The sequence below is a fragment of the Capsicum annuum genome, chromosome 12, assembly GCF_002878395.1.
Source record: "Capsicum annuum cultivar UCD-10X-F1 chromosome 12, UCD10Xv1.1, whole genome shotgun sequence".
NCBI classification, from domain to species: Eukaryota; Viridiplantae; Streptophyta; class Magnoliopsida; order Solanales; family Solanaceae; genus Capsicum; species Capsicum annuum.
In genome coordinates, this window is record NC_061122.1 from 634,136 (window position 1) to 696,376 (window position 62,241).

The window sequence follows — 62,241 nt, forward strand, 5'->3', positions numbered from 1 at the left end:
ATCTGTTCATGGGCGTCTTATTAAGGAATTTAAAGACTTGAATTTGATTATTAGTACGACTTTAATCCATATGTATAGTAGATGCGGCAGAGCAGAAATTGCTCGTTTAATTTTTGATCGGATATCGATCAAGAACATAGTCTGCTGGAATGCAATGATTTTGGGGTATTGCATTCATGGAAACCCAAAAGATGGGCTTAATTTGTATTCAAACTTTCTGAGTAGTAGATTAGTAAGTACAGGAAAAAATCATGTTGATAGCCTTGTGCTTCCAGATGAAATCACATTTGTCGGTGTCTTATGCGCGTGTGCCCGTGAAGGACTGTTAACAGAAGGAAGAAAACACTTTGGCAACATGAGTGATGCGTTTGGTATAAAGCCCAGCTTTGCACATTATTGGTGCATGGCTAATCTTTTGGCAAATGTTGGCCTAATGCAAGAAGCTACAGAAATACTGAAGAACATACCAGTAGATAGCAATTTGCCACTGGAATCTTCGTTGTGGTCTGAATTGCTTGGCTCAGCCCGCTTTGGACGGGATGTAAGTTTAGGAGAACAAATTGCAAATAAGTTGATTGATCAAGACCCCGAGAATTTTTGGCATTATTTATTGCTGGTGAACATCTATGCTGCAGCTGGTCGTTGGGATGATGTTACTCAGACAAAGGAGAGGATGAGGAAGAGAGGAATAGAAAGAACACCAGGTTGCAGTTTAAAAGACTTGAAGGAAATTGTTCACGACATGTCAGCGACATAAATTGCAGGTATCTTTCTGTTATTTGGTATCTTCTATTTACCTGTGGAATAGCCTTTGGTTTTAAGGAAAGTCATAATTAGATGCATGGCCCTATATATTCTCATATGATAAATGTGCGAATATATCGGCTGGGAACCTGAAAGTGATACTGAAGAAATGATATCATTAACAAATCATATTCCTTTCAATGTTAAACTTACTTGATTGGGTTACTTTTTTGGTTTTTTTGGCAAATGAATTTTTGTCTTCGTTTAAGAGATCATTGTTTATTCAGGTGGCACAAGTATCCACAACTTTTTCTTTGTTTTACATGTATCCAAAGTCGCCAGTGTTTCTATGTTCTATTTCTATCCCTGCTTCGTGTTGCTGTTGTCTTTTTCATCTGTTTTGTGCCGAGGATCTATTGGGAATAGTCTCTCTACCATTACAAGGTAGGGCTGTAGGGGTAAGGTCTGCGTACACACTACCCTCCCCAGACCCACTCGTGGGATTACAATGGGTATGGTGTTGTTGCCAGTGTTTCTATGAACAGGGCTTCATATATGTTGTGAAATTGCCATGCAAGTTGTTATAGCTTTGAGTGGTAAAAGATTGAATTGAAATATTTTTACTTAAGTGACTAGAGAAATATTCTTTTCATGCTCGATAAAAAAGAAGAAATTGGTCGAAGGACAAGCAAGTGATTGCTTGTAAGAGCAACTTAATTGCAGTTTGAGTTGCTGTACTCAAATAAGAGTAAATATACTTTGTTTTGTTGTTAATTTAACTAGTAACACCTACTCTTTGTCAATTTTTAGTTTGAGCGGGCATGGGACAAGGACTTCCATATTAGTCTGATATCCTCAAAGTTACCTTTAGTTCTTTTATTAAAGTCATCTTTTAAACTGGACGTAGTTGAACAGAGCTACTAGGTATAAGCAGGCTTAAGCATTTTAGCTTCAGGAATTTGACAGGCTAGCTAATGTTGTGTTGAATGGAACATCGAAGAACAGGTTATATAGTCACTCTTTTAGTCTTGCCTCCTTCTTAGTCACACCAATCCTGTAAAAGAATAATGCTCGACTATTTCTAAGTTAATTCACCAAAACATAATACTGGAAATTCTGTGCCAACCCCTAAATGGTATTCCCTATCTTAGAATTCAAATTTCAAATTCTATGAGCATAACTACATATCTTACTGCTATCTTCTTTGTCTGTGCTTCTTTGATACTTTGGGCAGCGCTAAGAATGAAGAACTTTAAAATGCATGAGATGCGGCAGTTTCAATGAAGCTTATAATGGATATATGGCTTACTGTCATTGTATCAGGAGGAGCTTCGGATAAGCTAAACATCATGGTGAAGACTTAACAGGTTAGTGGATAAGTATATTCGTGCAAATGTGTCATAGTATTTGTACTTATTTGCGATGTAATAAACTCTATACCTTTGAATCGATCAAAAATAAATTGTTGTGTACCTTTGAGATCTCAGGATCCTGCTTATTGTTATTTTCTCTCAGGGAGGCTTTACCGATTGACTATCTTAGACACTTCCGAGAATGACTCAAAGTACAGATTTGCGAGGCTCATGGTATGCTTTACTAGTAAACTCCAAATCCCGTTTTTTTAAGATGTTGATGGTGTTTTGCTGTTACAAATAAGTTAAAACTGCGTCGAGAGATGTTAGCACATTCAAAAAAAATATGCATGTTCAAAAACTGCACCAGACATGTGTACTTCGCTGAAAAACCCCAACTCCCTATTTCATCCGTTGATAATGTTTTCCTGTTAAAACAAACAATATTCAACTACAAAATGCTTATAAAAAATAACACGAATCTACAAAATGCTTATAATAACAATATTCGCCTAAAAATTGTGACTTTTTTTTTGGACTGTTAGTGGTTGTGCAATTCCTAGTTTTTTCTTGAGATGAGGTTAACTTTATATTCACATAAAATTCATCATCCAAGAGATAGTGAAGTTGGAAACTTACATCCCACAAGTGGTGGGAACACCTCCTCAAGGGACAAACAAATTTACAAGTTTCGTATAAAATCAACTAGATCTACTCTCTCGGCATGACCCAGCTTACCCACAGTATACATAAGAACATGTTCCACAGATTTGCAGCTGTTCTGCAATGTAGGAGTAGGTGGCTATTGACCTGTGCGTACTGACTACGCATAAAACATCTTGAGAAAATCCTGATTTGTAACACCTCATGAGTTAGACAGGCTCTCCTGATCACCAGTCAAGCAAAACAAGAGACCTAAGTTGCACAGACTCTTCACTTTTGATGCTGCACCCATGCCGGATTCTTCAAAAATACAATACTTTTGGTGAATCCTACTCGCACCCATTGACATTTTTAACGAGTCCGAGCAAATAGCAAGAGACTTTTAAGGGACTGCTGACCTTCCAAATTAACTTCCAAGACCAGATAACTGTCATTGATGGATTGTAATTCATCTTCTAAGAGCAGTTTTTCTGCAATATCCGTTGATCCTGAGTTAAGTTTCAGTTCTGGGATAATTAGAACCGATCTTCTTCTACCTCTCACATTAATCAGGCTAATGTATCAGACTATCATCTAGAATTATTGAAGTTATGAACTCAAAAGATCTCAGAGAGCATCTCTGTGTTCTTCCATCGTCTTACAAAATTCCCTTTCGTCTTGGACATCTCGCACAAGGTCTGTACTATCCATTCTATCGACTACTTGTTGAACGAAGTCCTTGTGATAGCATTCCTACTTCTTTCAGTCCATTCGTACGAATTGTCCACTGTGCCCTGTATTAATATGCATTCCTTATCTTGAATTTCCTTGTTACTGTATTTTACGTGAATTAAACGAAAAAATTTATTGATTTTTGATTGACAAATAGTGCAGGTGTGTTTTATTGTGAATGCACTTTTGTTTGGACGGTTCACATGACAACAACTTTACCGGTTACTCCTCGGCTCTCCTTCTTGTTTGAGCTACATCATGCAAGAGATTTTGTCATGGTAGCATTGCCAATAGCAGGAATTGGAAAAACATTTGTTCATCGACTGTTAATGCCACGAGGATGTTTATCAATTCTTCTCCAGGAGCCACCTTTCAACGCGAGAATTTCATCAGGTAATTTGCAATCGCCTAAGTCCTCGTGGATATGAAGGATCTTATAGTCACCGCTGGTTGAGTCATAACCCAATCCAATACGAGATTCTGCATCAACTGGCAATTCTACAGCGGGAAGCACTATCGATTCTCTAATGGAGGGGTTCGATAACAACCAAGCCATCGTAACAACAACGGATTGTGCATCGCAACTTTTTTGTACATCCTCGGCCAATTGAACAGACGACAGAGGACAACAATACAGGGAAAATACACAATCCTTACGGCACCTTTGGCTGATAAGAAGTTTTCGGGAATCTTGGTCATTCTTGGCACGATTCAGATGCTTCATCTTAAAGCAAGGCTCGGAGCTCAATGTTTTCCAAATATTTGAAACACATTTGAATCGAAGAAGAGACCGCACCGGTAACCTGCTGAGGATGTCCACAAGTATTTTCTCTTGGAAATGATAACGGATACATTGAATTGGCGCTGTTAGCTAGACATAAAAGTGCCCTTTAACTTGACCTCAACTTTGGATGTGCACAAGTAGGCACTTAAACTTGTATAAAGTCGAACAAACAGACGCATGTGTCTGTTTGGAAGGTAAGTTTTAGGAGCTATATTTGCACGTCGTCTAGAAATAACACCATGAAGTCACATGATCAATTATTGCAATGATTATTTTTATTTAATTACGGTGTCTGGGCCAACTTGACCGCACCTCTGCATAATTCCATCAGATACGTGCTGCAATAGGTATTAGGTAACTCTAGCTGCAACACACGAGAAGAAAGATCAAAATAGTATGGTTCTAGTGAGTCCTGATTTAAAGCTTATGGATTTTAATATTTTTTTTATTGATATAAATGATTTAAAGCTTATGGATTTTAATTTTTTTTTTATATATAAATGATACTTAATTTCTTATTTCTCCTTTTACAATGGTAATTTCTTTTTCGAATTATAACTGCGCATCGACTTATTTATTAGTGCAAACAACATAAATTTTGATAGTTTGGAGTTTAATTACAGAAAATTTCGTTGTTTTGCATAATTACTAAAAACTTGATTTTGGGTCTGTTAAGACTTAAGATACATAACTAGCTTTCAATACATCCAATGAAGATACATTTTTCTTTAATTTTGGGTCTGTCAAGATATATAATACATCCGACGAAGATATATTTTTTCCTTTGTAAATATATATAATTAGCTTTCGATACATTCTTTTCGATTTTGGGTCTGTCGAGATACATAATTAGCTCCCGATGCATCAAATGAAGATATATAATTAGTTGAATTTTTTGTAATTACTTTATAAGAATAGAGATTTGTGTAAATATGATAAGTTAAAGGTGTATAATAAATTGTGGCAATCAAGGATTAAATTTAAAATTCAAATCAGGGGAAGGAGACTACACATTTTTCCAACAATAATGGAAAGACAATTTGCTAGCAATAATATATGACAAGTAAAATTAAGATGCTTTCTAATGTAAAAAGGGCAAATTAAACATTCTTCCCACATTAAATATTATCTTCCCATCAAGGAATTTAAAAAAAAAAACTTTTTTTTTGGGCAATTTGGGCGTTTTTTTTTTTGTATATAAAAGCTTGTGAAATTTGTAAAAAAATATAATAGTATATTTATTTTCAATTTAAAAGGATATTTGAAAATTAAAATTGTGTTTGGACATGAATACTAATTGAGTCAGGAGGGCGTAGAGTATACTCAACCCGTACCACTACCTGAGAGATGAGTAGTAAGGCTGTTTACGATATATCTCGATTCAAAATAAAAACAGTCTATAAAAAAACGTAATATAAGAGCAAGAATTAATAAATAGTAACAAAACAACAAATAATAATATAGACAAAACTATCACAAAATAATATTACAATCAATCTAACATCAAATATCACCAAAACCTCCTTCGACCGAAAATTATACTATTTATACATGATTAAAATTATTTTTTATATATATAGTTAATGTTAAACCCCCTTCGACTAGTTCGTAGATTTACTTTTGAACTCCCTTAGTAAAAATTCTGGCTCCGTCACTCAACACATAATATAAATTATAAACTTTATTGGTGACAAACCCCCCATATATTGCGCTTCCTAATTTCTTCCCAAATGGAAAAAATCATGCGTATGTTTTTTTGTACATACAAATGGGGAAAAGAAAAGGAGAAAAAGACATTAGATAATGTCTATCTCATCAATATACTTTTTAAAAACTCTTTCTTCAAGGCCAAAAGGCTCCAAGAAAATAGTGTTAATAATAATGGAGTCATTTCAAACATGATAATTGAACAAGAAAATAAGGACTTTTTTCAAATATATCTTCAAGAATGGGATCCTCGGAGAAATCGGTAAAGTTGTTGTCATGTGACCTGAAGCTTATGAGTTCAAGTCGTGAAAATAACGTAAAAATACGTATAATATTAAGCCGTTGTGGTTCGACCCTTCCGCGAACCTGCACTTAACCAAAACTTTAGTTCACTGTGGTGTTTTTTTTTTTTTTTTTTAAAATTCTATCTTCAACATGAATAGCATTTGCAGCTTTCATCTAAGCATGCCACTCTAATCCAATGACTTGAAGACAAATTAATTAACATTCAAAAGAATGTTTGTTTGGTTTTGTATTTTTTCAATAGGAGAATGTTGGGGGTTAGATATTTTTTTTTATTTTGAAAAAAATTGTATCATAGTTCAATCAAAGAATCATGTCCCTTTAAGATTATTCCCACTTCTATATGATTGTCCTCTTTTGGTTTCTTTCCCTCTCTCTCCAATCCAAACACTACCTTCCAACTAAACAACAACTAAAAAAAAAAAATCATAATGAGAAAAAAAATAATACTTCTACATTTTTTTTTATATGAAGCTAGTTGTTTGACTAGACACAAAATTAAAAAAAGAAATTATTTTGTTTATAACTTGTGAAGGATCGAAAGTCTTGAAATAACTGTAAAATCATCTCCATGTGACTTATATATCATAGGTTCTAGCTATTATGAAATCAACTATTGATATTCATCAAATCTCTCGAGGTGTGGCTTTTACTCGTATATACACCCTATATGTATGAATGCATGATGTTTCGTATATCGATCTCGGGTAGGGTGGGGTGGGTTGGGGTGGTATATACGTTGCTTACATCAAGTCTCTCGAGGTGCGACTCTTACTCGTATATATATCCTATATGTATGAATGCATGATGTTTCATATACCGACCTGGGTTGGGCTGGGGTGGTATACTGCTTACATCAAATCTCTTGAGGTGTGGCTTTTGCTCGTGTATATACCCTATATGTATGAATGCATGATGTTTCGTATACCGACTTGGGGTGGGTTGGGGTGGTACACTGCTTACATCAAATCTCTCGAGGTGCAGCTCTTGCTCGTATATATAACCTATATGTATGAATGCATGATATTTCGTATACCAGCTTGGGTGTGATGGGGTGGTACACTGCTTACATCAAATCTCTCAAGCTGCGGCTCTTGCTGATATATATATACCCTATATGTCTGAATGCATGATATTTCTTATACCAGCCTGAGGTGAGATGGGGTGGTACACTGCTTACATCAAATATCTCGAGGTGCGGCTCTTGCTCGTATATATACAATACAGGATGCTTCGTACACCAGCCTTGGTAGGGTAGAGTAGGGTAGGGTGGGGTGGGGGTGGGGATAAAGGTTTGATCATGAGCACCCAAATTAAAGGCCACTAAAAGAGGGCACCATTTTCTCCTAAAGCTCAAAGAGGGGCCTTTTAAGGGGACAATATAGACAGAACATCAACACAACCTATTAATATTCCTCCAAACACACAATTCCATGTACTACTTTCTATCTCTTTTTTGGACTTTTCTTTTTTTGGCCTCTCATTAAAAAAGAAAATATATATATATATATATATATAATTAACTATTACTCCTTAGATTGAATTCACATCTTTTTCCTTTTGGACTTTGTGCTTTCTTTGATGATTCTTCTTTTTAATTTCTTCATTTAAATCATATGCTAGGCTCTAAAACAACTAGTAAATGACCAAAGTACCCCTACCCACTTTCCAAATAAATACCCCATGCATTGCTTAAAATGTAACTCATCCAATGTACAAAATATATCCCATCTTTCCTTATTAGTTTCTATAAACACAAAAATATTTCTTATAAAAAATGGCCATTTGTTCTTCCTCTATTGCTTTGTTGCAAGAAAGGTTTAAACAATTGGAAAGAGTGAAAGAAATGAGGCAAGAGAAAGAGCTTTTAAAAATGATGCTATTACATAGTTATGATCCTTCTATTACTATGCAAATGCATGATAATAATATCGATCACGATCATCATCACTATCATCATCAACCACTCTATAATAACAAGCTATTTTCCCCACAAAATCGCGAATCGTCTTCCCAACTTTCTCTCTCCCTCTGGCCGGAAGTTCATTCGCGAACTTTGGACAAGTCGCGAGTTAGTAACACTACTAACTTGACGAAGGTCAAATTTGATGGTTCGCATTCAGATGTTGATACTTCTCTTCATCTTTGAATCAAAAAAAAAAAAAAAAAAAAAGAGGGGGGGCTTTTATTGATTTTCTAATATTTATATCTTCAACACGCTCATCTAGCATCCCTGCGAGTCCTTCAAATTTAAAGAGAAAGGGAAATTATTGTATGTTTTTATTATATATTGGAAAAGTTGTCTAGTGTTATTTTCTCTTAGGTAGGAGTATATATATGTGTAATATCTGAATGGATTTTTAAATCATGCATACTTATATGGGATCAAGATATTTTATCATAACAAATTAACCTAATAATGAGTTTAGTTAATTAAGAGTGATTGATTATCATCAAATGCTTGACTATTTTTGTCTCTTTCTTTGTGGGTTGCCAATAATTACAACAATAACATATATACACTCATGTGATCCCATAAGTGAAGTTTGGGAGGTGCATGATGCGTATGCGGATCTTACTCCAACCTAATCGATGGGATAGAAATCGAGATTGTTTCTGATAGACCATCAGTTCAAGAAAAGTGTCCTTCAAAAATATATTTGGAAAAAGAACAAGAGAAACTCTATGCAAGTTGTAATTGAAATTAAAATATAATCAACCAGAATAATGTTTTTTAACATTTTTTTTTTCTAACCAACCATAAGATCCTTGTTTGGCCAGGCCCAAAATGGCTTAGCCCAAGATTTTTATACTTGTTTGGCCCATCAAACTTTGAAGGTTTTACCAAAGAAAATTTTTGTATTCTCTTTCTTTGAATATGAATATAATAAATTAAAAAAAGATTTCATCATATCACATTTTATTTCAAATGAAGAGAATTAATTTGAATTATGTTTCCTAATTCAATTTAAGTAATATTATTTGATAAATTCTTAGATGTTAAAAAGTAGACATATCACATCAAGTTGTGCTTTATTTTTTTTCAATATATTCATTATTCTTGTAGGGTCTTGAAAAGTAGAAATAAAAAAGAAAGACTTATAATTACAAAAGCAAAAAAAAGGATTGTCCCTCACGTCCACAAAAGAAAGGAAAAAAAATAAAGGTGAAAGAGATAGAACTTAAGAAGATAAAAAAAAAATTCTTTTGTTAAAACTTAAAATAGCGTACCAAACGAGCAGGTCAAATCGAATATAAACTAATTAAAAATGAGTTAACAAAATGAATAAAATATTTGACTCGACTCATATTTACCTTCCATTTTTTTTTCATTATATAATAATCTTGTCGGTGAAGATCCAATTTCCCATTATATAATTACCTTCTGTTTTTCCTTCTCCGAGGGTCAGTGACGTGGCGCAAATCATTAATGAAATTTTTTTGGGGATTTAATATGAGGGTCGTTAAAATAAAGAAATATAATTGAAAAGATGAATGTAGTAGTAATTTTATATCATTTTCAACAGATAAGGCATATTTAGGCCCTTTTTCCCTTTTTTTTTCTTTAAAAAAAAGTAACCGTCCACTAATTAATCTTGATAACTACAGCCTAAGCCTTATTATCTCTACTTAAAATACATGAAACCATATTAATTAAATAGGATGATTTGCCAGAAAATTAAATTAAATGTATATTGTTATATGAAAATCAATTATTTGATAATTATGTCCAGTTTACTCCTGACTTTTCGTTTTAGGTTAATGTGTTAGAGATTTTAATTTGCACTAATTGACCTTTAAATAAAAATATATAAATAAAAAGAGTACAATTTTGTTTAATATTGTAGGATTAATTAATTAAAACTTAAAAAGCATATGGGAAATATGTTGTGGTGTATAAGACACCTTCGTGGAACAAACAAGTGTCAAACCAAACGCGGTCTTGTGGACCCACAATAATTTACCCTTTATTACACCTCTTATTTACTCAATTTGCCATTACCACACCTTCGTAAGGGATCGTTTGGTGTGAGGAATAAGTTATGACAGTTTCAAGATAAAATGCAGGATTATTTCATTTTATATTTAGTTGAAGGTATTAGTTAGTCAAGAAATTATTTATTCCACTATTTATGTCTTACTGATGGGATAAGTTATCACATATATATGGTGAATAGTTAATCCCGAGATTAATTATCTCGAGATAACTTGTTCCCAACCAAATGATCCCTAAGTTGTTAATGCACACCTATGCTTTACGAGAGTTATTACCCTCTAAACTCATTTTTTTTAAAATTGTTTTGTGCTTCTTTTTACTGACGTGGTTGACAAATAGCAGAATATATTGTGCTCCTTTTGTGCTGGCTTGACATCCAGGTCAGCACAAAGGAGCACAAAAATACATAAAAGATGAGTTTAGGAGTAATGCCCATAAAGTAAAGATATGTAATATCGACTTCGGGTATAATTTAAGGATTACTTGACTCGTTCTAAAATGATAGAAAATTACTCGTTATATATATATATATATATAATCTCAGTTGAATTATCCAATCTAGTACTTGAGAAAATGTTTGATCCATCTTGAGTATAAAATTGAAAGTTAACATATTTTCTTATTTATCATACAGTTCAAGAAATTCAAAAATCACTAAGAGTAGTTTCATAATAATAGTTTGTGGAAGTAATGTGAAAATAGCATCTCAATGTCAAAATTGTGACGAAAAAATCTAATTTAAGTTGGAAAAAATTAAAATAATAATTTGATCTTTAACAATTCCTAATTTGAACCATTTGACTTTAAATCAATTAATATATAACGTGATTTACGACATAATCCTTTGTTTTGTTTTGTTTTGTTTTGTTTTGTTTTGTCACAAAGAAATTAAACGATTCATTGAGACGTTCTTAATTTTTCAATTCATTTCATGTCTCGAAATTCATTATTAGCAAAAATAATTATTTAGTTATCATATAATGGAGAGAAATACTTATTTAAACTTGATATTTATATTACATCAAACAATTTAGCATTCACAATTAAAATTAGCATAAAAACATAATTCACCTAATTAATTATGGTTAAGTAACGAGTATATTTATGAAAGACACGTTTCGTACATTAATTAGTTTTAATATAAGTAATATATATCAAATGAAGCATATAATAAATGGATGTATCTTCAACGTCGTGAAATTAAATTTAATCCGATAATTTTTCCATGGTGACATAGGCATGATTCAATGAATGTGTCATCAATAAACATATTTAAAAACCACCTTTTTATTCTTCGTGTGTTCATAAAGACTAAAATTTAACACCTTTTTATTACCGCTGTGAAATATAATTGAGCGTTGGCCGTTGGCCATTAGGTCTTATCACTTTTAAATTCAAATATTATCTCCTTCGATCCATTTTAGTCATCATATTTATTAAAAATAACCGATTCAAAACAATTGCCATCTTAAAAAATTAGGATATAATCAATCACTTATTTATTTTCATCTTTATCCTCATTTCAATAAATGGGAGAAAGTTTAATGTGATGAAAAAAAAGAGTATTACCCTTTTACTATATGTTTTATTAAATATATATCGTACAAAAAAATATAACATGACAAGTAAAAAAAACATAGCGTTGGACGTTAGGCGTTGGGTCTTATCGCTTTTAATTAAAAGTTTCGATTTAAGCATAATTTCAACTTCAAATATTATCTCTTTCGATCCAGTTTAGTTATCATATTTACTAATATAACCAATCCAAAACAGTCGTCATCTTAAAAAAATAAGATATAATTAATCACTTATTTATTTTCATCTTTAACCTCATTTCAATAAATGGTAGAAAGTTTAATGTGATGAAGAAAAAAAGTATTATCTTTTTACTATACATTTTATTAAATATCGTATAAAAAATATAACCTGACAAGTAAAATGAATCGGGGAACTTTCTATAGAAAAATGTTAAGTCAATTTCAATTAATAATCACTTATTATAGTTCGCGTAATTCGCCGCGGAGAGAATATTCTTCTAATAAAAGCAAAAAAAAAAAATTGTAATTAAAGTACATAAAACACATGCACGTGGACCCAATAAAGTATAGTTTTTTTGGTCTTATATTATATATTTATTGTATGTAAGTGGCATTTGAGGTAGTTATTTCTAAGAATAATGGCATTTTATTTGTCTAATTTTCAAATATTTTGACTATATAAAGGTATTAATATGGAGTAACCAAACACTCCATTCATTGTTTTCAACATTCAACAAAATACATAGCAAAAAATCTGAATTCATTACAATTTTCAAGGTTTGTTCTTCTTGTTCCTTTTCTTGTTTTTGTTTATATGGTACACAAGATTGTTGTTTGTTATTCTTTGGTAATTAGTACTAATACAGGTTCATTAATTTATGTAAAGTGTTGAATTTGTTAGTTTATAGTTTGAGGTTTTGAGTTGATCTTGTTTAGTTTATAGGTTCATAAGTAAAGTTTTTTTTTTTTTTTATGTATTTTGCTTATACTTGGTGATCTTTTTGTATGTTTTGTATGAAGTTTTGATATTTATGTTGTTGGGGGAGCATAATTAGTGATATTTTTGTGTGTTTTTTGTATTAAGTTTTGATCTTTATGTATTTGGGAGTATAAGTAGTGATTTTTTTTGTATGGTATGTATAAAGTTTTGGAACTGGTAAAGTTGGTGCCATGTGACCAGGAGGCACGGGTTCAAGTCTTGGAAATACTTTGGCTGCAAGGTAAGGCTGCATACAATATACTCTTGTGGTGGGCCCTTCCTTGAACGGCTAAAAATGTAGGGTAAGACTGCGTACAATATATCCTTGTGGTGGCCTTACCCAGACGGCCGGACACCACGCACAGCGGTTTAGTGCACCGGGCAACCCTTATTTATGTATAAAGTTTGAGTTTTATGTTGTTGTTTTTTTTTTTTTTGGGGGGGGGGGGGGGGGGGGGGGGGGGTTATAAGTAGTGTTTGTTCTACGTGTTTTAGTATTGAAGTTCATTTTTTTTCTTGTTGGGCAATTCTTAATCTTTTTTTTGGTGGGGTGGTGGGAGATTTGTTTTGTATAAAGTTATGATTTCTATGTTGTTGAGTAAGAGGATTTGTCTTTTGATTGTAATTTTGGACTTTCCTTTGTGTTCAATTTATTCATGGTGTGAAGAAAAGTCTAGTCTTTGAAATCTTTTAGGTCTATTCTTTGGTTTGTTTTTTTCTTGGAATTCTTTAGTTTTCTGGGGAGCCTTGGAGTAACTGGTAAAGTTGTTGTTATGTGACCAGGAGGTCACGGGTTCAAGCCTTAGAAACAATCTCTGACAGAAATGCAAGGTAAGACTGCGTACGATACACCTTGTGGTGGGGCCCTTCCCCAGACACCGTGCATAGCGGTGGCTTTAGTGCACCGGGCTGCCCTTTTCTTTTGTTTTCTAGCTTATCAGAGTTTTGGTTGTTTTAGGTTTCTATGCTTATTCATTTTCTTAGTTTCTTTAAGTTATCATAAGATTGATGCATATGCTAAGTTATAACTTTGGTGAATCAATTCTTTAGTAACTATTGATCTGAGTTCCTTTCGGTTGTCTTTAACTTTTCTAGATGTATGGATTGTTGAAACTCTTGGATTAAGTATAGGAACGTTTGGATGTTATTATCCGAAGAATGGTTTCCTCAATGAATGATAATAGTTTTGTATCTTATCCATTTTTCTTGAGCATGTTCGTATTTAGCTTTTGCTCTTTTCGTATCTGATTCTTTGTTCTTTTGTAACAATCTCTTGTGATTATGATTATCAGTTTGCCAAATTCTTATTCCTCCGATCCAGCATACTGATTGTGATTTTCATTCTTGGCAGATTCTGTTAGTTATCATCGGAGTAGCAAATCCTTCTCTAGTTCATCGGAGTTGACATTGTCACATGATGTTGCAGCTCCTTGAGATGTTGTGATCACTTTAGTCGAGAGAGACTTGTTGATCTCATTGTGCTTCCATCACTGAGTGTGTGGTTTATAGCTTTTGTCTGAAACGTTGTTTGAAATCACTCTACCTCTTCTTAGTCGTTCCAGATGCAAGCATCCGAGAGACCCCATATGTGTGGCAGCGTCCACGCATTGTACAATCAGCCAATGCAGCAATGCGCCCCTTACCGTGTTTTTAAGAACAACTGCAAAGATAGTCACGGCTCACGGACGCAGCTTTCTTTTCAGGCGCAGAACGAACAATTCTTCACTCTGGATTCGTCACCGGCTACTGACTATATCGTCTATGATTCACCTCCTGCCTTGAGCATCTCATCCAATAGGAGTCCCTTCTCTCCGCAATGTTCGCAGTCATACATGTCTGATAACGCCTGCGGTTCACCTTTGAGTCGGTATTCAGGAGTTGATGATGGTGACCTGAGACACGTGCTGCGGGAGCTTGAGAATAAGTTACTGGGGCCTGAATCCGATACTGACAACAGCAGCAGTTGGTCTTTCAATGATGTGGTTATAAAACCGTCTTCCTTGACAAGGTGGAACCGAGTGTTGGACTTGGCCCCGAGCTTGAACTTGAAAGAGTTGCTCGATGCTTGTTCTGAAGCAGTGTCAGATGCTGATATATCAACTGCTGAAGTTCTTATGGACGTTTTAGAGCAACGGGTGTCTGTCTCCGGGGAACCTATGGAACGGTTGGGTGCATACGTGTTGGAAGGGCTTAGAGCACGACTACTATCGACAGGAAGCATCATATACAAAAAATTGAAGTGCGAAGAACCAACTGGCTCGGAATTATTGTCTTACATGCAAGTCATCTATAACATGTGCCCGTACTATAAATTCGCTTATATGTCTGCCAATGTCGTCATCAGGGAAGCGATGATGAATGAAAACAGAATCCACATCATTGATTTTCAGATTGCACAGGGAAGTCAGTGGATATTCCTCCTCCACGATCTTGCTCATCGGCCTGGTGGACCCCCATTTGTTCGTATCACAGGTGTTGATGATTCCGAATCAGCTTATGCACGCGGTGGAGGACTTCAGATAGTGGGCGAAAGGCTAGCAGAAGTTGCCAAATCATGTGGAGTTCCTTTCGAATTCCATGGTGCTGCATTATCAGGCTGCGAGGTCCAACTTTCGAACCTTCAAGTTAGGTACGGAGAAGTGCTGGCGGTAAACTTCCCTTATATGTTGCACCACATGCCAGACGAGAGTGTAAGCACTATCAATCATCGAGACCGCCTATTAAGACTAGTTAAAAGTCTGTCTCCCAAAATTGTGACATTGGTTGAACAAGAATCGAACACCAACACTGCCCCTTTCCTTCCAAGATTCCGCGAAACTCTTGATTACTATACAGCAATGTTCGAGTCAATTGATGCAGCTCGCCCTAGGGACAACAAGGAGCGGATCAGTGCAGAAGAGCACTGTGTGGCACGAGACGTTGTCAACATAATAGCATGTGAAGGGGCTGACAGAGTGGAAAGGCATGAACTCTTCGGAAAATGGCGGTTGAGACTTATGATGGCTGGATTTACACAATGCCAGTTGAGCCCATCGGTTGGTGAGACCATCAACGACATGTTGAAGGAGTACAGCCCACATTATCGATATGCAGAAAGCGAAGGAGCACTCTATCTCGGATGGAAAAATAGAGCTTTAGCTACTTCTTCTGCCTGGAGATGACATTTGTACATGCCATATGATCTCGATATTCTGTCTTTCGTTGAAAACTAGAAGCGCGAGTATACAGCGCTCGAGCGTATGAAATACTAGGTCTGTACATGCCAGCATAGGGAGGAGGAATATGGTGTTTTTGAAATAGACTCCATGTCTCCACACTTGGTTATTGTCATTTTCTCCAAAGTTTATAGGCTTTTTTCAACTAGGATCTTGAGTACTTTGCTAGGGCAGCCCGGTGCATTAAAGCTCCCGCTATGCGCAGGATCCGGGGAAATCCAGTACTTTGCTAATGTACATGAAATCCAGTTTCAGCCTTCTAATTGAGCACAAAGCTTCCTGTTTAGTTGTTATGTTTCCCTCATTGTTTTCCTGTTCTTTGTACTTGAATTTGTTACGCTTGAGCCAAGGATCTTTCGAAAACAACCTCTCTATCTGCACGAGGTAGGGGTAAGGTCTGCGACCACATTTGTATAACAAGTTCATATTTGGTTAATCGAAGCTCATGTAGGGAGCAACATGATCAGTGAAGATTTATGTCACCGAATTCTTAATTTTTTGCAATTGAGGCATAGTAAACAAATTTTTATAATACAAATATTTAAAGAAGACAAATTATAATACAAATATAAAAAAAACTATGTTATTTACTTCCTGGTTACTCCACCAAGAAAATATCAAAAAAGGAAAGGAAAAGATTCAATCTTGGAAATTTTATGAAATAAAAATAAAATTGGAAGGTAATATTAGTAATTTATGTAATATTTACTAAATACAAATTTTGGATGAGGACTAAATAAATAATTAAAGCCAAATGGATCAACATCCTCAATTTTCGAAAAAATAAAACAGATCTTTTTTTCCATTTTGTGTTAAGGTGGCAAAATCTAATTTGTTAAAATTAAAAACCTTTAACTAATTACCAAAAAAGGGCATTTGAAAGATTTTGTTAATTTTATTTTCCCATTTTTTAAATTTAAAAAAAGAAAAGAAAAGAAAAGAAACACCTCAATTTTCTCTTCTTTGAATCTGAATTTACAAATCCCCCATCAGTCACCATCAACACAGGTAGGTTTTCAGTCCCTAAAAAGAATTAATTTTTATTCTTCATTTTTTTTAGGTTTTTTAAAAATAAATAAGTATTTTTTTTCATTTGGTTTATTGGATTTTTCGTGATTATTGTGATATTAAATTATTTCTTTAAAAAATTGTGTTTTTATATGACTGAAGATTTATGTGTTATGGATGATTAAGGACGTGGAATATATAGTAATTGTGGTGTTAAAAGTTAAGGTAATTCTGATTTTTTTTCGTTTCTTGTCCGGTGTTTTAATCGAATATTGGAATTGGTATTTCATTTTACATCGAAATGAAATTAGACGTGATATGAATTAGTTACATATCAACCTTTGTGGTTCATTGATTTTACAAAGAGTGATTTAGTCGATAAAGAGTTACGCTCGAGGTGGAAGTGTATTATCTATGACCTAAAATCTTTTGCAAGCGAAAAATTCTGGAGGGTCAGTTTGCATGCATTTCGAAATTGGAATAATGGGTTCGGCTCTCTAACTTTTTATAAATTTTAAACTCATGACGTGCGTCTAAACCCTTGTAACACTTGACCAAAGGCTTCACATTCTATAGTTAAAGTTCTTTATATTCTTTAGCGTAACGCATCTTGTATCCTGTGAATTATAATCAAATTTTCTAGGAAGACACACTCCAATTTCACGGGGTCCTATTACCCCTTGAACTAAATTTTAGCGTATTTTGTCATTCTTTTTAGCTGACGTGGCGTCTTTTGTCAACCTTTTTAGCTGACGTCGCACCTTTGACCTTTGACGTGGACCTCATTTTATGTAATAAAGGTGTCACGTCAGCACAAAAGGGTGACAAAAATATGCTAAAATTGAGTTGGAGTGTGTCGTAGCAACTTTGACCATAGTTCGGGGGTACTGGATGTTTATCTGTATTCTTTATTCAGATTCATTTTGTTCCAATATTAATCTTTTTTTGTTGATTTGGTTCTAGGCTTGGTGGTAGTCAAGAGCATTGTGTCTGTCGTAGTATTGGCTTGATATTTGTTACTGCTCTTTTATCTGAATGTTATGTACTGATTTCCTTAGTAGTTGTTTTGTTTTCTTTATTGTTGCGGCTCCTTTTCATAACTACTTTTATCTGCATACACTTTGCCGTCCCCAGACCCCATCCCCCAGGATTACATTGGATATGTTATTGCTGTTGTCATCGTCGTGGTCCATTTGGTTCTGATTGGAAAATACAAAAATTTTGTTGCAAGACCTGATAAAAACTTGAAGAATATCTGGTGCAATGGCTACTGAAGAGTTATCTGATGACAGTAAAGAATGGCATGTTGTAAAGAACTGGAGGAATGCACAGAAAGAAAAAGAGAGAGAGCGTCGCAGAATTCGCGATAGATTGAGAAGGCAAACAATGAGCAATGAGGAGAGGGAAAAACATTTAGCTAGACGTAGACGAAACTATCAACTGAGAAGACAAAAAGTGTTGAACAACTCTTCGTTTTCAACTTCGCAAAATTATGACAGTACTACTAGTGCAGGTACGCGCAGAGATAGCCCGTGTATTAGTGTTCAGAACTCATAAAGTTTAAATTCTAGATTCGCCTCTGGTCGTTGCAGGATACTCTAACGAAGAAGAGAATCAAGCAATCGTCCCGGTTTCAGGACTTGAAGTTCAATTATCTGATGCTACATTATCACAAGAAGAACCAGCTGATACACCAAGTACATTGCACCAAGGTATAGTTTGTATAGTTTAGACATATCAACTTTATAAGCACATTCGTGGTAAACTTAGCTCGGACTCTTCAAAAATACTGTTGGACGTGTGTTGGATACGTAAAGTACATTGCACCAAGGTATACTTTGTATAGTTTAGACATATGAACTTATAGTATAAGCACATTCGTGGTAAACTTAGCTTGGACTCTTCAAAAATACTGTTGGACGCGTGTTGGATACGTCAAATACATTGCACCAAGGTATACTTTGTATAGTTTAGACATATGAACTTATAGTATAAGCACATTCGTGGTAAACTTAGCTCAGACTCTTCAAAAATACTGTTGGACGCGTGTTGGATACGTCAAGTACATTGCACCAAGGTATAATTTGTATAGTTTAGACATATGAACTTATAGCATAAGCACATTCGTGGTAAGCTTAGGTCGGACTCTTCAAAAATACTGTTGGATGCGTGTTTGGATAGTCCAAAAGTAGTGTATTCTTGGAGAATCCAACACATGTGGGGCAACATTTTGGGAGAATTCGAGCAACATAGATATAGGTACATTTTCGGTTAGTTGTTTCTTTACAGAAACCATCTAAGATTCTTTGTCTCTGTTGGGATTTTGATCGTCGTTCTCTCATTTCATTGACTGTCATACCCCACGGACCTTGTCGCCTTCATCGAAAAGATTCACTATTGTTAAGTCCTAGTTTTGATGATTGACAAACTACCAACGTTGGGACCTGGTTCATGAAGAGATAAATTTGCAACTGCTCAGGGACCAGTTTCATCGCGACTACATCTCATGCACTCAGTCAGCATTACAGCTGTAAAAGTACCGGGTGGCAGGAAGTAGGTGGAAAAGCTACAGTGCCTTTTCGCTCCAGCCAATCAGAGAAGCCCTAGGTTTTCTTGTCTCGTATATATGCAACATGTTACAACAAAAAAACCTAATATTTCATTTGCAAAGAACATCAAATTTCTTTTGAAGCAAATCCTTCAACTAAAGTCTCACTTGCAACAGGGACCTGCTCAGTTGTCATTCGTGTCTCAAGCTCTTGTTGTATTTTGAGTCTTTGTTTTGTGGTTTGTAAACGCTCAACCTACTTTTCTTGTCCATCAATCGTAGATGTGTTCATATCGTGTTCTCGTTGTTGATTCAGTTAGAGTTAGCTGTGTCAATAAGTGCAATACAGTTATTGCATGGAGTTTGTATTCGAGGTTGCTTGAACATAGTGAAGTGATTGGAAGTCCTGCATGGTAGGTCGTGGTTTTACTCTTTCAGTTTAACCCTGTTCATTATTGCATAGGTTAGTTTGGGACCAGGTCCCTAAGTTGATGCGCGATTCGTATATTTCTTCAACTATTTTTGTTTTATGATTCAATAGGAGTTGAAGAAAGGAGGTGTAAAGTGCTAACAAGTACAAATATTCTACCATTATATCAAATAAGACATCTTGCAAGATTGTTGAATTCTCTTTCAAGTGACAATCAAGAAACTGCTAGGACCAATTTGATGTCCAGTGACAATGTGATTACAGAGAGTAAGTTTCAATGTTTTCGTTTTTCATTTTCTGTTTTCTTGGTTTTCTCCTGAGGTGGTGGTATGGTCTGCGTACACTCTACCCTCCCCAGACCCCTATCGCACTGAAATTTTCAATGATATTCAGGTAGATCGAGACGAGGCATGAGGTTAACTGAAGTTAAGCGTCTGGCGCGATCGCTTAATGCAAATTGAAGATTGTAGCTGCATTGTTGTTGTTGGTAATAACTTTAAGGATTGAACTTTTGTAAATGTTGATCTTTTCTTGGTGTAGTACATTACAATCAAATGCCAAGAGAAGTAATTGAACAGTAGAAATTTGTAAACCTCCTTTGTGTACTTTGATCTCTCATATTACAAATTTCCTTATACAGATATTTCATTGAGTTCGGATTCAGAAGGGCTATTTTTCTACAAAAAATTTCAAAGAGGGCACTTGATTTGAAAAGAAATCAAAGGGAACACAATGCTGGTGGCTGAGCGATTTACAAATCGATGGTGTCTGGCGATCCGCAAGTCGCCTAGTGTCCGGCGATCCGCAAGTCGCCTGGTGTCCGGCGATCTGCAATTCGCATGGTGCCTAGCGATTTGCAAGTCGCCTGGTGTCTAGAGATTTGCAAGTCGCCTGGTGTCCAGAGATCTGCAAATCGCTTGGTGTCCAGCAATCTGCAAGTCATGTCCGGTGATTTTTGCAAGTCGCCAGGTGTCCAGCGATTTGCAAGTCGCCTGGTGTCCAGCGATTTTCAAGTCGCATGGTGTCCAGCAATCTGCAAATCGCCTGGTGTCCAGTTATTTTTGCAAGTCGCCAGGTGTCCAGCGATTTGCAAGTCGCCTGGTGTCCAGCGATTTTCAAGTCGCATGGTGTCCAACGATTTGCATAGTTTTGTTTCATTATTTCAAGTCGCATGGTGTCCAGCGATTTGCATAGTTTTGTTTCATTATTTAAGCAGTTTCTCGTTGTGAGTTATTCGTTTCAACTCCAAGCTCTACACTCCCGTTTCAGCTATTCTCGTTTCAACTCGAGTATTTACTCTTGTTTCAGCTTACTCTCGTTTCTTGTATTAAGAATGAATCAAGATACAGTAACAGTAAATTTATATTGGGGTGGTAAAGTTATATGGACCTGGTTCTGAATATATAATTGGCGGTCTGTAGTTATGCAAAAGTTTTCATTATCTCGTAGTTGTGCAAAAGTTTCTATTATCTCTTAAATATGAGCGGTAGCATCCCGCTATTGTATACTAGGTTTCTTTTAACATAATTTTCAACGAGTAATTTTACTTGTAAAAGGTTTTATTTATCTCTAATCGTCTACAAATTCATAATATAAATTATCAAAGTTTATATTCTAATCGAATTCCCTCTTGACTTTACCTATTTTAATTAGACAAGGTTTTCAATTCTTCTTATTACAAAAATAACCAAATTTCTACTATTTCTTTTTTAGGAAAATATTAGCAATAGGATTAACAATAATTCTAAAACCTATTTTTCTAAATAATTAACTTCCATAAAAACGTGTCTAAATTATTAATTTACTTGGAAAATTTTCAATCCCACTCTTACTCGAATTAGACAATTAACACAAAATATATTTCCTATATAAACACAAAACAAGTTCTCAATAGCAACTAATTTTTTTTTCCAAAAAAAAATAAAAAAAATCTTCTCTTTCTCATGGAGAATTCAAACAACAAATGTCCAATGAATTATCAAGATTTGCTTCTTTCTTTTCAAGATTTTAACTTGGGAAAAAATTTAACAAGTTCTGATCATGAAATTACTGATCCTTTAATAAACAATAGTGGCTATTTTTGCAATGATTCAAATTTTTCATTGGCTCAATCATTATGGCCATCAACAAATTCTTCAAATATTTGGGCTTATGATAATTATAATCCTCACAATGGAAGTAAGTCTATAGTTCACAACTTTATGTTATTTTTCTTGAATTAGTACTTTCTTGCCAATATATTCAAGATTTCTTCATAGTCGAGGTACATTCAAGCTGGCTTAGACACACGTTTTAAGTATAAAGTTATTGTTGCACTCTTGCAAATATATTCAAGATTGTGCGTGCAAGCTCGTTCGGACACCGCGGTTGTTTAAAAAAAAGATTTTTAAAGTATTAAAGTTCACAACGTATAAAGTTCACAACTCTATGTTATTGTTCTTTCAAATTAGTGCATTCTTGCCTGTATATTCAAGATCGTGCGTGCAAGCTCGTTTGGACACCATGATTGTCAAAAAATATCAAGATTTTTTAAGTATTAAAGTTCACAACTTTATGTTATTTTTTAGGTATTAGTATTTTCTGGGCAATATGTTCAAAATTCTTTAAGTATAAAGCTATGTAGCTCTGACTTTTTTGTCGACGGTTGCGTGTCGGATTCTCCAAAAGTAGTGTATTTTTGGAGAGTCATTTACTCTTTTGTCGGCGGATGTGTATCGGATCCTCTAAAAGTAGTGTGTGTTTTTGGAGAGTCATTTACTCTTTTGTCGGCGGATGAGTATCGGATTCTCTAAAAGTAGTGTATTTTTGGAGAGTCATTTAGTCTTTTGTCGACGGATGTGTGTCGGATTCTCTAAAAGTAGTGTATTTTTGGAGAGTCCGAGCAACATTAGACTATTGTAGTTAGTACTTTCTTGTGAATATACTCAAGATTCTTGGTTTTCTTGGATTTTTTTTTCTGCAGTTTCAAGCACCAAGTCTTCACAAAAAAGCATATTGGATTCTGCAGATATAAGTAAAAGTACTACTAACAATGAATATGGATCTTCCTCAACATATAATTCAATGAATCAATCGATTTTCGGTCAAAAGTCGAGCCATAACACGTCGAATAACAGCTGCATTGGATTTCAAGAATGTGCAGATCATAATGAACTTCCATTAGGCTATAACAATTGGACTAATGAAGGTCATTCAATGTGTTTTAATGACTTGTTGAATCAGAGTGTTGCAGCATTGTGCTATAGTTATCTTCCAAATCCAGGATTCGACGTAGTCAAGCTGGCTAAAAATCCAAAATCATCGCGAATATTGGAAAAACTTCTTGAGCTGAATAACTATCACTACAAACAAAGGATACTTAATGATGTTCTTGATTCCTTCTTTGAGGTGATGATCGACGATTCTGGACATTCTTTCTTCCTAAAACTTGTTGAGTTCTGCAACGACGCGCAGATGGAACAAATTCTCTGTACATTTCACTTGCGCGTGGACTTGTTTGCGCAGACAGCCTTTATGAGACATGGGTGAGTAGAGTTTTGTTTTTTAAGTACTTAAAAAGAACTGTTTTCGCCAACTGAATATTGGTTTGCTCAACATGTTTACAGTTCAAAGGCCATTCAAATGCTGATTAAAAGCCTAAAAAAGAAGCCATTGGCAAAGTATTGTTCAGAAATTGTGTCTGTGAAGTTAGTTGAACTGATGACTCATCGAACAGGACGATACGTCGTTGAACAGTGTTTTCATGTCTTGAATGAGAAGCAGAATGAGGTAAACTTGCTACATATTTTGGTTGGTTTTCATATGTTTTTCTGTTTTAGCAATAGGTTATAGCCTCACCTAGTGAGTTTGCTTATCGATATCAGGTTCTGTTTCGGAGAGTTATTAGTTGTTTCAAAGAGTTGGCTACAAGTGAAAGTGGCTGTGCATCTTTGAATGTTTGCATCAACTGTATCACTAACCCTCTCAAGAAGGAACTACTCGAAAAAATCGCAAGCCAGTCAGGTTACTTTGCCCATGATCCTTGGGGGTAAGTAGTAGTATACAGTTTCCTTCTGCATCTACTCGCCATAAGCAAATCGTCTTGTATTTGACCTTCACTTTAACGCGTCAAAATACCGCGTAATAAACTACCTCCCTTACAGTCAAGAGCAGATAAGAGACGATTTGCTAACGACAAGAGTATGCTTCAATATTGTTGGCTGGTTTCTGGTTTATGTTAAGAATCTGTGTGTTGTTGTTGTTATACAACAGGAACTATGTTGTGCAGCATGTTCTTGAACTCGGGGACGAAGAGATTTCGCGTAAGATATTCAGTCAACTTGAGAAGCAGTACTTATCATTAGCCTTCAAAAGAGGTGGTAGTCATGTTGTTGAGAGATGCATACAGTCTGGAAAATCCGGAATGATTTCAGTAGTCGATGTTCTTCTATCTGATGCAAAAACACTAGTTCAACTTGCCAAAGATCCTTTCGGCAATTATGTCATTCAGAAAGCATTGCAATCCACTAAGGTAAGTTATACAGTCAAACGTCTCTATAACAACACATCTGTAAAAGCTGATTTAAGACTTGTTTTCTTTCTATATTTGCAGGAATATAGAGAGGAAACGCGCCATCAAGCTTTAGCGAGGGTTCTAATGGCACGTAGCTCGGTTCTTGTAAACAACAATCCTGGGAAACATGTGATCATCAGTATCAGAAATCTAAATCCAGTTTATCAGAGAGTTTCGAATATATAAATCAAGATGCAAGACAATGTAGAGGATGAAGACAAATCTTGTTTCTGTGTTTTTTTCTGTTTATGTTACTTGTGTGTAATATTGTCTCTTTTTGTTAGTACTTTGTAACACAGGTGAAATTTGAGATGTGATGCAAATCAATGTAGCTGGTACTTTGGTCGAAACATTTTGTAAGAGTTTTTGCGTGTAGTACAATAGTATATTTTAACTATGGTGTCCGAGATAACTTGCTCGCACCTCAAATATTCCACCGAACACTAACAACCTCCCACCAACACATACATCGAGCGTGCGCTTCATACAAGAAAAGTTGCACCAAGATCCCTATTATACTGCAAAGACGAGTGGCGCTTGAGATATTACAAAATAGAGCTGCATTCGATCTTCTGAGACTCGAGAACACTTCTAGCAGCCTCTTTGACTACTTGTCCACTCACATAGTGCTTGCGGCACACGGGCATATATACTTCTGCTCCTGCAATCAACTCCGTCCTCGTCTCCTCTGTCTTCCTCAAGGTGAAAGAAGCACGTTCACCACAAAGTTCACATCGGGCAGTAAGCTTGGTCACGGAATCAGCAATTGGTATTATGTCAAGGACTGAACCGAAGCTTCTTCTGCAGAACCCGAAATATGAATCACATACGGAATGACTACACTAGTAAACAGACATTCGGAACATCTGAAGTATTGAAGCAGAAACAGCACACTTCTTAACAAAGAAAGAAATCGATCTGATTAAGAGACTAAACGGAAGTAGTACCTTAGATAGTCACCATCCAACCCAGCAACTATCACAATCTTGCCATCACGGTCAGCAACTTCAGTACAGAAATCATATAGATCCTCAAAAAACTGAGCTTCGTCGATGCCAATGACCTCTAACTGAAACCATGTAACAGTCACAAAAGGATAGTCACATATACAAAGAAAAATGAGCGATGATAGAAGTCATAATACAGTATTGCTACATACTAGCAAAGAAAGTTCGGTGACCAACTTACAAAAAAGAGCTTCGTGATTATATCATTTCCCCTCACAGCTAGGAGTAGATTTCGAGGGGTGGAGCCCCAAACTATTCAAGAAGTAAAATCTTACTCTTTAAATTTAAGAGAAAAAAAAAACAGAAAAACGCACTCAGAAATAGACTTCTTTGCCCCATATTTTGGAGAATATTTTCTGTTGCTAACGCTGCTAGGCTGCTAGCACCCCTGACACTATGCGTTGAGAAGGTCCTACGCTAATCATCTAATATATTCACATCTCAACGGCTTCCTGTTGAGGTGTTACCTTACTATATGCTTCAGGACCACATCTCTGTTTGAAGGACGATAGATTAGCTAAAGGCCAGCATGGCAATCTGTCCCCATCATGTGTCACGATGGAATCCAATCCATATCTTGTATCCTTGTCCGACTTTATAATTGCTACACTTCTGCAGAGAGGGAAATAGCACAAAAATTAAATCAGACAATCATATGAGAACATCAGGAAGCCTTAAATCTCTATCAAGAACAACAAAATTCAAGCAGTACTTCAAAACTCACAAGTTTGCATGCTTCGTGGATCCGAATTATATGTCCTTAATTCTAATATCGAACTTTTGATATCTAGAAGGTAATTTGTAACTTCATAAATTTTCGTGTAAAGAATGGAACATACAGAACAGTGATAAAAAAGATATTATAATAAAGAATTATGTGCAGTTGACTAAAAGAACAATGGATGCTCCAGAGAAATTGGTTTAGATAGCCATGCGCCTATAACCTTAACCCTCTTGGGGTCTATCCAGTACCTGGAACATGATGAGAAAGAATCTGAACAAAATTCATACAAACCATCTCAGAACAAAACATATAGTATGGTAACCACAATTCCACACAATATATAGGACCGATCTCCTTCAGAATTATTTCATCAATTGAATAAAAGGAAATAGATATGCTGGTTCTACTTTTCTGTGTGGTTGGCTACAGAAGAGATACATCCTCACACAAACTGCAGTTCAACAGGGAAGGAACTGAAAGTTCAAGTTTATTTTTGTCTTCAACCGGAAGCATAAGAAAGCACAACAAAAAGTATGCACGACTGCAACTGCAAGTAAAATAAGTGCTGCATAGTCCAAAATGACCTTAAGAGAATATGTTTTCTTTGATATAGTCGTTTTACCAAGACCCCACTTTGTGGGATTACACTGGGTATGTTGTTGTTTTACTAAAAACCACATCCCGTAAACCTAGAACATCGCTGAAGCCGATCCTCTCCTTGGTCTGTATCACATACACGTTCCTCATATATAAGCAAATAGCAAGCCCCCGCTTTCTACAAAGCACCATCTTGCATCAGCTGAAACCGTGAGAGAACACAATCCAATTCTTGCATTCAGAGGCAAATATCATCTCCCAAGAACAATTCTGATGAAGGGTCACAGATTCCAGGAAAGTAAGGCTTATGTCTAGAAAGTGCATTCTCTACTTGAAGCAAAAAGGCTGAAGCCTGTTTTCCTTTCTATGTTCAACTGTTAGTCTTTCCACTTTGCAGTTAAATGCTAGGGATTCAACCAAATAATTCAACCTATATTGATGTTGGTCCTTTCCCCTTAACTCAGTAACTCTGGAACATCGCCAGCGTCTTTTAATATACCTGCCATATCTTTGACCAATTTATATATCTCATCAGTCTGTTCATGAGCATTATGCTCCATAAAGAAGAAATGTGCTTGTCTTTGAATCTCAATCATGCTATAACCAGGCTCCTTTTTCACTCCCGTGTCCTTCATCAGTCTCCTTATCTCCGCAACATTGTTCCACAAACCAAAAGAAGCATAAGCATTAGACAAGACAACGTATTTGCCTGCATTCTCCGGCTCCAAGTCAAAGAAATTTCTAGCAGCAAGTTTTACCATCTCGATGTCTCCATGAATCTTACAAGCCCCAAGTAAGGCACCCCATAATACTGGGTGCTCTCCACAACGTGAGTTTTTGACAAACTCATGAGCCTCTTGTAATCTTCCAGCACGGCCTAGAAGATCCACAATAGCTGCATAATGTTTTCCTCTTGGTCGAAGCCCATAATCTCTCATCATAGATGAAAAATACTCCTTACCTCTATCTACCAGACCTCCGTGGCTACAAGCAGAAAGAACTGCAAGAAACGTAACATGGTTTGGCCTAAATCCTTCATCTATCATCCTATGAAATGATTCCAGAACATCTTTTATTCTTCCATTTTGTCCGTACCCTGATATCAAAGCAGTCCATGTTATCACATTCCTTTCCAAGGACTTACTAAACACAAGATAGCCATCAGACGGAGAACTACACTTGAAATACATGTCCATAAGCGCACTATTAACTACAATATTTCCACTAATTTGGCTTTTAATCAACAACGCATGTGCTTGCTTGCCCTGGTTGAGGACAGCTAAAGAGGCACAGGCTCTAAAGACTGATGAAAAGGTATACTGATCTGGAAGTACATCTCTCTGTTTCATATTATGGTACATACTCAGGCCTACTTCCTCCATGCCCTTTTGCACGTATCCAGCAATCATAGCATTCCACGAAATCAGGCTTTTGAATTGCAACTTATCAAATATAATGTGTGCTGTATCCAAATCTCCAGCTTTTGCATACAAAATTAGCAACTTAACAGTCAGATACTCATTTGGAACAAAGCCGACGGTGATCATTTGCCAATGGACTCTTTTCCCTTTCTTATACGCTTGGCGGAAAATGCACTCTTGCAGAACAAGGGAATAAGTTTCTGCCTCCACCTGTACACCAGAGCGGCACAATATTCCAAATGCTTCAGCCACCCTTCCCGAGAAACAGAGTCCTTTTAGCGTCTCATCCAAATAGAGGGAATTCTTTACACCATTGGCCTGAAAACTGGGAATATTACCAGTCATGATTTCAATTTGAATATCATCTGAAAACATGGTCCAACTTTTACCTCCTCTACATGAGAGAGCCAAAGAGCATGGAAATTTCAACACCGCGGAAAGAAAGCAAAGTAAACAGAAAAAAAAACAATTCAAGAACAACAAAAACTCAGAAAAAAAGGAACAATCTATCAACGAGAAAGAAGAAAGGTTGAGTAACAAGAAAAATTCCTAAGCTTTTAACATCTAAGAACTGCAAAGGAACCAAGTCCACGACGCAGAAAGAAAACTTGGCGCCTTGGAGCAATGGAACTTTAGTGACGCAACAACTTGCTATTTTTTTAAATAAATACCAACAATTTGCTTATTTGAACGCCAAGTGTGAAATAAAACCAAGAAAAAAGCACCCTCATTGAAGATGATATAATGACTAAGTCGGGACTCCCACGTTAACTCTTGCCCAACCACATCCCTAGACGCACCACACACATACATCATTCATGTTTCATTTTAAGGCACATATAGTGTATCAAAGTCTTAAGGATACTAGTCAAAAATTCCTACTCATATAAGATATACAAAGGTTGTGTGAGGTATAAGATACCATAAAGTAAGTAGTTAAGTAGATAATCCTCATGTGCGAAAGCCAAACAGACACTATGTTATTTATACAATGGCATAAAAAAACATTGAGGCGCACTTTCTACTCCAACATATGAATAGTACTCCCTCTGTTTCAATTTGTTTGCCTAAATTTCCTTTTTAGGAAAGCCTCTTCGTTTTTTGGCAACTCTTTAATTCTAACTTTCAACATGGCATGTTTGAAACCACAAGATTAAACACATTTTGATACATTCAACATATATTTAGTTTAAGACCAAGACAATAACACATACCCAGTGAAATCCCACAAGTGAGGTCTGAGGAGGGTAGAGTGAGCGCAGACCTCACCACTGTCTCATGGAGGTAGAGAGACTGTTCTATTTAGTTTAAGACCATGACATTCAAAAGTAAACTTCTTGCCAAGTCAAAACTAGACAAACAAATTGAAACGGAGTGAGTATATATTAAAGTCAGAGAATAAATATGCACAAGCATTTCATTACCTATAAAACCAAGACACAAAACCAAATGATGAACAGATTCATTAAAACAATACAATAGACCCTTGTGGTCCGGCCCTTCATCCGATCCCACACATAACAGGAGCTTTACTGCACTAGGCCCTTTTTTAGTACAATATAATGCATACAATACATTATGAAATAATATGTATCAATAGTACAAACAAAGACTAACATGTCATTGCTTCTTTCAGACTTAATCCTCTTCAATTGAAACGGAGTGAGTATATAAAACCAAAGGAGGCACAAGCATTTCATTACCTATAAAACCAAGACACAAAACCAAAGGAGGCACAGATTCATTAAAACAAAATACAGTATGATACAATACAGTACGATATAATACAATACAATACAAAACAAAACAATATGATAAGATAAGATACAGTATGATACAATACAATACAAAACAGTATGATACAGTATTGTTCGATACAATACAGTACAATACAATATGACACAATGCAGTATGATACAATACAGTACGATACGATACGATACAATACAATACAAAACAATAAGATAAGATAAGATACAGTATGATACAATACAATACATTATGAAACAATACGTAACAACCATATACACAGTGGCTAACCTGCCATTACTTCTTTCAGACTTAATCCTCTTCAAAAGAGTAGTAGTTTTTCCAGCAAACATAGGACCAACAATCACATGAACCTCACCAGAACCCTCACTCTTACCCAATGACTCACTATTCAAGACCCTAACTTGACTACAGTTTTGCACAGTAGAACATCTAAAGGTACAAACTTTACTCATGGGGTTCACTGTTTGAGCATAATTAAGGTTCTTGAAAGTACTAAGAACCCCATATCTCCTACATACAAACATGGTGGTGGGTTTTGAAATTAATGGGCAAAAGAGTGACTTCATTCTTGATAATGGTAACATGTATATGTTGAATTTTCAATTTTTTTACGACTTTTGGAGTTGAAATTCTTGAAAATTTTGTCACATAGAGAGTATTTTGAAGTATAATTTTATGGAAAAATTGACATAAGAAAAAAGGGGAGAGAGTTTTAAGGGTTTTTGGGGTTCTTGGTTTGGAGGGAAAGAAGTAACAAGTCTACAAAACACAAAGAAAGGTTGGAAAGTACCAACTTTGACCTACAAATTGTACATTGTAAAAGATTGAAAGTTGAATTTTGATTAAATTTGGGGAGGCTAATTCTTTGTTGTTGTGATTTGGAGGTTATGGATTTAAGTCGTGCATATAAGAGCGAAAAATTGCAACTAATTGACTCTTATGGTGTGATTGTTCTTTGGGTCTAAAGGGCAGTTCATTGCATTAAAACTTTCGCTTTACACAGTGTTTGAGGAAGAGTCCTATCACAAAAGTATATTGTACGCGATTTTATATTGCATTTCTGTAAGAGGTTGGTTCGCAGGCTTAAAATCGTGATCGCATGACAGTAGTTTTACCAGTTACTCCAAGATTTTGGGTCTAAATGCACCAAACTGTCATTTCCTCATTAAGCTTGTTTGGATAGATGTTATGGCCCCGTTTGACTATGAAAATTATAATTTTTTGAAGTTGGAGTTGTGTTTAACCATAAATATAAATTAAAGTTGTTTTTGAATTTTTGTGAGAAAAGTATGAGTGAAAAAAAGGGAAAACAAGTAAAACTTGTATTTGAAATTTGTACGGCCAAACGCCTCTTGTTTTCACTAAAATAAAATAATTCTTCGAAAAAAAGTGAATAATTTTCATAATCAAACGGCTACTATTTTTCGTTATGTGTCGTATCATATTATAGTATTTTGAATAGATTTTATCGTTTTCTATCGTTATATAATGTCATACATAAGGGCAATTCGGTACATTAAAATTTCTGCTATGTATGAAATTTGGAGGGAGGTCGTACTACAAAAATCTAGTGTAAACAGATTTATTTTTAATTTAAAAAATAAATATAATTAAAAGTAGAATAAGGAGTAGAGTTATTAATTACGTTATTGTAAAAGCGTAGGATAAAAGGTGAAATAAAATTATTAAATAAAGGCAAAATGAGAAAGAAAATAATAAACTAATGACCCACTATACAACCATCCAAACAAGTAATACAAGTATATAATAATTATTTATTTTGTATTATTTTTATTAAAATATTCAAACACTAAGTAAGAATAATTCTCATTTGCTACCGACCAAAACAAAGAACTAGCAAATTGGATTTGTTTATTATTAAAAGATGCATATAATTTTGACAAGTAAAAGTTTTATCTTGATTTGCTTTATTTCGTATTTATTTTTGGATACCAATAGATTTTTTAATATTATTAATAAAAAAAAGTATAAAAAAATAAATAAATTATCTATTAAGTTTTAAATCATAAGTAACTATCGCTTGACGAAATATATTAGATAATAATAGAATAGGGAAAAAAAAGACCATGATTAAATTTGAAACTTTCTAAAAAAAAAAAAAACTTAGATCTAAAAGGAGATTAATTATGACAAAACTTTAAATTTTTATGGCGGCTTGTGAAATGCAAAATGATTTTATAAAATGTTTGGAGGTGATATTAATATATTAATATTTGCTTTTTGCATGTGATATAATCATTCATTCAGTAAATATAATTGTGTCCAAAAGCAATTTACATTTTATGCATTGACCATTGGTTGGTAAACTCTCGATTAATTTAAATTTATATCGCAATTAATTATGAACGAATAAGTATTTTTTTATTATAAAAAGAAATAAAGATTTTAAAACTAGTTAACTATAAAAATATATCATATACTTTTTCTTATGAAGATATCTTTAGAAATATTTTCAAGTTATTTTCGAAGATGTAGCAGAAATATCAAAGCTGATATACTTTCTTATGTTAATTTACTTTCAAATTATATAATTTAATCTTCGGATGATTAATAGGTCACGTTGAAATAATTAATGATACTTGTATTACACAATTTTTTTGAGATGATTTGTATGTCAAATTATTTTTTTAATATTGTATAATATAATTTAGTCAAATTGTTTAATTGTGATCACGATTTTTTTAATTATTGTAATGGTTATTTTAAACAAATGTTTCAAAAATAAATGAACAGAAATCAGTTTTAATATCCATAATTTTTTATTTTGCTCAAAAAGAATAAAAAAATGCAAAGACTATAAGACAAATATCCAAAAATCTTTCTTGGGCACAACAATAATTAATTTTCTACCCTTATAAAAGGGAAGAAAAAAAGAAAGAAAAAAAGACAAAGTGCGTAAATTGCGGTATATTTATTTATCGTTCACCAAGACATTATACCAACGGATAACTATATTATTATTATTATTTAACTCGATGTTTGGTATTCGTTTTAAATTTTATTTAATTTAAATTGTGTTATTAAATCTTATTACGAGAATAAAATGTTTTTTGTCAAAGGTAATTTTATTTTCGAATGCTTATGATTTTTCTATCATAGATAATTTAATTTTGAAAACTCACATTTTAATTATTTTTAATTAAAAATAAATAAATACTTACGATTTCACCCCAACAACATAACAAGCAATTGCCTAAAATAGTTGACTTGTAAGATTAGAAAGTTTTAACAATAATCAGAATTTATTTTAAAGAAAAAAGTTGTCACTAAGAATCAAGGGACGGTTGGTAAAGTTACTGTAAATTAGTTGTCATTTTGATTTTTTCTTGAAAATCTAAAAATAATTATATATAACTATAATAATATTATTATTATTATTATTATTATTATTATTATTATTATTATTATTATTATTATTATTATTATTATTTTGTGTGTGTATTTTGATTAAATCTAAGTCTACCTGTTTTTATTCCTTTTTTAGATGAATAGGCAAACAAAGAATCCAATCTGTCCAACACACATTTCCCACTTTCTTCTTATTTTTTTATTCAAAAAAGTTTGAGATAAAATAATTAGTTTTCATGTATAAAATATTTAAATTCTTATCGTATTTGAAACGCAGTTGAAAAGGCCATTTCATCTTTAAAGATTATCGTTTTTGCCCAATATATTTAAATTATAATTTTGATCCGTCAGTTATTATTAAATTCTAATTTTAGTTCATATATGATTTAGACATTGGCGAAGGCAGAATTTTTATTGAGGAGAATCAGAAGTAAAATATATGAATTAATCGAAAGAGTTCAACTTCTACTATATATTCATAAAAAAAAAAAAAAAAAATTAACCATGTAAAAATTATATAATTTTTCGTCGAATGGGGTTCGGATGAACCCCTGAAGCAAAGGTAGCTCCGCCACTAGATTTAGACATGTAAAGATGAGAAGCACGGATGTCTCAATTCAAAGGTGCGAGAGGTTGGCTATGGATGGTTACAAAGGAGGTAGAGGTAGATCGAAGAAGTATATGTTATCAAATGTGATTAGACAAAATATGATGCAGCTCCGACTAATCGACGGCATGACTTTAGATAGGAGATTATGGAGGTCACAAATTAAGATAGAATGATAGTAGATAGGATTGCATCCATGCTAGTAGGTAAAACGTGTGTTGTTTGTTTGTGCATTCGAGACGATCTTTGTTTCTTGTTCTTCAATTTCTGATACTATCATACTAGTATATATTTATTGTAGTATTGTTTTGTCATTATCTAATGTTTTTACTAGCGTTTTATTTTATTTTCACTAATTCTTATATGGTCTTTTTTTCTTTGGAGTCAACGGTCTGTCAAAAACAACCGTTCTACCTTAGATTTTCATACATTTTGCCTTCGTCAGACTCATTTGGTGATCGAAAATATGTTGTTGCTGTTGTTGTAGCCTTCAACTAACAAAACAAAAAATAGTTGAATGTTTGATTTCTTTATGTAAAAAATATGTTGTATTTAAACTGTTTGTAAAATTATATTATTAACTTAACTTTAAACAACATAAGTAATTAAATCATATAAGTAACAATTACCAATTCAATAAATTTGTTAAAAAAGAAAAAGGTGAAGATCCATTTTAATGGGCAATTTTTAAAAAAGTTATTTGACGTAACATGTGACCTAGTCCATATTTTTGTGTTGTGGCTCATGCCTTTCCAACACACGAAGGGATAATGGTATAATTCTAATATTTTTTTAATTAATTAATATTTGACAATAATTAATTTAATCCTTTTTTATATGAATCACAAGTTTAAGTCCTCCTTTAGCAAAAAAAAAAAAAAAAGTTGCTACTAATTTACAAAGTAATATGTTTGACGTCCATGATGAATAATTAGCTAATTTTTATGTCGATAAAATTTTGAAGATACGTTACGTGAATTTCACATGAATAAGGAAAAAGTAAAGAGTTGTACATAGCAGAAGTTCACATGGTATACGTACTTTTGAGTTCGGTAATGGCATAGTCAAAAAGATAAATTTAAAAATTTTAGTTCAACGAATAATACGTATCATGAACTTGGATCGTAAAAATATGTATCCTCATTTTAATTGGTGGACGTTTTGATTATTTATGTTTCTAAAATTTGGCTTTTTTACCATTTAAGGTAACTCTTGTAAATGATTAAATTGTTAAAGAAGCAATTTCTGCCTGATTTAGAAATTACTAGTATTACAGTTTATATGTGGATAAGATTTTCAATATACTATATATAACATATGTCAAGTAATTTAGGGATAATAACATTTTTGGTAATTAAGTTATTGATTAATTTTTTATGTTAGTCTTTGTAATATTCTACTAAGCGCATTTAACTTTCAATTAATTGAAATGCATTTTTTTATCTCTTTATATGGAAAAATATATCATAGTCAAACTATTTTTGAAATTACATTTCTGTCAATATATGAAGTAACAATATAAAATTAATATAACACATAACTAAGAAAACATAGGTAAAATTATGAAGGAAAATTAAAATAGAAATAAAGAAGAAGAACGTAAGACAAATTGTTTGAAATATTGACAATCAGTGGACTAATATATCAAAAATATCTCATAATTAAAAAAGAATAGAATTTACTAGAAGTAAATAAATGTCAAAGGTAATATTTGTTGTCTAGTTAATTTCTTTTTTATTTTTCTCACTCAGTCTTTTTTATTAATATCGAAATCTATCTAATTCGATTCACATATTGTAGGACTCACTTTTAAAAATACCGCTTATCATAGAACTTCTTTTCATATTGAATGTTTGAATTTGACACGTCTGAATTAAGCGCGTTGCTTAGTTAATTTCTTTCAAAAATAACTTCTTTATTTTTATAAAATAATGATAAAATCTACGTACACGTTACTCTTTCAGACCTCATTTGTCAGATTTCAACGATTGTATTATGACTGTTGCTGAGTTAATTTCCTTTGAAAGGGGAAAACAAAGTAAAAGTCAAAAATGTATTTACATAAAACAATCTAAAAGTCATCATCTTCCATTGTCTCCCCTCCCCTTAATACATTTTCTTTCTCACACAATATATATAATATACAAACTAATACAAATATATATAATCTTTATATATATATATATTACTTCATTCATTCATTTTTACTTATCGCATTAAATTTGACACATTTCATTTTTATTTAAAAAAGAATAATTCGGTGTACTATAATCTCCACATATCTGTAGAAGAATTGAACTACAAGAGTCTATTATACGTAATTTTACCTTACATTTCACGTATGAATTCATAACCTTCTAGTTAAAAGTGCATTTAGACTTTGACATATTCAATTTTTTCTTATAAAAAATAACAGTTCAGTTTACTAAAGCTTTCGCTGCGTGCAAGATCATAGAATGTATCGAATCACAATTTTGTAAAGCTTGAAACCATGATGTATTGGTTAAAAATAATAAGTGAAACTGAAGATTTATTTTGAAATAATGGACAAGTAAAAATCAACGCGGCGAGGCGAGTATTTATTGTATATATATTTATATAGATAGACAATGTTAGCCGATTCAGAAGTAAATCAATCTTTCTTACACCACACTCTCTTTTCTCTCTTACCTTTTTCCTCTCCTCTCCATTTTTTTTCATAAAAATTTAAAGAAAAAACTCCATTTTTGCATTTTGCTAATTTTTGGTGAATTTTGAACGTTTAGAGAGGATAAAGAGAGGGCCTTTCAAGCCCCTCTTTCTATATATGCCTCTCTAATCGATCTTGAATTACACCCATTTCTCTTCTTAGCCTTTATCTATTGGTAAATTATTCAATCTTTGATCTATTTATTCATGTTTAATTGTATAAAGTTTTAATCTTTTTTTTTTTTTTGATGATTTTGGCTTGTGGGTGTGTTGGATTTTTGGTTTATACTGTGTGTTTTGATGTTTTGTGGTGAAAAGTTTTGATCTTTTATTGGTTTGTAGAGGATTTTGGATTGTGGGTGTGTTGATTCTTGATTTGTTGTTCATGTTTTATGTGTAAAATTTTGATCTTTATTGGTTTGAGTTGTGTAGTTTTGTGTTTTGTGATGAAGAGTTTTGATCTTTATTGATTTGAATTGTGTAGCTTTGTGTTTTGTGGTGAAATGTTTTGATCTTTTTTTTTTTTTGTTTTGTAGAGGATTTTGGATTGTGGGTGTGTTGATTCTTGATTTGTTTTTCATGTTTTATGTGTAAAGTTTTGATCTTTTTTTTTTCTTGTGTGTGTGTGTTTGGAGAATTATGGCTTCTTGATGTGTTGATCTGTTGAAAGATCAGATGATGATGATCTGTTGGAATTTGTTGTTTAGTTTAAAGTTAATCTGCATTTTGATGTTTCATATTGAATTGTTGATTGATAAGGTTGTTAGAATAGTTGAACTTGAGTTATCCAATTTTATTGTTGAGAATTGAGATCCTTTGATATACTTTTTTAGTTGGTGAAGTTAGTGATCGATGGATGATCGATCTATTCGTGATTATGTTTAGTTTCATTCTCGTGATTTTATGAGTTTGTTGAGAATTGAGATCCTTTGGTATACTTTTTTACTTGGTGAAGTTAGTGATCAATGGATGATCGATCTATTCGTGATTATGTTTAGTTTCATTCTCATGATTTTTATGAGTTTGTTGAGAATTGAGATCCTTTGGTATGCTTTTTTACTTGGTGAAGTTAGTGATCGATGGATGATCGATCTATTCGTGATTATGTTTAGTTTCACTCTCATGATTTTTATGAGTTTGTTGAGAATTGAGATCCTTTGTATGCTTTTTTACTTGGTGAAGTTAGTGATCCGGATTTCGATTTGAAGTGAGTTGTTGAGTTGTTTTTAGCGCTTTGGAGTATCGATGATCGACCTATTTAAGATTGTTGTTTGTTTCATTTTCATGATTATGAGTGGTTGTACTTTTTGATGTGTAGAATGGAAATGGATCCTGGTAAATTGTTCGTTGGTGGAATTTCTTGGGACACTAACGAAGATCGTCTCAAAGAATATTTCCAAGCTTTTGGTGATGTGGTTGAGGCTGTGATCATGAAAGATCGAATCACTGGTCGTGCTCGTGGTTTTGGTTTTGTTGTTTTTGCAGACCCTTCTGTTGCTGAAAGAGTTGTTAAGGAAAAACACATAATTGATGGTAGAACTGTAAGTAACACGTGCTTTGTTCGTTTTGGATTTATCGTTACTGAAACTTACGATTGATGGTAGGACTGTAAGTAACACGTACTTTATTCATTTGGATTTCTCGTTACTGAAATTTTTGTTGGTTTAAAGTCTGCTAAACAGTTTACAATGAAGGCTCTCCGATGGTTTGTCAGAAAAGAATAGTTATGATAATAGAATTTAGTCTAAAAGTTCTCAAATTTTCCCTTTGATATTTTTCGATAATTATGATTAGTGTTATTTGCAAACTGTTAATAGTTAGTCAATGAAGAAATTGATTTGATTCGATCTGATAAGTGCTTAGCATTACCACAGTTAATGTGATTGGCGATATATGTATTAAATTGAAGTTAAGAGCAAGTTGCGTATTGTAGCAGAATTGAGCCGGTTAAGTTGACTAGCGTGAGATGACCTGCACCGATTCTACAGTTCAGACTATAAATGTTGCATGAAATTAAATGATGGAAATAATTTGATCTTTGAAATAGTACGTGGAGATGTAGACAAGAAGCACGGTTAATGAAAGCAAGCAGATTTAGTTCGATTTTCTCTAATCATCAATTACCAGCAAACGTATTCATAGCAAGTTAATGAAAACGGGCTTACGCTAAGGACTTTCAGTAACTTGCTAACTGTTAGTGAAAAGAATGTATACGGTTTGACTATTTCCCTTTGATTTCCAGGTAGAGGCAAAGAAGGCTGTTCCGAGAGATGATCAACACATTACCAGAAACAATGGTAGTACACAGGGCTCTCCAGGTCCCTCTCGCACTAAAAAGATTTTTGTTGGAGGTTTAGCATCCTCAGTCACCGAGAGTGACTTCAAGAGTTACTTTGATCAATTTGGGACAATCACCGATGTGGTTGTGATGTATGATCACAACACACAAAGGCCTAGAGGCTTTGGATTCATCACCTTTGACTCGGAGGAGGCAGTTGATAAAGTTCTGTACAAAACGTTTCACGAACTTAACAGTAAAATGGTTGAGGTTAAGCGTGCAGTACCCAAAGAGCTATCGCCTAGTCCAGCTCGAAGCCCATTTAATGGACAGAACTATGGTCTTAACAGGGTTAACAATTTGCTTAACGCATATACCCAAGGTTACTTTCCAAGCTCGATTGGAAATTATGGAATGAGAATGGAAGGTAGATACACTCCTCTTACTGCTGGTCGGAATGGATATTCTTCCTTCAGTCCTGCTGAATTAAGCATGCCAACAGGCTTAGACTCCACATTGAATCCAAACTACGGTGGAAGTGGAACCTTTGGTTCTAATTATGGACGCGGAATCAGTTCCTTTTACAATGGGAATTCAAACAGGTACAGTAGTCCGATCGGGTTTTCCCCTGGAAGGGTTGGAAGCGGTTCTATGTTGAATTCAGTAGGATGGAACCCGTGGGACAATGAGAGTCTTAATTACGGAACAAGTTCTGCCAACTCTACTGATTTTGCTGGCTCCGTAAGTGGGGTTGCAGGATATGGTGCTTTGGGTGGACTCGGAACAATTTGGGGTTCCTCTTCAATATCGGGTCAAGGTGGAGGAAATGGCTCTTTTGGAAGTGGCAGCATTGCTAACAGTACCGAAGCAGTTGGTGCAGGTTATGTACGAAACTCGGGAAACAATGCTGTCAATACATCACCTTATGCTCCATCAAAAGACGCTAATGGTGGAGCTTTCGGGAACTTGTATGGTAATGTAGGCTCTTCGTTCTATGAGGACTCAGCCTGGCGTTCAACATCTCCAGAACTAGATGACTCTGCGTCCTTTGGTTATGGACTTGGCAACACGGATTCACTCGGTTATGTTGGTGGTTGTAGTGTTGCAAATAGGTCGAATAAAGGTAACGAAACTCCTCATTTTTTCACTTTTCATTAATTATAGTGATGTCTTTCGAATGCATGCACTATAGTCTGCCGCTAAACTTACTCGACACACTAAGCTCTCCCTATGTGAGGGGTCCGGACCCACAAGGGTCTATTATATGCAGCCATACCTTGCATTTGCATTTCCACCAGAGGTTGTTTCCACAACTCAAACCCGTAACCTCCTGCTCACATGGCGGCAACTTTATCAGTTACGCCAAGGCGCTCCTAATATGAGCTGACGAATAAGACACCCTGAACTAAGCTAAACTCAAAGAACAGAAAACGATGATTTTGTTTCTTTTTCTTACATATGCATTGATCGATTTGTTTGATTTACATCAAAATGCTCACGCTTTGTGATTCAGGAATTGCTGCCTAGGAAGATTATCGTATGGAAGTTTGGACATAAAAATGCTTAATATAGTTGGAAAATACATGGTGAGCCAACGTCGTGGATGTGGATTAAATACTTTCAGTCTAGAGGTACATTCACTTAGAGCTAATTCAGTACCTGCTACAGAAACAACTTCTCTCAACTCTCAATCAACGTTTCTCGTGTAAGGTTTGAACGTAGATTCTTTAGTATAGAGGTTTTCATTTTTTTTTTTTTTACTTGTCCCCCTTGCATTTCGTTGAGATGTAAAATTGGATAGCGGAATATACTTACGAGAGATAAATTGTACCATTGCATTATTATTATCTGATGAAAAACAATCTGAGACCATCCTTCATCGGATTCTTTTTGCTGGCTGTTGTTGAAATTCGTTTTATCTCAGTTTCTATCAACTTTTTAGCTTTATTTAGTTTAGAAAAAACTTGTGTAACAAATGCTTTTAAATGATATTTTTAGAACTATTTCTCTTTTATCATCTTAGCTTTATCCTGTTCATATTTTTAGCAAATTTTGCAGATTTAAGTTGAATATCAGAAGACAGAAATAGAGTCAAATCTTTCTATATCCACATATTTTTTGGTTGCTATAGAGGTTTGATTATAACGTCAGATACTTTTTGGTTGCTATAGTGAAATAACATGAAAAATTGGTTTAAAAAATAACTCGATCGTTCTATAGCGGCGTCATTGCCACATAGGTTTGATTATAGCGTCGTTTGTTCAAATAATTTATTTTTGTTTGCTATAGTGAAAAAACATGAAAAATTGGTCCTCGTGTGTTTTTATTAATTGTACGGTCAAATTTCTCGAATACAAATTAAATAGAATAGCGATGTGGTTTAAAAACAGGAAAATTAAAGAAGTGGTGGGACCCATAAAGATATGTGGATAAAGAGTGGATCCCACTATATTTGGTCAGGCTGAGTGGGCCCCACTATCGAATTATATGCAAATAGACAGACGAGACGGTACGTAATGGTGGACAACTTGAGTTTGTGTAATGTGTATGCCATGTTTTTATGTTGAGATAATTACGTGTCCGAATCAACTTAAAATATATACGCTTTGTACAAAGGATGTGGATTGAGGTACACGATTGCTTTGTATGGAGAACATGAATTAGGGTAGACTAGTACGTAGGAATGACAACTTCTGATTGTCTATGCCATGATAATTACGTGTCTGAATTATTCAATCGTTTAATTAATAATACGTTTTGTATGGAGTACGTGGATTGGGATAGACGACTAGTAGGAAGAAGTGTGTCCTGGCTATTAGCTAGAACCGATGACTTCTGATTGTGTATGATATGTCTTTTCTCGGGATAATTATGTGTCTGAATCATTCGACCATCTAATTTATAAAATATGTAAAAATATATACGTTTTGTGTGAAGGACGTGAATTGAGGTAGACAACTAGTAGGAAAGAATGCATCCTAGCCGGTAGGTAAAAGTGTTTTGTCTTGTTGTCAGTATTACAGTCGTCGTGCTACGTTAGTAATTTCTTGTTTTGTTTTGGTGATTTCTTTTGTGTTTGGGTAGATTGAATGTCGTATTATTCTGTGGTAGTCTTATTTTTTGATATTATCTGTTGTTTTGGTATTATTAGTTGTTTCTTGTACTTCTACTACATCCTCTTCAACACGGTTGTGGTCTTGAGCGGAAGGTCTATTCAAAACAGTCAGATTACGTACATTCTACCATCTCCAAACCCTACGTTATTATATATACGATAGACATTGTACCTATTCACGACATATACATTAATAGTGTATATGTTATAAATATTTCAGACTTATTGATAAACTAGTTGGTCGAATGGTATATATCCGTAACTTTTTTCTTTCTCTTATTTTTTTTTTCTCCTTTTTTTGTGTGTGTGTGTGTTTTTTTTTTTGTCAATTTTGTAAAGACAATAAATTTTAGAAAATCCCCAAAATGTGTGGTCAAATAAATATATATTCTTATCCTTATTCCGTGGCTCCATTTACACCTTTCTCTTCTTCTTTTTTCCTTCTTTATTTCCTTTTCAACGATTTAAATATAATTTTAAATCAAAAAGTGCATAAAAATATTCTAAATTTTATATAATTATATTTCATATAAGAAAATTCATGAAAGGTTATATTGAAATTTTTTGTCAACAATGATGGAGTTAAATACAATTATATTTAAGATTTTTTTATTCTTAATCAGTGTCGGATTAAATTCTGAATACGAAAAAAAAAATCTTAATCTTAAATATGTCTTATGATGTACGAATTTGATTTAATTAGATTATGATATAGGTATCGAATATCGAATGGGAATAATAAGATGGATGTTATCAAATTAAAGAATATTATAGGACCATAAGCTGGGGGTGGCAAATAAAATCAATTGACAAATGACAGGGAAATTCATGAATGCTTGACATATATTGCTCCATTTGGCACGTAATTTGGAATAAAAATAAAAAAATAAATACTATTTTCATAAGTTTCAACATCAGAATAAATACTCAGTGTATTTCCACACAGTAAAATCTGGAAAGGGCAGAGTGTAAGCAGTTCGTGCCACTATCACTGAGGTGAGATAGAGAGATTATTTTCAATAGACCCTTGGCTCCTTCTTAGCAATTAGTTTATGATCCAAAAGTTCATTAGATATTTCATAGTTCAAAATTATCGTAACACATAAACAAATATTTAAATTTGGTCTTAGTTGACAAGTACGCGCTTCAACATAGAGAGTGCATGTCTAGACACCTGAACTTAGTCTCAGCTAGCGACTAAACACTCAAACTCGTCTCCATTGTATCTCATAGACATCCGAGGCTGACGCAACCATAATATTGGACACGTCTGGATTATCATATTGTAAGTTGGAGTGTTCAACCGACACAATGAAAATGAGAGGTGACTTGATGTACGTACTCAAAGTTTGAGTGTTTACTCGTCAACGGAGGCTAAATTTGAGTGTATGTTTATGTATTATGCCTTTTCTTTTTTGCGCCAGCTCAAGCTTAGCCGACCTATCACTCCGTAAAAATGAAGAAAGTACGAAAGAATAGTAAATGGACGATCCTTCAATATAGAGATTCTTCTCATCATATAGTCATCGACCCCCTCAGACCCCCCCGTAGCTTCTGGTGAAGCTACGAGTTCATGAGCAAGTGAATTTACGAGTCGAGTCATATTTTTTTTCCTAAAAGAACATGACCCTCTTCGTTTTCTTTTCTCTCATTTCGCTATCCCTCCAAAGCCCTTGTATAGGTTGAGCGCTATGCTTTACTAATATAATAACGATAGATATACGTACTGAAACATTTTGAGAATAAGATCAAACTCGAGAAATAGTCTCCTTTAAGGATAGAAGGAGGACTAAGTTCTGCATGTGGACGTCACTATTTATCATGTCAAGACGAAATTCTGATTTGTTTTTGAAGGTGATCTAAAAGACTCGACGAAAATCGGCCAGTTTGGCAACATCAAATTGGAGAGAATAAGCATAAATCTGGAGATAAAAAGAAGCTGTACCAGTACATTATACAAAAAAACAACAACAAACTCAGTGTATTCCCACCAAATGAGGTTGGTCAGGGGGGGAAAATGTACGCAGTCCATACCGCTACCTCTGAATAAGTAGAAAGGTTGTTTCCGATAAACCCCGGCTCAAGATAATGCATAGTCAACAAGGCCACATTATACAAAAAAGACAGATCAAAAAATAGTTCTTCTCCACTTTGGGTAATTTACATTTTTTTTTTCTAATGGAAAGTTTGTTTTCTCCCATAATGTTTCAAAACAACAACACATTGAATTACAACAAGGTAGAAGATGTTGTTTATAACAAGAATTATCCTCCGAAATCTACGATGAACAGCATCCGGCTTTCTTCGCTTGTGTATCTGCTGCTTCTTGGTTATCGTCAGCTTTCAAAACGACAGTTTTTCCATTTGCCAGCCTACCGGAATCTTTTTTTTGGAGTTCTTGCGATTGCATGACTTTCCGGCTCAAGATATTATAGATCTCTTTAAGAACTGTTTGAAAAGCTACAGCTACATTTGAAGAATCCAAAGCTGATGTTTCGATAAAGAATAGACCTTGTGCCTCGGCTAAGGATTTGCCTTCAGCTGTTGTCACCTCCCTCGCATCTTTCAGATCAGATTTATTGCCAACGAGTATTGTAACCACGTTCATGTCAGAATGAGCTGCCGATATAAGTGAAAAAGCTAAGCACAACATGCACAACATATCGACATAAATAGCTCGAAGAAGGATGAATAATGGAAATGAAGTAGAACTACTTGTAAATGAAGGAGTAAACAACGTCGTGATAAAACTTACTCTGAAGTTCATTAAGCCATCGACCAATATTTTCAAAAGTCAGGCGTCTACTAATATCATAAACCAGAAGAGCTCCAACTGCGCCTCGGTAATATGCAGAAGTTACAGCCCTAAACCGTTCTTGACCTGCTGTGTCCCATATCTGCGCTTTCACCTCTTTCCCATTTATGTCCAGCTTTTGAGTCTGGAACTCTACTCCTATCGTTGATTTTGAGTTGGGATAGAATTCATCACGAGCAAATCTAGCGAGCAAATTTGATTTCCCAACAGCTGAATCACCAATCAAAACAATCTTGAAAAGGTAATCTTCTGTTTGTGCTTCCTCGGAACGGAACGCCATCTTCTTTGTGGTGAAATGGAAGCTACAACATCATATTCGCTTATTTCGTGGCTAAACACCAAAAACAAGAAATTTAAAGCACAAATAGGCAGAAGGCCCTCAAGGAAACTTGCGAGGCAATACAAGCATATGTAAGACAAAAGTCGAAACGGACAGGATGATAAAAGTTGTATATGAAGGCAAAGAAGGACGAGGTAATTTAGAACAAGGACTTTCTATTAACCATGTACTACAACTTCTTCCAGCCGCGGCACTACTAACTGTTTCCTATCTTATTCAGCCCTCTAAACGGACAGCTTTTAAATACCTGCATAAGAAGAAAAAGATAGAAACTTGAAACTTCAGCGAAGAATCCGGTCTAAACTTTGCTTTCCCATAAAGCAATGTGTCATTCTTCTAAAAGTTTCTTCAATAGTATATAATCTAATTAACATTGGTAAGTAAAAGGAAATCATACAAAACCAATCAGCTGTTGCTCGTCTAATGCCCCGTACTTGCCACTTCCCACTTTCCCTGCTTCTTGTTGCGGACTTTTTAAGCACAAACCTAGAAAAAAAATGAATGAAGTTACTGCTATAAGACTTGATGCAAAATTGTCGTTGCAGAATATTCGTTTCTGGTGGTTGACATAAAATAAGAAACGCAAAATTGTTATCTCCCGAAAATTCCACTAATTCAATTTAACCGACCAAGTCACACCAAAGTTGCGCCCAAAAATTACCCCCTAGTAATGCAAAAGGCCAACTAATTATTACACTATCTGCATTGGTCTTTTTTCTCCCTTAATCAGAATAAGGAGGTTTGTATGAAGAGGGAAAAAGGTGGATCAGAGAGAGAAAAAGGGGCATCCCGGTGCACTAAACCTCCCGCTATGCGCAGGGTCCGCGAAGGACCACAGGGTCTATCGTACGCAGCCTTACCTTGCATTTCTGCAAGAGGCTGTTTCCACGGCTTGAATCATGACCTCCTGGCCACATGGCAGTAACTTTACCAGTTACGGCAAGGCTCCCCTTCAAATTTGAGAGAGAGAGAGAGAGAGAGAGAGAGAGAGGAGCTAATAATTCTCGGGGAAGTAGTAATTTGTGTGGACTGCAAGCAATGACCATAGAACTAGCGATGCTCAAAAAAATTGCAAACTGTCAGAAACCGTTAATAGATACAGTTTACATGAGAAAGATACAAATAAACAGAAAGAAAAGTCTCAACAGAAAAAGATTAATATTTCTCTCTCGCTCTCCAGCTGTAGGGACGAGTAGGAGGCGCCCTCTCAAAAACGGAAAAGCATACTTTGAACAGGAAGCTAAGTGTGTAGCATTTAATGTTAAGGGATAAAACTACAAACCCAATTGATAAAGTTATCATGTAGTAAGGATTTTTAACAACATGCAGGTTACATAAGATGTGATGACACCAGAACATATATAATTGCCCAAAGGTCGAAGCAAACAAAACACTAATTGAAAAAACTGAAGCTTTTACTTTTACAAAACACCCTCGAAATGCAGTTTCAAAAGAGCAGCATAGAAACGAGAAAATCAACCACTTTTGCCCACTTCTCAATATTCCCCCTTAGCAAAGGCCTAAAAGACAATTCGGAGTTTTATCTCCCAAAGGAAAGTGAATTAGAATTAAAACCTGGTCACTAGATGTTGATTGCCCGAGTTTAGATTCTACGATGTATAAAGCTTTATCAAGTCAAAATAGTATGCAAATTCAACCTTCAGACATAGCTAGCAGATAGTATAAAAAGTCTTTATTCAAGGTAGCTACATACACCTCATCCACAAAATACACCATCAGAAGACCCCAGCATCCATGAATAGGAAACAATCACCACCGACGTGAAAATTATGGTGACCAAGAAAGGAAATTGACCTAGGGAAAGTAGGCATTCTACGATGCTATGCATTAATACTGACTTCACTCAATAAAGGCAATGAACTTAAGGGACATTCCAGTGACCTGCTAGTCAAAAGGCAAAAATCAAGTTTATGACATGGTTGCAAACTCGACTAATCCGAAACATACCCATCACCTTCCAGTTATTACATGTATCGGATAACTCAGTCTACCAAAGCTTAGACAGATGGATAAAAATCACCTAGCATTTCTAGCATTTGTTAGGATTTAAACACTAACCTATCCTGGCCCATCCCAATATATTGACAGCTAAACCACACCCTTGATCGCTAGTCACAAAGACTATAGCCTATACATTAACAGGTAAAGCGATTTCCAATATGGGACCCGCAGAGTAAATAAATTCAACTATAAGCTGCACTTGCATAGACATCTACAACAAAGTTAATAAGGTGGTGATGTAAACAAAGACTTTTAGCTGGGAGACTTTGAAAAAGTCAGCTGACTAAGTATCCTCCATTGATCATGCCACACATAATGTGTTGGTAAACTTATCCTAACTAATCCAGCTCATCATTCCCCCCCTTGTCTCATCATGACCATTGGAAAGACTCAACATTGTACATACATGACACCACAACAATCACAAAAGTAAACAGTTCTTTCTCTGACATCCCAAAACAGTATTTTAGTACCAACATTATTTAAGTGAAACAAATATATCCACTAGACATAATCAATCACAAATGACAAGTGACATTATTGAAGGGCAGCTCGGTACACTAAAGCTCCCACTATACGCGAGGTCCAAGAAAAGCCAAGCCTTACCGTCCGTTTCTGCAAGAGGCTGTCTCCACGACTCAAACCCATTGACCACCTAGTCACATTATAACAACTTTACCGGTTACACCAAGACTCCGTTATCATTTGGCATTTATCCATTAAATATAGAAAAGACACATGATACACTAATTCCATTAAAGATAGAAAAGACACATGATCCACTAATAAGTACAATTAATTTCCCTATTCTCATAAAGCTCCCAAATCCCACAAAGATTCAAAAAAACAAATCTTTTTACAAAAAAGATAAATTCTTTTCACCATAACAACTAACAAACAACCATAAAAAAAAAACATAAAAACAATAAAAAGATACAATTTTGACACATACCCACTTCTTTATATGATGAAAGGATCAACCCCTTTTAACAACCTCTCAATATATGATCAAATCAAGAACCTTGACTAAACCAAATCAATCAAGAAAAGGTATAAAAAAGTGATCTTTTGAGAAAAATGTCTTGAAAAACACAGGGATTGAAGGATTGTTAATAATTATTTGATGATTTTTTTGAGAGATTGGATTGGGTTTGAAGATCTAAGAAAGTTGAAATGGGGAAGAGAGAAGAAGAGCAAGGAGGAGAGAGAGAGGGAGGAAGAAGGGCCAAAAGAGGGAAGAAAGTTGAGATTCTACTACTGTTGCAAATTTGGAAGGTAACAGATGGTTACATTAGTCCTTTTTGGTAATAGATTGGATATTATTTGTTGGCCCAATGTTTTTTTGGGGGGTGGGGTGGGAGTGGGGGTTGGGAGGGAGGGGGAGGGGAGGTTTCCTATTGGAGTTTTGGAGCAACTGTAAAGTTGTTGTCGTGTGATCAAGAGGTCACGAATTCAATAGTAAGGTTTTTTACCATATACACTTGTGGTTTGACCCTTCTTCAAACCTCGCGTATAACGGAACTTAGCGCATCGAACTACCTTTTTTTTTTGGGGGGGGGGGGGGGGGGGGGGGGGGATCCTCTTGGAATTTTGGAGCAACTGTAAAGTTGTTGTCGTGTAATCAAAGAGGTTACGGATTCAAACCGTGAAAATAGTAAGATTGCTTACGATATACCCTTTGTGGTTTGCCTATTCTTCAAACCACGCGTATAGCGAAACTTAGCACATCGAACTATCCTTTTTGTTTTTATTTCCACTTGATATTTGAAGTAACTGTAAAGTTGTTGTCGTGTGATCAAGAGATCAAGAACTCAAACTGTGGAAATAGTAAGGTTGCTTACGATATACACTTGTGGTTTGACCCTTCTTCAAACCTCGTGTATAACGAAACTCAGTGCATCAAACTATCCTTTTTTTTTTTAGGAGGCTTAGGCGGAGGGAGGCTTTCCTTTCAGAATTTTGGAGCAACTGTAAAGTTGTTGTCATGTGATTAAGAGGTTACGGATTCAAGTCGTGGAAACAGTAAGATTGCTTACAATATACCCTTGTGGTTTGGCTATTCTTCAAACCTCGCGTATAACGAAACTTAGTACATTGAACTGTCTTTCTTGTTTTTATTTTCACTTAATATTTGATATTTGTTTTGTAACCCAACTAATCTGATTTTACATCCTTTTTTTTTAAAAAAAAAAATCATATTGGTGGCAATTTCATTCTAAAAACTTGAATATGAATACAAAACTTTAGATTAAAAATGAGAGGATACTTACCACTCGACAAAAACTTTGGGCGATCTGCTAAATTATTGACAGAAAAACGAGTTTTTAATCTGCTTATTTTCTAATTCAATCAATTTTAACTACCTTTATTTGGATATAAAAAAAAAAGAACGTGCCAAAAAAAATTATAAGTGAAATTTCTGATTTTTCCTGTTTTTTATTTAATTGTCTATTTAATAATAATTTCTTAATTAAAAAAAATAAAAGGAAAAAACACCCCCACCCCGTAGTCGACTTCTTCACCATACCCTCCATGTCATCATCCACCCACCCACAAATGACAATTGATATACCCCACCCTCACCCCCACCTCCACCCCCACCCCGCCCCTCCCTCCTCCATCAACTTCCGTTCGTCATCGTAAATCGTCATTGAAGACGAAATCAATGGCGACCAGAATTTGATTTCTAAAAATGATTGTTTCCCCTGCTAAAGTTTTCCACCTAAATCAAATTGTTGATGCATTGTTAATGCTAACCTTGCCGGCCACTCTTCTACGTTAACAAGATTGTTTTCCATCATAGCTAGAACTTTCGCCGGAAAGTTCATGTATTAACAATTTGGAAAATTTTTCATTCCTAAAGTTCATGTCTTCCATTATTTTTTTATTCTTTAATTAATTGAAAATTATCAATTATATTAACAAATTGTTAAGAATTTTTTTTTTTTTAAAATAGAAATGAAGAAGATGGCTGGGGGTTGGAGGGGGGGGGGGGGGGGGGGGGGGGGGTGGGGGGGGGGAGGTGTGGGGGGAATGGGGGGTTTGTTCTTTTCTTTTTCTTTTTTTATTTTAAAATTAAAAAAATTATAATAATTTAAAATTTTATTAATAAAATAATTAAAGTATAATTTTTTTAATAACAAAAAAAATAAAATATTATTTTTTGTTCAACTTACGCTCCAAGGAGAGTGTAACACACTCTCCTTACCAAGTCAGCATTTTGTGCCTGATAGGTATCAATTTAAGCAGTTGAGGTGCCTGATAGGTACAAGTTTTAATTTAGGGGTTCAAGTAATTTTCGGTACAAGTTTAAGGGGCTATCGATGGGTTTGACCTATTTTTTTTTTTTATGTCTAACTCAACGTACATTTTAAAGATACTAAACTTTTAACAAATATTAAATATCTAACTCATTTATAATTCGAAAAGCTCATTATGTTCAATTGTAAGATTGTGAAAGTCCATCTAGTTAGATTTAGATTATAAATTTACCTTTATATACAATTCAAAAAATTAATACTCAAAATCTGAAACGAATTCAAAATTTAAACTTTATCGATTTCTGTCCAATCATATTACAGTATGAATAGCAAATTAATGTACCTGCAAAATTGGCCCATTTTATCTATCTTGCTGCTACACAAATTTAATGTCAATGTCATGAACATTACAATTTCTTTTCTTTATACTTATCTCTAGACTTTGGTCCACTTTTTTTTTTTTTTTTTTAATATATATATAATTGAGAAATCTTTAACGACTAGTGACGTACGATTTGAAATTCTACGAATAATGAATCAGTCTCACTACCTTTCTGGGAAATAGATTCTGAGTCACAAATTTTCTTATTGAGTTCTTCGTAGATTACATCAATCAAGTTACTTATGTTTTCTGTGATTGGATCTTTCATGTAATATATAAAAGAAGCTTCAATTTTTTGAGATTTTTTCCTTTTAATAAAATTCCAATTAGAACGACGAATTTATTAGATATATTCCAACAAAAATTCCTCCTATTTATATATATATATATATTCACCAAGAATATCTGGAAAATAGTTCATAGTTTTAGTGAAATATAGTTGAAAGAAGATTAATTTTTTTACATGATTGACTTAATCTTTAAAATTTTAGGGTTGAATTTATTATACTTCTAAAATAATGAGTCTATTGATTCAAATCTAATATTTATTAAACTTCTAACATAAATTGTGGATTAATAACAAAAAATATTGGCAAAAATTCACAAATAGGCAAAGTATAAGATCTATAACAAACTTCCTAATAAAAGTTTCAATAATTACAAATTACCATGTAATTATAAAAGATTTTTATCTATAAACTGTAATTTTTCCAAAAATATTTTACATGTATATGGTGGACTAGAATATTTGGACCTTGGTTTGTTTTGATTAAAGCCTTTTGGGCTTTCTCTATTTTGGGCCTCTCTAGATGTGGATAATATGACTTGCACAAAAGGATATTTTGAGCCCAACAATTAGCTGGCGTTTGGTCATAGATTTTGCGAGTAAATTATCAAAATTTATTTATAAATATTTGTTTGACCATGAGTTTGATCAGATTTTGAATACTTGGCGTTTTGGTCATAGATATTGAGAGCAGATTATGAAAATTTATTTATAAATATTTGTTTGATCATATTTTGAATACTTGGTGTTTGGTCATAATATTGAGAGCAGATTATGAAAATTTATTTATAAATATTTGTTTGACCAAGAATTTGATCAGATTTTGAATACCCGATCCTCAAATACAAGACTTGTGTGACTTCGACTCGTAAAACTTCAAATTTTCCACATAAAATGCATGTCCAAACTCGACTACAAATTCCAGAAGTCTCAACTTTTAAAAACTCAAATTTTCAATTTTCAAATTTTAACGTCAAAACCAATAGACAAACGGGAGATTTTCTGACACCAAATTTGATTTTGAGCGGAATTGATCGTCTTAAGTTTAATGAAAATTTTGGACGAAACTTATCTTAAATTGAGCGACGTAAATGGTAAAGAGACACCAATAAACATTAAAAAAAAAGGTAAACTATGACATACAAGGCATGACGTATCGGTAACATTATTATGTATTATGCATTCAACTAATATCTTGTTGAATTACTCACAAAAATTATGTCAGATTAACACGTTTCGAAGCTAGAAACAAAGTAGGAAAAGAAATACAAGATCGTAAACCAATATATAACGTAATGCTATATTCAAACATAGCCGTCATATCGACTACTCACAAACTATACGCATGCAAGAGCAAATATGTCACTTAACCGCGCACGCAAAATAATTTGCTCGTTCTAAATTTTAAAAAATCCAATAAACCCCTTTAAAATAAACTTTCTAGTAATCATATCCTCTTCATAGTGATCGTAATTTACTTTTTACCTTAACACAACATGAAAAATTATCTTACCTATAATTACATATACTTTACTTATTTTGTGATTTTCATATCTAAATTCTTCTAAATCAAATAACCATTTTTTTATTTACATCATGCACAATAAAAAATAACCATATCTTAAACCTTACTTGTACAATATTCAATCACGAAAGTTACTTATAATAATAATAACAATAATCATTTTTTGCCTCATAAAGAGAGTTTTATAACTTTACATAAAACTAAAATTATTTAATCTTTGGCACCATTTTATTAATCATAATAAAACAAATATTAAGAGGAGAATCTAGTGCCATTTTGGTAAAAATATATTCTCTCCACACTAGTCTAGTTGGTTCTAGAATTATTATATATAGTGGAAGAATTTATTCTATTCTAATTAGAGATATATCATATTTTAATAGTGATGGATTATTTTTATTTATATTGAGGTTAAGATTAAGCATGTTATCACCAATAACCTTCATAAGTTAAATACAATGTGTTTAGTATCAAAATATAATTACTTAAATAAAAATATAATCTTTCTATGATAATTCAAGTTTTTAAGCTAGCGAGATGATACACATAAAGGTCTAATGGTCTATAGTGCTTGTATCGAAGTTTCAGACGATATTCATAATGTCTAAATTTTAGATCACAATTTAAAATAAAATTAAAATTAAAATTATTTAATTCTGATGAGACATATAATTATATTGTGACTTGCATAACAAGGACAAAATATCAATATCGAAAATGCCAAAATACAAATAAATAAATAAATAGAATTTCATAATGAAAGGACAAATGAAATGTCATTTTCTTGACTAATTTTAGCTTTATTATGTGATCATAATATGGCCCCAAAACCACTAAAAAAAATAAAAAATGATTATTTTAAAAAGCATGATTGCCAATTGGTTAGATAATAGATATTTAAAACATAGAATAAATTCTTTATACTGTGACTCAACTTATCAAAATGTTCCACTAAAGTCATTTTCTTTTAATTCCAACAATATCATTCAAGTTTGTGCATTTTACTTATAAACTAATAATTGTTAAAAGTGGCTCAAAAAATGATCAAAATAGTCTATCAAGGTTGAAATTTGAATTTAAATAGTCCTTATTTTTTACATGAAATATTAATAGGCCTCCAATTATTTTTAATTTTTTACTTCCTAAATTATTTTTAATATATTTTATCAACAAGTGCATAATATAATTTAAAATGACTCAAATCATAATATTAAAAATGAAATAAAAAGGCAAAGAATTTTAATTAGAGATTAAAATAGGTAGTTATATTTTAAATGAAATAAATAAGAAGTACATTTATTGTCCAAGTTGGTAAATGTATTCAGTTTTTACAACCAAGTTGACAAGGCGATATAATTTTCTCTGAAATAATATCACAAGATTGATAAAAACAATATTGAAACCTTAAAACATTTTTAAGTTACGAAATGGTTATATAAAATCACCTAATTTTATTTGATAGTGAATTATTGATGTTATCATCATGGTATTCGTTAATATGCATTATTTTTTTAAATAAAAATCCTTTAAAATATTTATATATGGTTCTTCTACTAGCTAGAGACCCTATTTTTTTTTTATTTTTATTTGCAGGAATTCATCGTCTTCTTTATGAATTATAATTTTTTCGACAATAATTTGGAATAGAAGAAACTAACAACTAACTTGAATTATTTTATCAAAAATAAAGATTAATCCTAAAATGAATAATATAGAATATTATTTCATTATTGAATTCCTAAGTTTCCAAATAAATGCAATACATATAAACTTATTTCTAACAATTTTAATTGTAATTTTTGGTGGACATCGTTAGATTTAATATCGCAGTTAGAAGTTGAAAGAAGATTGTACTCACTAAGTTTTATAGTTGAAAAGTTATTGATATTTCGTATTGTTAACTAATAAGGATCATTTAAATTCAACGTTCAAACTTAAGGGATATTTTTGATCATTTTTCTCTCATCTTTTGAGTCACTTTTAGCAATTATTGATTTTTAAGAAAAATATATAAAGTTGGATGATATTATTGAAATAAAAAAAAGATAAATAACTTTATTTAGATATTTTTCTAAATTGAGACATAATACGAGGAAGATGGTTTTTAAAGGATCTTTTTGGAAGGTAACAACCACCAATCCAATTTTTTACTATCAACTTTAACTTTGTACATTAAGAATCATTAATCCTAGCAATATTATTTTTAATTTACTTGCTCATTTTATTTTTAAATAATTATAGTGATTCGACTATCTTACGTGTATACTTTAACTAATTTTAATCTTTTATCGGCAATAAATATCAGTTAACATGACCATAAATCACGTAATATTTTTGTCATCATCAAATTTGTTTTCCCAATACTAACAAAAAAGTCTTTAATGTTGAAAGCATCATAACAAATGCAAAAACAGTTTCCAACTACCAATATGCATTAATATTTTTTTTTTGCTTATCCAATAAATTATATAATTAGTATTTTTAGTTTTGGCCTTTTGTTTTGTGAACAATTATCAACTTTGTTAACTTATCTTTTTCCCTTTAAATTAAAATAATTATTTTTAATATGATGGCTAAATAAAACAAAATAGATGGAGTAAATTAGAATAGATCAGAAGTGGATTCATAATTTAACATTAAATCTAAATTCTATAACATCGAACTTAATTTTTAGATATAAATTTATAATCATTCAATGAATTTCATAAGGTTTTGACTAAATTAATCTTCTAGCTCTATCTCTAAAATGGATTACTTTCTATTTCCTATAGATAAGATTTTAAATATTCAGAATATGAAAATTACCTTATATTTTTTTTCGTGTGAAAATAATAAAAAAAATATTTTTAAATATTAATCAAAGTCTACACAATTTGACGTTCAGAAAGGTAACAAACAAAAGTCAATCAAGGAAGTAAAAAAAATTCTTAATAAGTGATTACTTTTTTTAAGAGAAGTGTCAAAACAATCAAGTAAAATGAATTGAAAGTAGAATTTATGGTGATCTCATTTGATCCTTTTAGCTAATTGTACATTTATTACTAGAATTTATTATTGCCGTAATTGAAAAGATAAACATACTATTACAACATCCTAATCCTATTGACTCAAAATTTCTTTGATTTCTTTTCCTTCTTTACACATAATATATATCCACAAAACTTCACTATATAATAATAATAACAGCAATAATAATAATAATAATAATAATAATAATAATAATAATAATAATAATAATATAATATATATTTATATATATATATAACTTTTTCTCATCACGGGTGCTGGACTTCTAAGACTACTAAAGTTGACAACATCACTTAAGGTACTTATTTTTTAATTTTTTTTGGTTGTTGTGATGATATGATTTTTTTTTTGGATAACTGTTGTGTTCGGGTTAGTTTTTACGTATCTTAATTAAATTTAAGAAATATTTGATCAGGTAACTGTGTCCACAGGTTTGTGTTCATATGATTTTTTCTTTGTTAGAGTAATTCTGAATACCAATTGTCATTGTTTTAATTTTATTGAATTATGTTATGTGTACAGTTTTGTTTCTTTTCTTGATTCTGCATGGTTGTATAATGTACTATTTTTGTTTGATTTGATTCTTTGTATAGGTAATCTTGTTTATTCTCTGTAATAATAAGTCTAAATTCTAGAAAAGAGAATCAAATGGTGTTTTTTTTCTGTTAATATATAGGAGTAAAGGAACAATTCTTTTGACAATTTTTGCTTTTATTGAATTAGTTTTTAACTGTTTTTTTTGCTTTGTTTGGTATCTTCATTGTAGAAATTGGTGATCTTTTTGTGCTAAAAATTCTCTTTTCCCCCTTTATAATCACTTATCTTTGCTTTGAGCATTTGTTTTCTGTGGTTTCACATTCGGTGTGTGATGTCTGCATTAGAGTCTGACTAATTCGGATTCACGCGAAGTAGGGCCTAAACGATTTTCCCATATCCCGAGCTCGAATATCTTTCTTTGGTTGATTAATTATTAGATCAAAAATCTTTGTTTGTTGGTTCTAGTGCTGCTTGTTTTTGCAATTTGTATTAATAAATGTATTTGATACTACTTTTTATTGGAAAGTATATATGTGATTGTGCTATTGAGATAAAAATGAGTATATAAAGGTAAATTTTTGTTGTTGGCTGAGTAATTTGTTGTGAAGATTTTTCTAGTGACGATTCTTGAGTATATCGATGGAGGCTGGTCCTCACAAAGCCGCTAAGACGGAGTTTACAGAATGTTGGAAAACTTCATGGAAAACGCCTTACATTATGCGTCTCGCCTTTTCTGCTGGCATTGGTGGGCTGCTGTTTGGTTATGATACTGGTAAAACGGCGACTCCTTTAGTACTTTTCTTGTTATTGTAGTTAAGAATTTCGCTAAAGGTGTTCTAGATTGTGTGTGTGTATATATATATAAGAGTGATATTTGACCTATAAAGAGTGTAGTATTCTGCCGATCGCGAGCTGTAGCTCCGGCTGCTGGCATGTGAGTGTTACTGTTTGGTTATGATACTAGTAAAAGGCAACCCCTTTTAGTATTTTTCTTGTTATTGTAGTTAAGAATTTCACTAAGGTGTTTGAGATTTTGTATATATGTATATGAGGGTGATATTTGACCTATAAAGAATGTAGTATTCAGCCGATTCGCGAGCTGTAGCTCCGCCTGCTGGCATTTGAGTGTTACTGTTTTGTTATGATACTGGTAAAAGACTACTCCTTTTAGTACTTTTCTTGTTATTGTAGTTACGAATTTCGCTAAAAGTGTTCTAGATTTAGTAGATATGTTTATATAAGAGTGATATTTGACCTATAAAGAATGTAGTATTCCATCGATCGCGAGCTGTAGCTCTGGCTGCTGGCATGTGAGTGTTACTGTTTGGTTATGATACTGGTAAAAGGCAACTGCTTTTAGTACTTTTCTTGTTATTGTAGTTAAGAATTTCCCTAAAGGTGTTCTAGATTTAGTATGTATGTATATGAGGGTGATATTTTACCTATAAAGAATGTAGTATTCCACCATCGCGAGCTGTAGCTCCGGCTGTTGGCATGTGAGTGTTACTGTTTGGTTATGATACTGGTAAAACGGCAACTCCTTTTAGTACTTTTCTTGTTGTTGTAGTTACGAATTTCACTAAAAGTGTTCTAGATTTAGTATATATGTATATGAGAGTGCTATTTGACCTGTAAAGAATGTAGTATTCCGCTGATCGCGAGCTGTAGCTCTGCCTGCTGGCATTTGAGGGTTACTGTTTGGTTATGATACTGTTGACAAACTACTTGCTTGCTTGCTTTCTTGCTATTATATGGCTTGACACCAGTGGCGAAGCCAAGAATTTTGCTAAAAGCATGCGTGATTTAGTATATACGTATATAAGAAGTGATATTTCACCTATATACGAGGGATTATTTTCCACCGATGGGTGGTCGACTGAACACCTCCATGGGCTGTAGCTCCGCACGTGTTTAACAGTATGTTGTAGATACTGACCTCAGTTAAAAGACAACTCCTAGTATTTTCTTCTTGTTATACGGCTCGACATGGTGTGCAAAGTTCTGCGATAAATGTTCAAGAATTGGTACATATATGAATATAAAGAGTAATATTTGACCCTGAAGTTCCACCGGTGTTCAACGCTATGTTGTAGATACTGACCTTTCGCCAATAAATAAACCTTGCCTCTTCGTTTAATTTTTGGCTGAATATGATTTTTCTGGTAAAAATAGGTGTGATTTCTGGTGCATTGCTTTATATTCGGGATGACTTCAAATCTGTCGATAAGCATACATGGTTGCAAGTAAGTGATTTACGCTGCTTTATATATCAAAATCGATTTGATTGTATCATGAAAATGAATTAACTCGGACTTCTTCCTCATAACTATGTAGGAAACTATAGTGAGCATGGCTGTTGCAGGGGCGATTTTTGGGGCAGGATTTGGTGGTTGGTTGAATGACAAGTATGGTCGGAGAAAATCGATTCTTTTAGCAGATATCTTGTTCTTTGTTGGTGCAATCGTCATGGCACTTGCCCCGTTACCTTGGGTGATAATTATTGGAAGAGTACTCGTCGGTTTAGGAGTTGGAATGGCTTCCATGACTTCACCACTTTACATCTCGGAAGCTTCCCCAGCTCGGATTAGAGGCGCTTTAGTTAGCACGAACGGTCTGCTGATTACGGGAGGACAGTTTCTATCTTATCTTATCAACTTAGCATTTACCAGGGTAATAATACATGTTAGTCCATTGCGAAATGTTCTTTTCTCGGAATGTTTTAACTGATTTTTATGGATTGTGTTTAGACCAAAGGAACTTGGCGATGGATGCTTGGCGTAGCTAGTATTCCTGCTCTTGTTCAGTTTATCCTAATGCTGTCTCTGCCGGAGTCACCTCGATGGTTATATAGAGCAGTAAGCCTATCGCCTTTTTTGAAAACATGTTAGACTAGGAGTTTCTCTCGTGATTGACACGATTGATTGTCTGTTGTTTTTCTGCAGGACAAGAAAGACGAAGCTAGGGCGATTTTGGAGAAGATTTATCCTGCTCATGAGGTTGAAGACGAGATGAAAGCTTTGGCGGAATCAATTGAAATAGAGAAGGCTGATGCAGAGTTCCTCGGAGATGGCATGATTTCGAAAGTCAAGAGTGCTTGGAACAACACTGTTGTTCGTCGGGGTCTGTATGCTGGTATTACAGTCCAGGTGGCACAACAGTTTGTCGGAATCAACACGGTCATGTACTACAGTCCGACGATTGTACAACTGGCCGGATTTGCTTCTAACAAGACAGCGCTAGCTCTCTCGCTCATAACATCCGGCCTCAATGCTCTGGGATCCATCGTCAGTATGTGTTTTGTCGACAGGTATGGGAGGCGGAGGTTGATGATTGTATCCATGTTCGGTATCATAACGTGTCTAGTCATATTGTCTGTGCTCTTCATGCAAGCTTCTTCACATGCACCAAGCGTTAGCGCCTTCGAATCCAATCACTTTGGATCGAATTCCACGTGCTCCGCGTTTCTAAAAGCTCCAGCCTCGTCATCCTGGAACTGTATGAGTTGCTTGCAGGCTTCCAAAGATTGTGCTTTCTGCTCTAACGGAGGAAACAAAGTAAGTTTTGTTGATTCTGCGTACACCCTAACCTCGCTAGACCCCACTTGTGGAATTACGCTGACAGTAACTTTCATGTAAACAGTATCATCCCGGTGCATGCTTGGCTCTAAATGACAACGTTAAAGGTTTATGTCGATCAGAAAGGCGTGAATGGTACACGAAAGGTTGTCCTAGCAGGTTCGGTTTCTTTGCAGTGATGGTTCTCGGACTGTACATCATATCCTACTCTCCTGGAATGGGAACAGCCCCGTGGATCGTTAACTCTGAGATATACCCCTTACGTTACAGAGGCGTTGGTGGTGGGATTGCGGCTGTCTCCAATTGGGTATCCAATCTTATCGTCAGCGAATCCTTCTTATCGTTAACCGAGGCTATTGGTTCAGCTGGTACATTTCTTCTATTTGCTGGATTCTCAACAATTGGCTTAGTAGCTATATACTTTCTGGTGCCAGAAACCAAAGGCCTGCAATTTGAGGAAGTTGAAAAAATGCTTCAGAAAGGCTATAAACCGAAATTCTTTCGCAAGAAAACAGTCGAAAAATCTGCTGCGAAGTAAGGTTAATTTAGTCGATAATCTTGATTAGTGTGACGTATTTTACGTGTAATTTGTCTCCGATTATCGGACTATGGCGTAAAAAACATAAGGTTAAGTGATAATATCTGATGTTTTATTTAGTGTAAGATGATCAGAGAGTAGAATATTTTGGTTCTTCATTAGACATATCATATGGCACAGTTTTTATCCTTTTCAGCCAAAAATGTTGCTGTATATTGCAACTTATGGACATTTTAAACTACCTTTAATATGTTCGTCGACGCTTTCTCGGCTGTGCTACCGGAAGCTCTGGGAAAGTCGGAACAGGAGAGCACTTGTTTTCGAGGCAGGATTACTACTTAGATGCTTTCAGTAGTTATCGGCTCCGTGCTTGGCTATTGAGCATTTACCGTGGGCACGATAACTGGTACACGAGTTATTCGCTCTGCGCTTGGCTACCCAACGTTTTACCGTGGGCACGATAACTGATACACCAGAGGTGCCAGCCGGTGGTTTTTTATTTTGGGCCAGACTTATAAGCCTTAACTATCTATGAAGTCCTTGTGCAAGCCTTGATGGGCTGGTTCAGTCTAAACTTCAACATTTTTCATGCTTATACAATAATAATAAGGCAAAAATTCACATATAGTCTCATTAGAGTATCTATAACTAATTTCCTAGTTTAGATAAAATAAATGACAGTTTTATGTAGATATATACAAAAAAGAAGGAAAAATTCATAACAACAAAAAGAGATAAAAAAGGAAATTTTAATGTAATAAATGTCCTTAATCTTCTCCAACTTTCTAATTATTTCTCTCATATAACATATCAATAAATATGAATTTATGCGTTAATTACTCCCTCAAAAGTTGATAATTTTTTTTTTTAAATTGTGATCTACAGGAGAAAGTTGGTAATTCGTGTATACAAAATTCTGGTATATACGATTTACGCAAATTATTTTTCTACTTGAATTTATTTACTGAAATCCTTTTTTGAATCTAATATGCAATAAAAATTGATTCATTTTCAACATAATGAAAATCGATTAGTTTGAATTAGATTTTTGAAATTGAATGCACAATATAAACTTCAAATACTTTCAAATTGTCAAATTTGTAATTACTATTATTTTTGTATACAATAACTTCAATTGTAATTTTGTGTTTCAATTTTCGTATTCAATTTTTATTTTCATAATTTTGAATTTTTTTTTCCACAAAAGTTGTTAAAAGGTTATAATCCTTGTTTGTATTAGTTTTTTTTTTTTTTTCTAAATCTCATTTGTAATTACAATTTGTGTGATTTATTCATTCATTACTCTACTGCATATTTCATAATATACATATTGACAGTCTATTAATATTTTTTTTATGTATATCTAGTAATAGTATATTTGAATTTCTGTATATCTGTTAACATAAGTGTATAATTGTATTTGTATATCTGTTTTAAAGGTTACAAAGATTGTTTTTATTATTTGTATATCTGTATATTAGTTTACATAAATTTGATATTTGTATATCTGTTGTTTGTATATCTATATATACATATATGCAAATGAAGTATACATATATCCAAATCAAAACTGTTGTTTATAATTTGTATATCTGTTGTTTGGATATCTGTATCTACAAATTTGAATGTTGTTTGTAAACGATATTGCAAACGAAATATACATATATTCAAATCAAAATTTGTTGTTTATTATTTATATGTCTGTAATTTGTATATCTGTATATACAAATTTGAATGTTGTTTGTAAACGAAATATACATGCAAACGAAATATACATATTTGTATATCTGTTGTTTGTATATCTGTATATACATATATGCAAAC

General features: G+C 33.7%; 7 protein-coding genes across 18 annotated transcripts in view; 5 read left to right on the top strand and 2 right to left on the bottom strand.

The window, feature by feature from the left end:
- The window catches only part of LOC107851590 (pentatricopeptide repeat-containing protein At3g51320), a 5,758-nt gene extending 1,221 nt beyond the window's left edge, over positions 1 to 4,537 (top strand). Inside the window, exons 1-4 of one of the 2 annotated variants that reach the window (XM_016696662.2) lie at positions 1 to 764; positions 1,979 to 2,111; positions 2,260 to 2,330; positions 3,628 to 4,537. The exon at positions 1 to 764 is cut by the window's left edge and continues 1,221 nt beyond it. In XM_016696662.2, coding sequence (XP_016552148.1) covers positions 1 to 757 — 757 coding nt within the window. In that variant the 3' untranslated portion in view covers positions 758 to 764; positions 1,979 to 2,111; positions 2,260 to 2,330; positions 3,628 to 4,537. The remainder of the gene's footprint in view (positions 765 to 1,978; positions 2,112 to 2,259; positions 2,331 to 3,627) is intronic. The other variant, XM_016696659.2, reaches the window with a different exon arrangement.
- A 7,857-nt stretch (positions 4,538 to 12,394) lies between these two features.
- On the top strand, positions 12,395 to 16,279 carry LOC107850860 (scarecrow-like protein 13). Its single transcript, XM_016695649.2, has 2 exons — positions 12,395 to 12,576; positions 14,130 to 16,279. The coding sequence occupies exon 2, from the start codon at positions 14,341 to 14,343 to the stop codon at positions 15,937 to 15,939; it is 1,599 nt and encodes a 532-aa protein (XP_016551135.1). The 5' UTR covers positions 12,395 to 12,576; positions 14,130 to 14,340; the 3' UTR covers positions 15,940 to 16,279.
- Positions 16,280 to 16,333: 54 nt separating this feature from the next.
- On the top strand, positions 16,334 to 21,235 carry LOC107849931. 3 transcript variants are annotated; one of them, XM_016694447.2, is made up of 6 exons: positions 16,334 to 17,001; positions 18,233 to 18,514; positions 18,594 to 18,713; positions 20,091 to 20,246; positions 20,373 to 20,466; positions 20,620 to 21,235. In XM_016694447.2, exons 2-5 carry the CDS (start codon positions 18,265 to 18,267, stop codon positions 20,438 to 20,440), a joined length of 594 nt encoding a protein of 197 aa, XP_016549933.1. In that variant the 5' UTR covers positions 16,334 to 17,001; positions 18,233 to 18,264; the 3' UTR covers positions 20,441 to 20,466; positions 20,620 to 21,235. The 3 variants fall into 3 exon arrangements, with proteins under 3 accessions (XP_016549933.1, XP_016549934.1, XP_047256420.1); XM_016694448.2 differs by lacking the exon at positions 16,334 to 17,001 and adding an exon at positions 17,027 to 17,226; XM_047400464.1 differs by lacking the exon at positions 16,334 to 17,001 and having other exon boundaries at positions 17,244 to 18,514.
- A 3,610-nt stretch (positions 21,236 to 24,845) lies between these two features.
- On the bottom strand, positions 24,846 to 30,972 carry LOC107851554 (pentatricopeptide repeat-containing protein At4g16470). 2 transcript variants are annotated; one of them, XM_047400465.1, is made up of 6 exons: positions 30,321 to 30,945; positions 27,644 to 28,605; positions 27,469 to 27,529; positions 26,006 to 26,150; positions 25,479 to 25,600; positions 24,846 to 25,332 (listed from the first exon to the last, which is right to left on the bottom strand). In XM_047400465.1, the coding sequence occupies exons 1-6, from the start codon at positions 30,635 to 30,637 to the stop codon at positions 25,077 to 25,079; spliced, it is 1,863 nt and encodes a 620-aa protein (XP_047256421.1). In that variant the 5' UTR covers positions 30,638 to 30,945; the 3' UTR covers positions 24,846 to 25,076. The 2 variants fall into 2 exon arrangements, 1 of the variants encoding a protein (XP_047256421.1); XR_007048007.1 differs by lacking the exons at positions 24,846 to 25,332; positions 25,479 to 25,600 and having other exon boundaries at positions 26,023 to 26,150; positions 26,847 to 28,605; positions 30,321 to 30,972.
- A 5,668-nt stretch (positions 30,973 to 36,640) lies between these two features.
- On the top strand, positions 36,641 to 40,879 carry LOC107850914 (heterogeneous nuclear ribonucleoprotein 1). The gene is made up of 4 exons (XM_016695730.2): positions 36,641 to 36,893; positions 38,036 to 38,258; positions 38,960 to 40,118; positions 40,509 to 40,879. Exons 2-4 carry the CDS (start codon positions 38,037 to 38,039, stop codon positions 40,520 to 40,522), a joined length of 1,395 nt encoding a protein of 464 aa, XP_016551216.2. The 5' UTR covers positions 36,641 to 36,893; position 38,036; the 3' UTR covers positions 40,523 to 40,879.
- A 3,357-nt stretch (positions 40,880 to 44,236) lies between these two features.
- On the bottom strand, positions 44,237 to 48,584 carry LOC107850994 (ras-related protein RABA5a). 2 transcript variants are annotated; one of them, XM_047400466.1, is made up of 5 exons: positions 48,240 to 48,564; positions 47,894 to 47,942; positions 45,663 to 45,751; positions 44,866 to 45,512; positions 44,237 to 44,729 (listed from the first exon to the last, which is right to left on the bottom strand). In XM_047400466.1, the coding sequence occupies exons 4-5, from the start codon at positions 45,203 to 45,205 to the stop codon at positions 44,389 to 44,391; spliced, it is 681 nt and encodes a 226-aa protein (XP_047256422.1). In that variant the 5' UTR covers positions 45,206 to 45,512; positions 45,663 to 45,751; positions 47,894 to 47,942; positions 48,240 to 48,564; the 3' UTR covers positions 44,237 to 44,388. The 2 variants fall into 2 exon arrangements, with proteins under 2 accessions (XP_047256422.1, XP_016551354.1); XM_016695868.2 differs by lacking the exon at positions 47,894 to 47,942 and having other exon boundaries at positions 48,240 to 48,584.
- A 7,343-nt stretch (positions 48,585 to 55,927) lies between these two features.
- On the top strand, positions 55,928 to 60,646 carry LOC107851239 (inositol transporter 4). 7 transcript variants are annotated; one of them, XM_016696186.2, is made up of 7 exons: positions 55,928 to 56,065; positions 56,913 to 57,076; positions 58,477 to 58,547; positions 58,639 to 58,974; positions 59,052 to 59,159; positions 59,247 to 59,858; positions 59,944 to 60,646. In XM_016696186.2, the coding sequence occupies exons 2-7, from the start codon at positions 56,944 to 56,946 to the stop codon at positions 60,415 to 60,417; spliced, it is 1,734 nt and encodes a 577-aa protein (XP_016551672.1). In that variant the 5' UTR covers positions 55,928 to 56,065; positions 56,913 to 56,943; the 3' UTR covers positions 60,418 to 60,646. The 7 variants fall into 7 exon arrangements, with proteins under 7 accessions (XP_016551672.1, XP_047256426.1, XP_047256428.1 ...); XM_047400470.1 differs by having other exon boundaries at positions 55,971 to 56,065; positions 56,923 to 57,076; XM_047400472.1 differs by lacking the exon at positions 55,928 to 56,065 and adding an exon at positions 56,072 to 56,136 and having other exon boundaries at positions 56,923 to 57,076.
- The last annotated feature ends 1,595 nt before the right edge of the window (positions 60,647 to 62,241 follow it).

Excerpts from the sequence above, each read along its gene's own strand:
- LOC107850860 (XM_016695649.2), top strand. The coding sequence starts at position 14,341 with ATGCAAGCATCCGAGAGACCCCATATGTGTGGCAGCGTCCACGCATTG.
- LOC107849931 (XM_016694447.2), top strand. The coding sequence starts at position 18,265 with ATGGCTACTGAAGAGTTATCTGATGACAGTAAAGAATGGCATGTTGTA. Across the intron at positions 18,515-18,593 it reads TGACAGTACTACTAGTGCAG|GATACTCTAACGAAGAAGAG; the intron begins GTACGCGCAGAG and ends TGGTCGTTGCAG. Across the intron at positions 20,247-20,372 it reads TGACAATGTGATTACAGAGA|GTAGATCGAGACGAGGCATG; the intron begins GTAAGTTTCAAT and ends AATGATATTCAG.
- LOC107851554 (XM_047400465.1), bottom strand. The coding sequence starts at position 30,637 with ATGTTACCATTATCAAGAATGAAGTCACTCTTTTGCCCATTAATTTCA. Across the intron at positions 28,606-30,320 it reads TCTGAAAGAAGTAATGGCAG|TTTTCAGGCCAATGGTGTAA; the intron begins GTTAGCCACTGT and ends TAATATTCCCAG. Across the intron at positions 25,333-25,478 it reads TTGGATGGTGACTATCTAAG|AAGAAGCTTCGGTTCAGTCC; the intron begins GTACTACTTCCG and ends CGGGTTCTGCAG.
- LOC107850914 (XM_016695730.2), top strand. The coding sequence starts at position 38,037 with ATGGAAATGGATCCTGGTAAATTGTTCGTTGGTGGAATTTCTTGGGAC. Across the intron at positions 38,259-38,959 it reads ACATAATTGATGGTAGAACT|GTAGAGGCAAAGAAGGCTGT; the intron begins GTAAGTAACACG and ends TTTGATTTCCAG.
- LOC107850994 (XM_016695868.2), bottom strand. The coding sequence starts at position 45,205 with ATGGCGTTCCGTTCCGAGGAAGCACAAACAGAAGATTACCTTTTCAAG. Across the intron at positions 44,730-44,865 it reads ATGGCTTAATGAACTTCAGA|CTCATTCTGACATGAACGTG; the intron begins GTAAGTTTTATC and ends TTATATCGGCAG.
- LOC107851239 (XM_016696186.2), top strand. The coding sequence starts at position 56,944 with ATGGAGGCTGGTCCTCACAAAGCCGCTAAGACGGAGTTTACAGAATGT. Across the intron at positions 57,077-58,476 it reads GCTGTTTGGTTATGATACTG|GTGTGATTTCTGGTGCATTG; the intron begins GTAAAACGGCGA and ends TGGTAAAAATAG. Across the intron at positions 58,548-58,638 it reads ATAAGCATACATGGTTGCAA|GAAACTATAGTGAGCATGGC; the intron begins GTAAGTGATTTA and ends ATAACTATGTAG.